General features: G+C 46.1%; 3 protein-coding genes across 6 annotated transcripts in view; all 3 read right to left on the bottom strand.

The window, feature by feature from the left end:
- Positions 1-11,025: 11,025 nt before the first annotated feature.
- Positions 11,026-25,167, bottom strand: RAPGEFL1 (Rap guanine nucleotide exchange factor like 1). Of its 3 annotated transcripts, none has more exons than XM_027517836.1 (15): positions 24,628-25,167; positions 21,706-21,784; positions 20,648-20,783; positions 20,324-20,421; positions 18,254-18,366; positions 17,871-18,038; positions 16,762-16,874; positions 16,539-16,661; positions 15,833-16,011; positions 15,627-15,717; positions 15,006-15,056; positions 14,573-14,660; positions 13,695-13,759; positions 13,315-13,369; positions 11,026-13,154 (listed from the first exon to the last, which is right to left on the bottom strand). In XM_027517836.1, exons 1-15 carry the CDS (start codon positions 25,145-25,147, stop codon positions 13,099-13,101), a joined length of 1,935 nt encoding a protein of 644 aa, XP_027373637.1. In that variant the 5' UTR covers positions 25,148-25,167; the 3' UTR covers positions 11,026-13,098. The 3 variants fall into 3 exon arrangements, with proteins under 3 accessions (XP_027373637.1, XP_027373634.1, XP_027373635.1); XM_027517833.1 differs by having other exon boundaries at positions 11,026-13,068; XM_027517834.1 differs by having other exon boundaries at positions 11,026-13,068; positions 16,762-16,859.
- A 3,786-nt stretch (positions 25,168-28,953) lies between these two features.
- CASC3 (CASC3, exon junction complex subunit) lies at positions 28,954-50,786 on the bottom strand. The gene is made up of 14 exons (XM_027516622.1): positions 50,501-50,786; positions 50,099-50,126; positions 49,579-49,616; positions 37,175-37,333; positions 36,928-37,079; positions 36,205-36,381; positions 35,341-36,026; positions 33,930-33,994; positions 33,118-33,232; positions 32,784-32,882; positions 32,322-32,536; positions 31,574-31,696; positions 31,324-31,387; positions 28,954-30,673 (listed from the first exon to the last, which is right to left on the bottom strand). The coding sequence occupies exons 1-13, from the start codon at positions 50,729-50,731 to the stop codon at positions 31,364-31,366; spliced, it is 2,112 nt and encodes a 703-aa protein (XP_027372423.1). The 5' UTR covers positions 50,732-50,786; the 3' UTR covers positions 28,954-30,673; positions 31,324-31,363.
- A 3,189-nt stretch (positions 50,787-53,975) lies between these two features.
- The window catches only part of MSL1 (MSL complex subunit 1), a 12,073-nt gene continuing 1,509 nt past the window's right edge, over positions 53,976-64,539 (bottom strand). The window contains exons 2-9 of one of the 2 annotated variants that reach the window (XM_027516712.1): positions 62,238-62,461; positions 60,832-61,214; positions 58,878-58,925; positions 58,361-58,425; positions 57,659-57,726; positions 57,148-57,272; positions 56,910-56,982; positions 53,976-56,517 (exon numbers count right to left, since the gene is read on the bottom strand). In XM_027516712.1, the coding sequence (XP_027372513.1) occupies positions 56,427-56,517; positions 56,910-56,982; positions 57,148-57,272; positions 57,659-57,726; positions 58,361-58,425; positions 58,878-58,925; positions 60,832-61,214; positions 62,238-62,461 (1,077 nt within the window). In that variant the 3' untranslated portion in view covers positions 53,976-56,426. The remainder of the gene's footprint in view (positions 56,518-56,909; positions 56,983-57,147; positions 57,273-57,658; positions 57,727-58,360; positions 58,426-58,877; positions 58,926-60,831; positions 61,215-62,237; positions 62,462-64,539) is intronic. The other variant, XM_027516713.1, reaches the window with a different exon arrangement.

Here is a 64,539-nt window from a genome sequence, read left to right as displayed (position 1 = left end):
AGGCTGTCTCTAATCGTGGTGCGCCTACTTCTCATTGCGGTGGCTTCTCTTGTTGCAGAGCATGAGCTCTAGGGCACACGGGCTTCAGTGGTTGTGGCTCCCAGGCCCTAGAGCACAGGCTCAGTAGTTGTGGTGCATGGGCTTAGTTGCTCTGTGGCTTAAGGGATCTTCCCAGACCAGGGACCGAACCCATGTCCCCTGCGTTGGCAGTTGAATGAGTACGTCACCAGGGGAGCCCCAGCATGTGAAATCTTTAGTTGCAGCATGTGGAATCTCGTTCCTCAACCAGGAATTGAACCTAACCTCCTACATTGGGAGCTCAGAATCTTAGCTGCTGGACCACCAGGGAAGTCTCATAAGCCACTAAGTTTGGAATAGTGTGTTATGCAGCAGCAGATGCTCAGAGATAGACTGATGAAGTCTAAGCCCAGATGTATGGAAGGGAGAGAAGAGGGCTTAGGACAGAACCAAGGAACTCCTCATGCAAGGACCCAGCTGAGGGAGAAAGCCAGCAAGGGAGGCTAAGAAGGATAGGACAGAGGGAAATCCTGAGAGTGTAGTGGCCAGAAGTAGCAATGAGTGTTCAGGAGGGAAGGACCATCAGACACACCGAACGCCAGAAGAGGATGGTAAGAGAAGCATCGCTTGGATTTGGTAAAATGCGAGTCAGTGACCTTGACAAGAACAGTTTCAGTAAGTAATGAGGGCAGAAGTCAGATGTACTGGGTAGAAGAATGACACATTTTGAAGAAGAAAAGGACATTGTTGTTTAGTCACTGAGTCGTATCTAACCCCATGGACTATATAGTCCACCAGGCTCCTCTGCCCGTGGAATTTTCCAGGTGAGAATACTGGAGTGGATTGCCATCTCGTACTCCAGGGGATCTTCCCCACCCAGGGATCAAACCCACACCTCTTGTGTTTCCTGCACTGGCAGGCAGCTTCTTTACCACTGTGCCACCGGGAAGCCCAGGACACGTAGAGCAACAAAACCAAACTAGAATTTACACACACATTGACCTGAGAATCTCACAAGCTTAACACTGAGGGGAGAAAGTTGCTGAACATTGTATCTGGTAGGACAGTATTTAAATCAAGTTTAAAAATATGTTAATGTAAAAACTCTTAAACTTACTAATAAAAAGACAAATAACCCAACTTTTAAATGGGCAAAGGAGGGACTTCCCTGGTGATCCAGTGGTTAATACTTCACCTTCCAATGCAGGGGGTGCAAGTTTTATCCCTGGTCAGAGAGCTAAGATCCTACATGATTGGCAGCCAAAAAATCAAAACATAAAGCAGAAGCAATATTGTAACAAGTTCAATAAAGACTTTAAAAACTGTCCACATCAAAACAAAAATCTTAAAAAAAAAAAAATGGGCAAAGGGCCTGGCAGTAGGCTGATGACTAGCATTCTGCCACAATCCACGACTACCCAGAATTTGACCTTTTTTGGAAATAAAGTCTTTGCAGATGGAATTAGTTGAGGCCATGCTAGATTAACATGAAGTCATCCCAGGGACATCCGTAGTGGTCCAGTGGATAAGACTCCAAGCTCCCAGTGCAGGGAGCCAGGTTCAATTCCTGGTTGGGGAACTAAGATCTGACATACTGCAACTAAGCCCATGTGCCACAGCTAAGATGAAGTCAAAATAAATACTTGAAAAAAAAATTTTTTAATTGAAGTCATCCTGGATTAGGGTGGGCCCTAAAACTAATGACTGGTGTCCTTATAAGAAGAGTGTTCAGAGACACTCACAGGGAGAATACCATATGAAGATGGAAATAGAGTTTGGGTGATGTGTCTACAAATCAAGTGAATGAGGTTCCCACAACACGAAGCCATTGTTACCTCTTGAAAGTGTACATTTGAGTGGGGCTTAGTGTAATCACAATGTTGTACACCCATCACTAACATCTAATTTCAGAACATTTTCATCACCCCAAAAGGAACTCTACACGTTAGCAGTCTCTCCCACTCCCGCCCTCTTCCCAGCCCCTGGCAACCACTAATCCACTCTCTGTCTCTATGAAACTGCCTATGCTGGAAATTTCATATCAGTGGAACCACAGAGAATGTGACCTTTTGTGTCTGGCTTCTTTCACTTAGCACATTTTCAAGGTACCCATGTTGCAGCATGTGTTAGCATGTCATTCCTTTTTTATGGCCGAGTAACATTTCATTTTATGAATATACCACATTTTAGTTTACCCGTTCATCAGCTGATGGAATTGTGTTGCTTCTACTTTTTGACTATTGCTAATAATGCTGCTATGAACGTTCTTATATAAAGAGTTTCTTTTGGGGGTGATGAAAATGTTTTAACTATACTCCCATACAAAATGAAATTTTAAAAAATCATAAAATAAAATGTTCTAAAATTGATTGTGGTGATGGTTGCACAACTACGTATTTTAAATAGTGGCTGTGAATTACATCTCAGTGAAACTGCTACTTCCCCCTAAATGCAAAACACTATGCTGTTTTGAGATGTATACATATGTAATGAAAGTTTACAGAAATGCATGAAAATGATACCACGCTCAGAAAAGTAGTGGCCTCTGGGGAGAAAGGAAAAGGATGTGACTGGGGTAGGGTACCAGGGATCTCAGGTGTAGGGTAAGATTTCATTTCTTAAACTGAGTGGAGACCGGTGTTCATTATATTTGTCTTTAAACTTTTTGTATGATTGAAATGTTACACAATACATTTAAAAATAACTTTTGAACAAGAGTGAATGGTTGGGATACCCAGGATATTTGCCATATGCAAAAATCACTGCATACTAACTGCAAAGCGGGGGCAGTGGGGGAACGGTATCTTTTTAATGGAGAAACCTGGCAGCGTCTCTTTAACCACAGAGTCAACCTCAGCCACCACTAACAGGGGCCAGATGGACACTATTTGCCTCCTGGTGTAATGCTATTAACAACATCACCTATAAAGTATTCTTCCCTAGAATATTTAAGCTCCAGAAAACCACTAGAACTATACGGTCCAATCTAGGAGCCGATAGTCACTGGTAGCGTTGATCAATTAAATTGTGATTTAGTCTGCACAGACGTAGAGAACAGGCTTGTGGTTGCCAGGGGAGGTTAGGGTCAGGGAGGGATGGACTGGGAGTTTGGGGTTAGTAGACTATTGTATTGAGAATGGATAAGCAATAAAGTCCTACTATATAGCACAGGGAACTATATTCACTCTTCTGGGATAAACCAAAATGGAAAAGAATATTTTTAAAATGTATATATATACGTATAACTGAGTCACTTTGGTGTACAGCAGAAATTGACACAACACTGTAAATCAACTATACTTCAATTAAAAATAAATTTTAAAGTGATTAGTCTGAATCCACATATGTTGCAAGTAAAACTGCACACCAAGTTTCAAAGACTTAATACAAAAAAAGGAAAGTAAAATGTCTCATTAATACGTTTATATTGATTACAAGCTGAAATGACATTATTTTGGATACAGTGAGTTAAATAAAATATTACAATTAACTTATCTGTTTCTTCTTACTTCTTTAATGTGAGTACTAGAAAAATTTTAATTACCAACATGGCTCACATTATATTTGTATTGGACACTCCTCTCTAGACAGAACCAGTAGCTTAGACTCTACGGAGGGGATGAAGGTACAAGTAAAGAAGAGCGGTGGGGAAACAATCAGACAATTCATGCATTTACAAGATATCTGTCTAGACTGAAAAGTCAATGTCATCTAAAAAAGAAGCTATTCTAGATTAAGAGGCTAATGAGATCTAACAGCCAGATGCAATGCATGGACCTTGATTACATCAGGATTTTTTCCCCTAAACTTTTTAAAATATTTATTTTTATAAATTTTCACGTATTTATTTATTATGTTTGGCTGTGCCGGGTCTTCGTTGCTGCCTGCAGGTTTTCACTAGTTGTGGTGAGCGGGGCTACTCTTCATTGCTGTGCACGGGCTTCTCATTGCAGTAGCTTCTCTTGTTGGGGAGCACAGACTCTAGGCCCACAGGCTCAGCAGTTTTGGCACAAGAACTCAGTATCTGCAGCTTGCAGGCTTAGTTGCCTTGCAGCGAGTGGAATCTTCCCAGACCAGGGATCAAACTCATGTCCCCTGCATTGGCGGGTGGACTCAACCACTGGACCACCATGGAAGTCCCTTAAAGATATTTTTGACACAACCTGGGAAAAAATATAGACTGAATATTAGCTGATATCATGGAACTACTGTTGATTTTCTTAGGTGAGATAATGGTGTGGTGGACATGTAAGGCAATGTCCTTATTCTTAGAAGATTCTTACTAAAGCTTTTAGGAATGAAGTGATATTAACATATGCTACTTACTTTCAAGTAGCTTGGCAAAAGAAAAAGTGTGTGTGTGTGCGCATGTGCATAGAGAGAGAACAAAAGCAAATTTAACAAAATGTTAATTATAGAGTCTAGAAAGTTCATTGTACTAATCATTCAACTTTTCTGTGTCTGAAATCTTTCTTGATGAAAAGTTGAAGAAACAAGACAAAATAAAATAGGAATGAATGGGGGGACTTCCCTGGTGGTTCATTGGTTAAGAATCCTCCTTGCACGCTTCCCCGGTGGCTCAGTGGTAAAGAATCCGGATGCTAATGCAGGAGACACGGGTTCAGTCCCTGGTCCGGGAAGATCCCACATGCCTCAGAGCAACTAAGCCCATGCGCCACAACTGTTGACCCTGTGCTCTGTGGCTAAGTCGATTCAGTCGTGTCCGACTCTGTGCGACCCCATAGACGGCGGCCCACCAGGCTCCCCCGTCCCTGGGATTCTCCAGGCAAGAACACTGGAGTGGGTTGCCATTTCCTTCTCCAATGCATGAAAGGGAAAAGTGAAAGTGAAGTCGCTCAGTTGTGTCCGACTCTTCGCAACCCCATGGTCTGCAGCCTACCAGGCTCCTCCGTCCATGGGATTTTCCAGGTGAGAGTACTGGAGTGGGGTGCCATTGCCTTCTCCAGACCCTGTGCTCTAGGGCCTGGGAACTGAGCCCACGTGCTGCAACTTCTGAAGCCCATGCTCCACAAGAGAAGCCACTGAAATGAGAAGCGCTCACACTGCAACTAGAGAAAAAGCCTGCACAGTAATGAAGACCTATCACAGCCACAAATAAAAATAAGTAAAATAAAAATTATTAAAAAAAAGAATCCTCCTTGCAATGCAGGGGACTCAGGTTCTATCTCTTGTCAGGGAACTAAGATCCGACATGCTTCGAGGCAACTAAATTTGCACGCCACAAATGAACCCACGCTCCACAACTAGAGAGACTTCCTGTCGCAATGAAGATCCCCCATGATGCAACAAAGGTCTCAAGTACCACAAATAAGACCCAATGTAGCCAAATAAATTAAATAAGTAAATAAGTTTTTCTTTAAAAAAAAATGGGACACGAGGAGGTAGAGACAATCTCTTCAGGAAGTTTGGCCTAGAACAAGAAACAAGAAGTGAAGGGGGAAAGTAGCTAGAATGGACATGTCAGCTCAAGGAAAGTGTTTATAAAAATGGAGAGTTGAGGGACCTCCCTGGTGGTCCAGGAGTTAAGACTCCACTCTTCCAATGTAGGCGGCGGGGGTTCAGTCCCTGGTTATTGTTGTTGTTCAGTCACTCAGTCGTGTCCGACTCTTTGCAACCCCATGGACTCCAGCACGCCAGGCTTCCCTGTCCTCCACCATCTCCTGGAGCTTGCTCAAACTCGTGTCCATCGAATCGGCAATGCCATCCAACCATCTCGTCCTCTGTTGCCCCCTTCTCCCGCATTCAATCTTTCCTCGCATCAGGGTCTCTTCTAATGACTTGGCTCTTTGTGTCAGGTGGCCAAAGTATTGGAGCTTCAGCTTCAGCTTCAGCATCAGTCCTTCCGATGAATATTCAGGACTGATTTTCTTTAGGATGGACTGGTTGTTCTCCTTGCAGCACAAGACTCTCAAGAGTCTTTTCCAACACCACAGTTCAAAAGCATCAATTCTTTGGCACTCAGCTTTCTTTACAGTCCAACTCTCACATCCATACATGACTACTGGAAAACCTATAGTTTTGACTACGTGGACCTTTGATGGCAAAGTGACATTTCTGTTTTTAATATGCTGTCTAGGTTTGTCATAGCTTTTCTTCCAAGGAGCCAGGGTCTTTTAATTTCATGGCTGCAGTCATCCTCTGCAGTGATCTTGGCACCCAAGAAAATAAAGTCTGTCACTGTTTCCATTGTTTCCCCTCTATTTGCCATGAAGTGATGGAACTGGATGCCATGATCTTAGTTTTCTGAATGTTGAATTTTAAGTCAGCTTTTTCACTCTCCCCTTTCACTTTCATCAAGAGGCTCTTTAGTTCCTCTTCACTTTCTGCCATAAGGGGGTGTCATCTGCATATCTGAGGATATTGATATTTCTCTTGGCAATCTTGATTCCAGATTGTGCTTCATCCAGCCCAGAATTTCCCATGATGTACTCTGCATATAAGTTAAATAAGCAAGGTGACAATATACAGCCTTGACACACTCCTTTCCCAGTTTTGAACCAGCCCGTTGTTCCATGTCCAGTTCTAACTGTTGCTTCTGGACCTGCATACAGATTTCTCAGGAGGCAGGTCAGGTGGTCTGGTATTCCCATGTCTTTAAAAATTTCTCACAGTTTGTTATGATCCACACAGTCAAAGGCCTTAGTGTAGTCAATGAAGGAGATGTTTTTCTGGAATTCTCTTGCTTTTTCTATGATCCAGTGGATGTTGGCAATTTGATCCCTGGTTCTTCTGCCTGTTCTAAATCCGGCATGAACATCTGGAATTTCTTGGTTCACATACTGCTGAAGCCTGGCTTGGAGAATTTTGAGCATTACTTTGCTAGCATGTGAGATGAGTGCCTGGTAGGGGAACTAAGATCTCACATGCCACATGGCGCAGCCAAATTAAAAAAAGGCGGGGCGGGGGTGGTTGGCAAGAATTGAGAAGGTTTAAATGTGTAATGGGAAAGACCCAGTAGAAAGGCAGAGAATGAAAGATTTGGGATATTCCAGTCAAATTTCTCATGCCTGGGAATAGTCCCTGTGATAGACTCAACTGTACCAGTCCCAGGCCTCTTCCATGGTGAGACGTAATCTTGGTGGCGACACCTAGTGGATTCAAAAGGCACTGCTTAAATTCTTCACTCCAAATCCCAGATCCAGAGAGCATCTATTAATACAGTGGTCTGACTGCTTCAAATTATTTCCGCCTTTTTGTTCATTGCTAAGCCAACCTCTGGAGGTGCAGCATTACTAAGTAAGTTCACCCTCTCCTACACAGCCCACAGAGCCCCAGGGCGTCATCCCCGACTTCCCGCATCCACACGTAGGCCATCCAACTCTGTGCCTGCAAGTCCTGGATCATGTCTTTTAAGAAGTTTTATTGTCACCACCCTGAACCCACAGACCATAAGTGAATCTCTTTGACTTGTTTCCTAGAGCACTTATCCTCTTGTGTCTTGTCCTCCTCTTTCGACTCCTATTTCAAATAACCTAATTTATTCATTCAGCAAATATGTATCGAGTGTCTTCTCGGTGCCAAGTACCGCTCTTGGTACTGAAGAGGAACATGACAGACTCCCGGAGCTAACATTCCGGGGGCAGGAAAATCAAATACATGAGGAAGTATAGATGATGTCAGGTAGCAATGAAAGCCTTGAAGAATATACAGGAGAATTAGGGGAGACAAAGTGGGGGGTGGTCAGGGCACTCAGGAAAGACTCAGGGAAGAGCAAAGGTAAAACCCCTGAGACAAAAATGTGTTTTAGGAATGGGAAGGCAGTCAGTGTGGCTGGAGAGGGTGAGGGAGAGAAGAGAGAGAAAGTGAGGTCAGAGAGGGGAGATTTTTGTTTTTAATCTGTGTTATCAAAAACAGAGGAGTGTTACAATCAGGATTGTTTTCATTGAAATATAACATTACAGTAAAGTGTATTAATATAAATCTCAGTGAACACACAGTCACACTGTAACCACATTCAGGTCAAGATATAGAATATCGTGTTTATGGCAGCACTATTTACAAAAGCCAAGACATGGAAGCAACCTAAAGGTCCGACAGATGAGTGGATAAAGAAGAGGTGTACATATCATATACACAATGGAATATTACTCAGTCGTAGAAAAGAATGAAAAAAAATGCTATCTGTAGCAACATGGATGGACCTGCGATTATCACAGAAAAGTAAGCCAGACAAAGACAAACCTCACATGATATCACTTATCTGTGGAATCTAAAACAAACGGCACAGATGAACTTAGTTATGGAACACAAATGGGCTCACAGACGTAGAAAACATTCTTATGGTTACCAATGGGGAAGGGGGGGAGAACAAAGAAGGAGTTTTGGATTAACAGACACACACTACTGTATATAAAATAGATAAACAAGTGTATACTGTATGGCACAAGGAACTATATTCAATAGCTTTTTTTTTTTTTTTAATTTCAATTTTTTGGCCACATCGTGCCACGTGGGAAATCTTGGTTTCCTGTCCAGGATGGAACTTATGCCTCCTGAAATGGAAGGGCGGAATCCTAACCACTGGACCACCAGGGAAGGCTCCTATATTCAATATCTTTAATAACCTATAAAGGAAGATAATCTGAAAAAGAAAATATGTATGTGTATATGTGTGTTATATACATGTATATATATAAGACTGAATCATTGTTTTGCACCTGAAACAGAACATTGTAAATGAACTGTACTTCAACTGAAAAAAAAAAGATGTAGAACATTATTATCACCACAGAGGGTTTCTTCACACCACTTCAGTACTCTCTCCCATCCCACGAGCAACCAACCACTATTTTCACTTCTCTCTCCATAATTTTGCCTGTTGTTTAACTTCTCTAAACAGAATTGTATGTGTGTAGTCCATACATCTGGCTTTGTTCACTCAATGTTATATCTATGAGATTCATTTACGCAGGTGAGTGAAAGTCGCTCAGTTGTGTCCGACTCTTTGCAAGCCCATGGACTATAGAGTCCATGGAGTTCTCCAGGCCAGAATACTGGAGTAGGTAGCCGTTCCCTTCTCCAGGGGATCTTCCCCACCCAGGGATCAAACCCAGGTCTCCCGCATTGTGGGTGGATTCTTTATCAGCTGAGCCACGAGGGAAGCCCATGAGGGGAGTAGTCATTTGTTCCTTTCTTTTGCTATGTAATATTCCATTATAAGAATATACAATCAATTTGTTCATTTACCTGTTGACGGAAGCTTGGATTTTTTCCCATTTCTTTATCATGAACAAAATGATATGATCATTATTGTATATATTCTTTGGTGGACACAGGCACTAAATTCTCTTGGGTATACATACACCTAGGAGTGGAAATGGCACCCCACTCCAGTACTCTTGCCTGGAAAATCCCATGGACGGAGGGCCTGGTGGGCTGTAGTCCATGGGGTCGAGAAGAGTCGGACATGACTGAGCGACTTCACTTTCACTTTTCACTTTCATGCATTGGAGAAGGAAATGGCAACCCACTCCCGTGTTCTTGCCTGGAGAATCCCAGGGACGGGGGAGCCTAGTGGGCTGCCATCTATGGGGTCGCACAGAGTCAGACATGACTGAAGCGACTTAGCAGCAGCAGGAGTGGAAATGCTAGGTGACAGGTACAGAGTACATTTAGTCTTAGTAGATATGACCAGACAATTTTCCAAACTGGGTGTACCAACTCACACTCCCACCAACAATTTATAAAAGTCCTAGTTTCTCTGTATCCTCGCTGATACTTGGTATCGCCACTTTCTTTAAGCTTCAATGTGTGTGTGCTAAGTTGCTTCAGTTGTGGACTCAGCAATGACCCTGTGGACTGTAGCCCGCCAGGCTCCTCTGTTCACGGGATTCTCCAGGCAAGAGTACTGGAGTAGGTTGCCATGCCCTCCTCCAGGGCATCTTCCTGACCCAGGGATCGGACCCACATCTCATTTGTCTCCTGCATTCACAGGCAGGTTCTTTACCACTAGTGCAACCTGGGAAGCCCTTCTTTAAGTTGAGCCGTACATTATCCTATTTAGGTTTGTAAAAAAGCACCCTGGTTGCAGTATGGGGAACTAACTGGTGGGGTTAGAAGCCAGTTGGAGAGAAGCAGCTGAGAGCCCAGGTAGGAGGCTAGCGCAAGCATCCAGGGAGGACATGAAAGTGGTTTGGACTGGTGGTAATGGAGAAGTGGGCCGATCAGGATTTGGTTTTGGTTGTTTTGCTGGTTTTTGTTTTTGGCAAGGCATGTGGGATCTCAGTTGCCTGATCAGACACTAAACCTATGTCCCCTGCATTGGAAGTGCAGAGTCTTAACCACTGGACCACGAGGGAAGTCCCAGGATGTGTTTTGCAATTGAAGCTGCCGGACCAGGCAGATGAGGAGTGAGGAATAAGGGAAAGGGGCATCATCAAGAGTGGAGCCCTAGATTCTTGCCTCAAAAACTTGAGTGGATGGGAAGACTATTTTCTGAGATGCAGGAGACTGAGGGAAAAACTGATGCAGGAGGGAAGGTCAACGGCTCACATGTGACTGAGTACGCAATGTTTCCTGGAGGTCAGGCTCCCATTAGAGCCAAACACTAAGCTCTAGTTGCCCCACATCTTAGTATAACTGGTAGATACTGGTTGCGTGCAGAGTGCATGCATCTGGGTAGCAGCAGAGAATGTGCACGCTGTCTGCAATGGACAGATTTGGGTTAGGGGCCCTGTTCTGCCACCTCACTCACCCTGTAACTTAGACACTTTGCTGGGACTGTCAGCTTCCATCCTCCACCTCACAGTGTTAGAATTAACCAAGATCGCATATCCATGGCACGCCTGGAACACGGAACAGCTAAAACATTCATTCTTGCAAGTCCCAGGCACTAGGCGGCGTGACTCCCGAGGCTAGCATCTTTCCCTCTCACCCAAGTTTTTCAGTCACTCCAGAACAGCCCAGCCCAGAGTCCTGATAGATGGATTCCCTCTCTCCCCTTTTGGCCCTTCCCCAGCCTCAAAGAAACAGAATGGAGAACAGCAGGAGGGTGGATTCATAGACTTTTATCGGCTTTGACTCCAGCAGGTTTCTGCAATGACAACCGAGCCTGTACAGCACACACGCTTCACTCTGGTAGAGCTATGGGGCATGGGAAGGGGTCTGGGAGGCCCGTGGGAGGCAGCAGGGCAGGGGTCAAGGCCAGAGGTGGGCAGCAGCCGAGACTGGACCAGGGGGGGCCCAGGGTTTGGTGAGGACTGTGAGCGCTGGAGTGACAAGGCTGCTGAGAGGTGTCGGGAGGAAGGGTGGCTGCAGGGACAGAAGCGCACATCAGCAGTAGCAGGGAAGAGTGGACAGACAGAGGTCACTGTCTCTAGGGATGGAGGGGGTGGGACACAGTGCCTGTGGATGTGGTGGGGTGGGGAGTCTATAGACATATTTTTGCGGCAGGAACAAGACAGACCGCAGTATAAAAGGGACTGTACAACGTAACCTATGATACACTGTTTACATATGATACAAGGCTCTTTCCCTCCGTGTGTTTTAAAAAATAAATTTACAATTCCCGAGCTTTTGGTAAAAAATATATACACTCTCAGAGCAGGAGCAGCAGCTTCTTTGGCTGGGGCTGCTGCTGCCTCTTCGGAAGGGAAAGAGGTGGTGCCAGAAAGGAGGGTGAGGCTGCGCCAGGAAACCTCACCCCGTAGCTGCCGGGAGTCTTGCACCCTCAGCCCTGGAGGCCCCTGATGGGAGAGGGAGGGGAGACTGAGAGGTAAGAGAGGCATCGCCAGGGCCCAGTTTCGCTTTTCCAGTCTCTGCCGTTCCCTGCCCCATGTCGGGGAGCAGGGAGCGGCTGCCTTGACCCAAGTACAGGGGTCCAGCCCACCCAGCTCCGATGGGAAGGACCAAGGGGGGAGTCAAGACAGGGAGGAGGATGAGACCACGTGCTGGCATCCTTGCAGAAGGGCCAAAGGGAGATGATAACGCCCTTCTTAGCAGTGAGACACCCTAAAATCAGGAGGATGGGCAGAAATCAACCCTGACTCCTGCTACCACGTCTCACCCCACTGCAATGTGGGGGGGGGGGTCCTGTAGGCAGCTTAGGCCTGTGTTTCCCTGAGCATCTTTTACCCTCTCATCAGAGCCCACCCAGGGAACTTTAGGAGGTCTGAGTGGGAGACCCGTAAGGGCTGATGGTAACCCTCCTGTCTGCTGCTGCTCCCTGCCCTCCGGAGCAGCTTCAGCCACAAGCCTGGGTGTGCAGGGCAGCGGAGGAGCTGGGCAGGGAGTGGTGGGGGTGGGGAAAGCACCCCGTACTATCCCAGGAGCAGACAAGGGTAGCACCAAACAGAAGGACCCCCTCCCCAGGACACACAGCACCTTCCCTCAAATGCCAGATGCAGTGCTACTCCTGCAAAGGGGCCACACGCGCATGTGCAAACACACACACGCACGCACGCACGCACGCAGACAGACACAAGGGCAATATCATATCTGGGGGTGCATCTAGGGGTCCCAGCCCTCACCAGGAAGAAGTCAGGGAGAAGCCAGGCAGGTGGTGGAGAGGAAGGCTGCCAACCCCTCCCACAGCTCTGCTCTGTGAGATGAGATGGGGAGGGGGGTGGGCAAAGCCTTCCTGCCTGCTTGGGTAGAGGAGATGGGAAACTCCATCTCCGGAACAGACCTGGATGGGAGGGGCCAGGGAAGGAGCTCTCTGCCCACTGCTTCCCCTGAGAGGGCAGGAACCAGCAGAGGGTGGCTCGGGCTTGAAGGAGCACGGGGGAGAGGACTTCAGCAGGAAGAACAGGCTTATGAGTCCAGGGCTCAGTCCACCCAACTCCTTCCCGTGGGGCAGGAAGTGGCTCCAGAAGAAAGCTGTCAGATGTGGGCAGGGAGTCGTGCAAAGTGCTTGAGTGCCAGGTGCCCAAGGACCCTGGTGAGGGGCCAAGCAGAACCTCAGTTCTCACTGACTGTTGGCCTCCAGCTTGTAGGAGAGCTCGAAGAGGAGGTTCTGGTTGTCGATGACCTGGAACTGGCGCACGTAGGCCTTGGTCTGCAGGTGATGTGGGGAGGCCTCCATATCAAGGCCTGGGGATGCGAGGACAGGGAGGCAGGCGGTCAGGGTGTCCTTCTTCCCCTGCACACAACCAGCCCAAGGGAAGGAAGGGTGTGGACTGGGGTGGTTGGTGGGCAGGAGGGTCCCCGGGAAGGCCGGGAGAGAATGGAGAAATGAGACGTTTAAGGAAATAAACACTGGAGCGCGGGAGTCTCCCAGAAACCCTCCTGCTCTGTCAAACCTCCACCTGTAACGCCCTCAAAACCCCGAGTACTCACAAAGGGGCTGGCTCCGGTATTTGCGGACTGTCCTCACTTTTTCGGCCACTGAATGCTGGGAGATGACAAGAACTGAGTCCCAAAAAGGGCCCAGAAAGGTGCTCCCCTCCCAAGGCTCCCCCTCCTCCACTGGACCAAAGAAGGGTGTGGCAGAGGGCCAGGTTAGGGAGAGGCAGAGCTCCCCCCGCCCCAAGCTGCCTGTCAGTTTTGCCACTCATGGGCAGGTTGCCACAGTGACACCACCAGAGAGACAGTCAGGAGTCTGCCAGGCAAGCTGGGCACCATGAGGAAAGGTGCTGTCTTCAGGCGTGTGTGTGCCAAGAGCGAGGGAGGGTACCAGGTGCCCCACTCATGGGACTAGGGTTGGCAGTGTCACTCACCAGCTTCTCAATGTTCACCAAGCCATCTACCAGGGTCTTACTTCCCTCGTGCAGGAAAGTCAGGTCTAGGGATGGGGAGAGAAGCAAAGGGGTTAGAGGGGGAGATCCACTTTTCCTGGAAGCGACCTGAGGAGACCTGTAAAACCGGTTCGCTGTTCACTTGACCCCAGAAAATCATGCAAATCAAGAGGTTCAAATCTTTGTGTTCACTTTAAGAATACTCGAGAAACTGCCCAGGCCACTAAGGGGACTACATATCCAAAAAGTCACCAAGTATCTGAAGGATATCCCTTTACAGAAGCAACGCGTGCCATCCAGTCGTTACAGTGGTGGAGCCGGTAACCAAACAGTGGGGCTGGACTCAGGGTTGGTGGTGCAAAGAGTACTGAATTTTTACTGCACATGCTCAAAAATGCAGAGAGTAATGCTGAACTTGAGGGCGGAGAGGTAGATTCCCTGGTCACTGAGCACACCCCAGTGAACAAAGCCTCCAAGATGCTGGCGGGTCTTACAGAGCTCATGGTCAGATCAACCCATATGTGAGCCCTCCCTGCCACATGGAGATGATCCTTATTGAAAAAGAACAGACTGTTCCTGAACCAGAGAGGAGGCTGCACAGAAGAAAAAGACATCCCAGAAGAAACTGAAGAAATAAAAACGTATGGCTGGAGAATAGATCACACACACACAAATGCAAATAAAAGTTAAAAAAAAAAAGGGAGAGGAGGTCCAAAGGGCCCTTCCCTTCCCCTAAACCACATTCAACCTGGGGGCTTCTCTCTATGTGGCCACACACAGAGCTGAATTGAGAGGGGATTGAGGGTCTGAAAGGGGCATGGAACATGTGGAGAGGAACATAGCTTGGAAGCGACTCTCACCTTTGAGGATCAGAGGCACGAAAGGAATCACAGGGGGTTTCATCTTGGAGATCACTTCCCGGTAGCTTTTGTGGTTCCTGCAGGGGTCCTAGGGTTCCACAGCAGAGGGAAAAAGTGACAAATAGGCCCAGTGTACCCCAAAGTTGTCCCCCTCCCCCTCCCCCAGCCCCTTCCCTACAAATATCTCCAAACAGACATGGGTGTGCTTGGGTGTCTAAGTGGGGACTTCACTGCTGTATCCTCTTCTCTGGGGAAAACAAAGCCACAACCCTCCCAGCTTCCCTCCCAGGGTGGTGGGCTGGAGGAGAGGGGTGGGAAAGGGGGCTCCCAGACACAGAAAACCTTGAAAGGGAAGCTGGAGGTGAAAGGTTTGCGGGCACTGAGTCTCTGGGGAGCCAGTCCAGTGGCAGATAAAAGAGCCAAAGCCACTCACCGTCAGGTTCTCAAATTTGCGGAACAAGTTCTTGAATTTCCCTGGCAGCTTCTGCAGGTTGAAGGAAGGAGATGTCAGATTCTGGAGCTCCTTGGGTTTCATGGGCCCTCCTTACTAATCCCCAGGTGTTAGAGTGGGAAAGGGCCGGAGTGCCTGGCAAGGGGCTGGGAAGCCTACGGGGTGGGAAAGTAGACCCAGCCTTGGGCTAGGTCTGGAGCGCTGGCAGCAGCCCAGAGGAATGATCTCTTCTGGCGAAATGGAGGACACTGCTGATGCCTGAGCCACGCACAAAGCCTCCCTGGGTGCGGGCTGAAATCCCAGAGCCCATTCTGAGACCTGGGCCGGGCTGCCTGACCCCCACCCACCACCCCGCGGTCAGGCGCGGATTCGCCTTCACTGATTTGCACAGGTACCCGGCCCTTCAGCCCTGCCCGGTGCCCCGGAGCTGTGTTCGCCAGAAGAGGGCACCTCCTTCCAGTTCTCACAAAAGCTCCCCAGAGGCGAGCAGCCGTCCCGGGAAAGATCTCTGGGGTGAGCCCAGGGATGTCAAGACTGTGTGTGGAGGCCAAGATCCCCGAGGTGGGCCGGCCCAGGTGGGAGGCGAGGAGGCGGTCATCTCACCTCCCAGGTGAGCCTCAGGCGGCTGACGGCGGCGTTGTCCAGCCCCATGACCACGGCGTAGAAGGACAGCAGATCCTGGTTCTGCTTGCAGCTGCGGGAGCGAGAGGCCGGGATCAGCCGGCGGGAGGCGGGGTGAGCGGGCGGGGAGGCGGGGTCAGTGAGGGGCGGGAGGCCAGGGCTTCCCCTCCGCTGCCGGCCGCACTCACATGGCCGCGATCTTGATGAACTTCTTGAGCAGCTGCGCGCGCTTGCCCGGGGCCTCGCAGAGCAGCACCTCGGTGGCCACCCAGTGGGTAACCTCGCTGCAGCGCTGCAGCAGCAGCTCGAGGTTGGCCGTCTCCCGGCGGCCGCGCTCCCCGTGGAACACGTAGTCCACGAACTCCAGCTGAAGCCGCAGCGGCGGAGGGGCCGCCAGGGCGTGGGATGGGGGCGGGGGGCGGGGAGATGACAGTGGGAGGCGGGGAGCCAGGACAGGCAGGAGGGCGGGGGCGGGAGGGGTGGAAAATAGAAAAAGCGGGGACAGGACAGGATGCAACGAGGGGGAGGGGAAACAACCAACATTAATAATACTCTACCATCTACCGAAAGCTTACACGCTGCCAGGCGCTTGAACCATCTGATCGACATTACTGTCGCTGCCTTTTCTTTAATAGTGAATATTTTACAAATACTAACTGTGGGTCAGGTTCTGTATAAGCGCCACTTGGATCCTGAACCACCCTGATGGGGGGCGGGGGATGGTCCTCTCTTTCTTCTTTTTTCCCCAGATACGGGGACAAAGGCTTAGAGAGGTTCTGGCGGCACATTGCCCCAGGGCATGCTGCAAGGGCGCGGAGCGTCCTAACCAGAACTTTCAGCCCAGAGCGCTGCCTCTCTGCAGGCCCCCAACCCAGCTGCAGCCTCAGTCCCCACCTCGTGCACACAGCGGAACAGCTCCCAGTGGAAGGCGGTAAGGTGGTTGGCCACGTCCTCAGGCTCCCCGCGATGGATCTCCGTGTCTCCAGGGGACACCTGGATTTCCTCAGGAAGGGGCACCTGGTGGGGCAGGCAGCGGCACAGGGGCTAGGCTTGTGAATTTCTGCCCCAGCCCCTCTCAGCCTCCGCTACCAGCCAAGGCTTATGAGGGAGTTCTTACCAGGGCCTCAAAGCTGTCTCGGGTGCAAGCAAACAGGTGGCTGTTGATGCCCAGTGTGGTGAAGACACAGTCTTCAGTAGGCTGGAGAAGGACCTTCTCTGCAGGAGAATGAGCTGCTTTGCCTTAGCATCGACCCCTGCACCCTTGCATCCCCCAGCCACTGCCCCATCCCGACGCTCCCAACCCTGCACAGATGTACTCTAGACTAACGGGACTTGTCATCACTGGCCTATGCTGTATTTAAACGACAGTTTTCAAAAAATGGGTTGTCTTGCATTTACAACCTCCTTTTGACTCCCAACATTCTTTTTAGCTCTTCTCTTATTTTATCATCCCAGTGACACTGAGAAAACAGGATTTTTTTTCTGTCTTAGAGGAAAAATAAGGCTATAACTACACTGCAGGGATTTTTGCCTTCCTACTGGGATTGGCAGAGAAAACAATGGCACCCCACTCCAGTACTCTTGCCTGGAAAATCCCATGGACAGAGGAGTCCATGGGGTCGCTGGGAGTTGGATACGACCGAACGACTTCACTTTCACTTTTCACTTTCATGCATTGGAGAAGGAAATGGCAACCCACTCCAGTGTTCTTGCCTGGAGAATCCCAGGGATGGCAGGGCCTGGTGGGCTGCCATTCATGGGGTCGCACAGAGTCGGACACGACTGAAGCGATTTAGCAGCAGCAGCACTGGGATTGGAGGCCCATCCTGTGTCTTTGGTCTCAAAAATGTAGCATCTGTAGATGCTTGAGGAGGTTAGAGGACCAGATCCCTAGATGAGTAAGGGGCAAGCACCCAGAGCAGCATCCAAGTGTCCTGGACCAGTGTGTCCCCAACTTTAATGTGCATAGATATCACCTGGGGATCTTATTAAAACACACATTCTGACTCTGCAGGTCTGGGGTAGGGGCTGAGACACTTTTTAGCAAGCTCCCAGGTGATGCTCCTGTGGCTGGTCCTAGGACCACACTTAGAGTAGCAGCCAGGGCCTAGAATTCAGCTGTTACTTCTGCCCCGGGGCATTGGGCTTGTGAGTTTCTCTCCTTGTCCCACCACTCCCCCGCCGCCCCGCCGCCCCCAGACCAGCCCAGCTCCTTCTGACCCTCACCTCCTGAGGAGGCCACAGCAACCAGGATGAGGGAATCCTCACGCCCCGCAGGCTCCTCTGAGTACTGCAACTTCTCCGTCACAGAGCCCAGGATGTCCTGCACAGATGCTGAGAGGCGGCTGCGTATGGTCACGTAAGAGTGATCAGGCATGTAGACCCGGCAGAAGACTAGACAGAGACCGGAAGTGGCTTTTCACCAGTGGGCAGAATGGCAGCATCGGCACAGCCCCCTCCTGAGCACCTCTGTTCCCCACCCCACTGCAATCTTAAATGGGCTGGCCTCTGAAAAAGATGTTGTAAAAAGGACTGGTTCTGAGACAGAAGGAAACCCCATAGAGGTCGCCGGTGATCCGGAGACCCCTCAGAGCCCCCAGAACACTCACTCTCATCAGAACCCCGGAAAGCCACGCGGGTCTGCAGACAGGAGTCTATCCGACGGAAGTGGCGGAAGAGTGGCTTCACCTGCTTGCTGGGTGGCTGGCTCTCCTCCGGGATCCTGGTGTGGACACCGCTGGGCATCAGAGAGCCCGGCCAGGCATCTTGCATGCCAGGCAGGTAGCATCAAGCAGGGATGTCAGAACCGGGTCAAGGATGCCCCAGCATCAGGTTCAGAGAGTGGTGAAGGAGGTCAGAAAACAGGACCATGGCCAGCATTGGGATGGCTGTCCGAATGACCGAATCAAATGCCACCTCCTCCCTGAATTCTTCTCTATCCATCCCACCCACCAGCAGAGGTCACCTTTTTGTCTCAGTGGCTGTAGGACATTGGGCTAATATGTGTTTACCTTCGTGTCTTATCTCTTCTACAAGATTGAGAGCTGACTGAATTTTATTTTCAACCTCCAGGCCTAGCACCCTGCCTGGTACATGGCAGGTGTAGGTCATCAGCTGTTTGCTGAATTTTACTGACAAAAACTTCACAGTCTGGGAGGGAGACAGACTTGCGTACAGCTACTTCTCACACCAGACAGGTGTTAGATGATATAATAAAGGCACAAGAAGAGTTTTGTTGGTACAGGGAGGGAGGAGGGGACAGCTACCGCCAAAAGATGCTTTCACTAAGAAGATGGCATTTGACCTGGACCTTGAAGGGCAACAGGAAGAGAAGGGGGTGGGAGGAGGGCACTCTGGGGTGGACCATATAAGTGATAGCAGGAAGTTGAGAACACACAGGTGTTCATGGAATTGGTGGGTGTATAGGGAGTGTCATGCGTAAGGGGGGATGTGGGAGATGTGGAGGGAAGGATCAGCAGAAGGCAGACAGAGAGGGGCTAGGATGCTGTTGGGGGAGGGGCATGGATATTTTGGGAACAGAAGCACAAGGTTGTCAAGTTTGAAAGATCTCTCTGGCATCAGCATAAGAAAGACACAAAACCATAAGCTAAAGGCCTGGATCAGAGGCTGCAGCCATAATCCAAGTGAGAGATACTGAAGCCTAAATGAGGGTTATGACAGTGGAATGGAGAAACTGAAAGGGCTGAAAAGATGGACAGATGGACACAGTGGTGTCTTGAAGTCAGCTCACAATGGCTCGTGAAGGCAGACTGTTAAAATTTGGAAAATTTTGCCAACTGGTTTTAAACACAGCCATTAAAAAATTAATTATAATAGATATTTGTATATAAACATATATATGTTTTATAAACTTATAGCCAAATTATTATAATACAAAAAAAGTCATTTCCTAATTGTTTCACCGTGTTCTTCTCTGTGCTCTTCAGGTTATTTGCGTCTGTTGGATTTGTATGGTGAAGATACTACATAATGACCTGCTACCACACATCTCCTCCCAACTTCACATTCAATGACGTCACGTTGGGAGCTTGAAATAAACCATGGTGAGAGAATTTACACCATGCTGCTGCTACTGCTGCTAAGTCGCTTCAGCCGTGTCCGACTCTGTGCGACCCCATAGACGGCAGCCCACCAGGCTTCCCCATCCCTGGGATTCTCCAGGCAAGAACACTGGAGTGGGTTGCCATTTCCTTCTCCAATGCATGAAAAGTGAAAAGTGAAAGTGAAGTCGCTCAGTCATGTCGGACTGTAGCGACCCCATGGACTGCAGCCACCCCATGGACTGCAGCCACCCCATGGACTGCAGCCTACCAGGCTCTTCCGTCCGTGGGATTTTCCAGGCAAAAGTATTGGAGTGGGGTGCCATTGCCTTCTCCGAATTTACACCATGGGAATCAGCAAAAGCTACAAGTCAGGGCTCTTTTTCCTGAAGTGCTGGCTGTTCAATATTTATCAGTACACCACTGGACTGACAAATAAGTGGATGGGAGAATGGACCCCCAAAATGTCTGGAGATGATGCTTTGTGCTCCTCTCCAGTAAGAGAAAGGGACTGAAATCAAGACATCTTGGAGTCCAAAGGCCAGAGGCACCCAGCCCTCTAACTGAGGAACAAGGAGGACTTCGTTCCTGGCCCCTCCCCAAGCCCATTCCCCTCACTTTAGCTCCACTGTTTCCACAAGCTGGTGCAGCCTCAGTGTGTCCTCTCGGAGGTCCTGGTAAAGGGACTCATCCTTCATAATCAGCAGGTACAGGTCCTGCAGAGACAAGGAGAAAGAAGGTGAGGGCAAGGGTCTCATCCCAGCATCACTCTCTGCAAAGGCAGGGCAGGGCCTCCATGCCTTCAAGCACAGAAGAATCCTATAAGCTAGGACTTGCTGGCCTCTTTACTTCCAGGCACCCAGCTTGAGAAGTATGGTTCCTTCAAAAGGGCCCCTTCCAGAGCAAACAGCCTGGTCACCCACCTTCTCATCCCAGGCCCACCTTGATGATGCGGCCAGCCCCCTCTTCCTCCTGCAGCAGCCCCTGGTAGGTGTCCAAGAAATGAAGGAGCATGGCTAGACAGGCCTGCTTCCGGCCCAGCCCCTCAGGGCCTTCCATGCCTCCTGCCCAAACAAAGCTGACCCCTAAGTTAAGAAAAAGCCCCGCAGGCAGACTTGAGGACACTGGGAAGGGGTATGGAAGGCAAGGCTTTGCAAGGGGAGCCAAGGCCACCCCCAAAAATTCTCTAGGTTTGGGGCCAGACAGAAAGAGGCTCTGAAGTTCCCTGGAACCAGGACCCCTCATGCCCCAGCCCAGGTTTTTGCCAGAATAGGTAGGGATGGCACCCACTTGACCACATGCAGCTCTTGCCTGTTTGAATTTCACTTGAAGAAATTCACTAGAAGCTACTCTGCCTGGACCCACCCAACCCCTGATCAGCCCACAGCCCAGAGCTCACAGCAGGCTGATAAAGGCCAATGGTGCTAACCACACACCTGACCATCTCTCCGTGTAAGGCCTGGTGTTTCAAAGAGAACCTATGATATTCTACTCACTGGCCTGCCATTTACAATTGGGTCCTAGAATAACTCGGTGAGAGGCCCTATGAATAGCCCAGTCAGTGACTTGTCTCTAGTGACCCTATGAAAGCACAGCCACGACCTGATGTTTACATCAGACCCTGTAATAACTCGCTGGGCAACCGGATGTTTAGAGCAATAATTCAGTGGGGAGACAGGCGCTCTTAATAGAATAATAACACCTTACATCCATACAGGGCTCTGCAGTCTCCAAGCACTCCTACCTCTGCTGCTAGAATGGTCTCCACAACAGCCACAGGGGCAGGTACTGTTTAGCCCCGTTTTACAGAAGGGGAAACTGAGGCCCCAGGAGGTCAGGTGATCTTCCCGAAGTTACACAGTTGGTGAGTGAAGAAACTGGGATTGAAACCCAGGTGTGCTTTCTTGGGAAGAGCTTAGCCCCTCACATCCCATGGCATGTGGGATGCAGGGAGTGGCTCCCTCCTGACCTTCCCTTTCGCAAGCTTCACAAAAGGATATTACTGGTGCAGCTCCTGCAGAAATTTCTCCGTGGGAAGGAAGAGCGAATGAGTGAGGACGATGTCATCCAGCAGGGTATCTGGAAGAGCAGTCGCCACCACTGATGTCAGAAGGGCACTTCCAGGACCTGGCTGGACGCTCACCACTCCCCCTCTCTTGCCTCGAGGGCAAATTCTCTTTAGCTGGGCTGGAGCCTCAGCCACCTGCCCAGTCATGCTCTGCACATGCCCCACCATACATACATACACACACACACACACACACACACACACACACACACACGTGAAGGTTCTGGGCAGCCGCTGCGGGGGTGGGGTTGGCAGCTGCCGAGGCAGCTGGAGGGAAGGAGGGGGCGCCCTCCGATTGCCACGCCCACTTCTCGCCAGTGTGCGTGGGTAGGGGGTCATTTAATACGCCAAGCTTGAGATCTGTCTGGTGGGGGCGGGGCGGGGAAGAGAGGTAGTCTCTACAAGTGTCTCTAGGCCAAGAGAACTAAGCACAGGTAGGGTCAGCGGCAGTGTGTGTTTGTGTGTGTATGTATGTGTGTGTATGTCCCTCCTCCCCTCCCCACTCCCTACCTAAGAGTTTTGAGTTCCAACTAGGCAGGTGAGAACCAGCCCCATTAAAAGGGAGAGGGACGACTGCCATCTCTTTGATCCCAAAGCCTTTAAATAGAAAGCTTGTGTCCTCCAGCTGCCCAGGGATGGAAGAGTTAATGATGCAAGGGTGGAGGGGAGTGGCTCCTCACACCACCCTTTCCCCCTCCACACCCCCATCTGGGCCTGGCTCAGCCAGTCAGCCAGGTACAAGGTCGCCCTGACTTGCAGCCAGCCCTGGGGTGGGGCAAGGCAGCCTGGCACACACAGACAGGCAGGGCCGCCTGGCACACACAGACAGGCAGGGCATGGGGAGGGAGCCAGGTGTCCTCATCAGAACAGGTTAGGGCCAGGTCCCCAGGTACTGCCCCAAGGCTTCTGATGGCCCTTGGGTCACCATCCCCTGGCCTCCAATTCTAGCCATGAAAATGGAGCGGGTGAATCAACATGAGATCCTCAACTTCAATGATTTCATTTCACAAATGAGAAACCAAGGCCCAGAGCTGAGAGGAACTTGCCTGGAGCTGGAGTAAGAACCCTGACTCCTGCGTTTCTGTTCTTTTCTCACTGTGCTTGAGGCAAGCAGAGTGTCGGAGTGAAGTACAGTGGGCAGCGGGGGGCTACTTTGGCTTGTTTGGGGTAGCTTGTGCAAGTCTCCTCTGCCCACACACCCTGGGAGGGAACTGAGATAGCTTAAGAATATATTGGAGAATAGAGTGGCAGGTTAAGCTTGATTCTCATCTATTCTGGAACTGCTTTGGGGTTCCCCCAAACCAGTTACTCTGGAGATCCAGCCTGCCAGTCCAGCTAATACAGTGACAGTTCAAGAGTCCTTCCTCAGGGGACACTGAGCAGCATCTGTGGCACCAGGCCCTGGCAAAAGGAGAAAGACAGTTTCTCCCTTTTTCTCTCTGCCCAGTCTTTAAAGTGAGTCAGAGAGCCCCTCCAGCCCTGATCCTCAGCCCCAGGGATGGGGATGAGGACTAGGGATGTCCCCAAACCTTCCCTCTACTCTTTATCTCACAGGAAAGATAAACAGAGCAAAGGAAGAGGACCATGGGGCAGAGTGGGGGAAATGGTGCCATAGGGGCTACAGCTTGGTGCCTGTCTCTTCCTAGGCAGGCCCTGGTCCAATGCACAGCCTCCCCAGGGAATGTGTCATAGAGACACAGTGTGTGTGCTGTAGGCGGGAAGTTATGGTTAAGAGAGCTGTGTGTGTCTGATATTTTTCTAATTAAATCCAAAAGGTGTCAGCTCCCCAGGGCAACTGCAACCTGAGCCAAGGAGAGTACCTGGGTCTTGAGAAAAATCTAGGGGAGTGGAGCCCCATTCTGCACACCTGGGTTAGGGCTCCCTGCAAAGGTCTGGGAGCAATGTGTGAAACTCACATCTGTAAGCCCTCAGCCTGGGCTCCCAATCCTCAGACCCCACTGGGTGTTAGTGAAATGCTGACAACTAGCCCTGAAGACCCTTGGATCTTTTACTTCAGCCGCTAACCAGCAATCTGGGGCCTCAGTTTCCTCAAAATCTCCTTAGCAGGGGTGCTGGTGGGGAGTGGCAAAATAGCTTCATCATTTAGGGAATAAGCCTCTCAGGGTGTGGTTATTTTTAAAGAGGCCCTGTGCTGAGGCCTGCCACCGGAAGGGCGGGAGCTGGAGAGGTTTGGACCCCCCTGAATGCTGCAGGGCCTGAGTTCTGCCCAGCCACCAGACACCTTTGAATCCACCCCAAACTAGAATGCCTCCCTCCACACATGCCCCCCTGCCCCCTTCCAAGCTGCTAGGGACAATGCATCCCTTTGCCAGAGCCTAAAGGCGGCTTGGGCCACTGTGTGCCTGTCTGGCGCTGCCCCTCCGAGTGGGCCAGCCCTCTGCTCTGGGCCTTCTAAAGAGAACCCGGGACTCCTATAAGGTCTTTTGGGGCTTGGCCACCTCTAGAGGGCTGCACTGACTGGTCTGGGCAGCTTCCATCTTAGTGTGTCAAGCTGTAATTCTCAGCCACAGAAGGAGGTAGTCAACACCGGGGACCCACAGGGTCAGGATGAAATGTCCAGGGGAGACGAAGGGAGGCTCAATGAGGAAAAGGGGTTCAGCTTCTTCTCCAGGCGTGGTTGAGGCTGCTATGCAGAGGAAGGTGGCACTGCCACTTCTCTGCTGCAGAAAGCTCTGTCCTTCCCATAGGCCCCTACCCCACTTCAATTGACCACTCAACCCCACACCAAGGCTCCCGCAAGGCGCCACCATCACTGTCCAAGGGCAAGCAAGAGGACCGGGTGGGGGATGGGGCAAACCCTATTCCGGGATGGATGAGCCAGCCCACTCCTTACCTGAAGCGGCGCTGTCCCTGGTGGCCCCTCCAGCCAGCCGCTCCAGAACCCAGTTCAGAAGATGCTCCGGCCGCTCGGGGGCGCCCAGAGGGGCCCAGGGTGGAGGAGTCAGAGGCTCGCCGGGGGACAGCTCGTCTGAGGAGTAAGAGGAAGGGGAGCGCAGGGGTCCCCCTCCCCCGAGCGGCCCGGGCCCCGGGACCTCCTCCAGCTGCAGCCAACAGGGGCCCCCGCTGCCGAGCTCTTCCGCGACCCCCGCCGGCTCTCCTCCGTCCTCCTCTGGGGGCGGCTCCAGCCCCGGCTCGGCGGGGGGCTCCCGGAGGAAAGCTGGGAGCAGCAGGCGAGACACGCTCTGACGCCGCTGCAGCGGCCGCGGTCCCCCGGCTGGACCGCCGCCCCCGCCAGGTCCCCCACCCCCTCCAGGCCCGCCGCAGCTCCCCGGACCCCCGCCGGGACCTCCCGCCACCGTTCGCCCCGCCAGCTGCGACGTCTGCTTCTTCAGAAATTTCTCCAGCGGCTTCATACCCCCCCCCCGCCCCTCTCCTCAGGGCCGCCGGGGGACCCAGGTGTCCCAGGCACGGGCGGGGGGGGCGGGGACACGATGCTCAGAGCCGGAGGGGCAGAGCTGAGGGCCGTGCCAGGCTCCGGACTAGGGGCCAGAGGTGCCCGAGGCTCGCTGGCCGGAGTCCAGTGGCCAGTGGCCGGGGGAGGTACCAGAGGGAAGGAGTGCCGGCTCTCAGTGGCCCCCCATGCCGGCTGCAGCGCACGCGGCCCGAAGGGTGGGCAGGCTGCGGGGCCGGTGCCCAAAGGCTCTGCGCTCCTGGGCCGGGCTGCGGCGGCAGAGACAGCGGGCGGAGCGCAAGGCTGTGAGGACGCGGCGGCGGCGGCGTCGGCGGCTGCGCTCCTGGCCGGGGGGAAGGTGGCAGAACTGAGACCGCACCCCCTCCTCCAGTCCCCGCCCAGTCCCCGCCCCTACCCTTCAGGGGCCCGCCCACTTGGGCCGCGCGAGGCTTGAACTTGGGCGCTGGGGCTGACCGTGAGAGAAACAGTAAGGGGCTGAATGGATTGGGTTCGGAGTAGACGCAGACATTAAAGGCAAGGGTGAGGGAGCCATTTACCAGTGGAGAGGGAGCTTCCTGGCTCGAGGCTTAGGAGGACTCTTGGTATCACTGCAAAAAATCAGGCTGCACACCTTGATGGACCTGCCTGTATTCAAGTGAGGGAGGCCTACAAAAATTGCTGATTGGGTGTCCATCACTCTCGATCTCGACTGTGCCCTCTGTTGCCATACTCAGTGGAGTATGTGGTCTTTATCTTCCTTCTGTAAAAAGGGCTGGGTAGGCCTCGAGTGAACTGGCATTGGAAGGGGGGAGGGGGAAGGGGGGGCACCACCCATCTGCCCTTTCTGGTAGGGCGCAATAGATGGTGATGGCCTGGCCTGTGAGAGGCAGGTACTGGCAGGCAGGTAGGAGCCAAGCAGAGAGCAGCAGGTTGTGGCAAGTCTAATTAGGGTGAGGAGAAGAGATGGTAGGCAGAGGGAGAGCGAGACCAGGAGCACAAGGGCACTTTCACCTACTGGCAGCAGGACGAAGCAGAGCCCTGGAGATGGGTGACAAGCTCTAGAACTGCCAACCAACACCATGAGGCATAGAGAGACCCTCCAGAGGTGACATCGCCATGGAGTGGGGAAGTGGTACCGAATATGCACTCCAGATAATCCTTATTTCTGATGCCTATGCCCAAAGCATTCTGTCGCTAAGGATAGACTGTCCCAGGTAGAGGCGGGTATGGAGACATGCTCAGGGTAAGCACGTCAAGGTTAAAGTAACAAGGTGGGGGAGTGGCACCAGGCAACATATGGGTTGAGGCTCCTTGGACAATGCCCCACCTCTGTTTACTGTGCATGGGCCAGGCAGAGACAGGAATGCGAAAGCCTGGGAGTGGTGGTAGAACTGAACAGGGTGTGTACTACACGTGTCACCGTGTGTGCTTATCTGGTCCGATGTGTACAAGAGCATGTGTTCGCAGAATTAAAGCTTTGCACACCCATCTGTTTGTGGATTTGCAAAAAGGAACAGTAAAAAAGGAGAGAGCACAATTTTAGCTGAGAAGCTAGAGATCCAAGTATCAGTTTCCTGATACTCTCTTCATTGGATACCCTATTATCCCTGGGGTCAACAGGGGAAGCTGGCTGGAGTGGCTTGGAGCTCCCCAGGCATTTCATGAACTGAGTAAGAAGAGAGGAGGGCTCCACTCCCAGCACATGCCACAGTTACCAGATTAAGCTGGTTGCCTTGGTAACGTCCTCTCTGGGCAGGATTTGGGATTGTCATTTAGGAAGGGGGAAGAATTGGGGAGTGTGGAGTGTGTGGGGGCTGCAAATACAAGGGTCAAAGAGACTCCTGGAAATTGGAATTGGGGAACAGGACCCCAGCACCCTCCAATTACTCAAGGATATCAGGCATAGACTAAGTTCAAGACCTTGAATCAGAGAGGAAAACCAGCATCAAGTTACGGCGCTCCTAGAACAGCAGTGGTTCTCGCCCCAATTGCACATGGTAATCCAAGGAACTTTTAAAAAATACTGTTGCCCCGGCCACACCTCAAATTAATTAAATCAGATCTCTGAGGTAGGGCCAAGGTTTATGGTATTTTTTTTTAAAGGATCCCCAAGTGATTTGTGTAGCCAGGATTGAGAATTACTGCCCTAGAGGGACAACCCAACTTAAGTGGGCTACTGATGCTGGGAGACAACTTTGGGATTCTAAGTCCTTTGCTGTTCTGAGTCTCTCATAAGGCCCACGTGCTGACCTCGTGGGGAAGATGGTTGTCAAGGCACCTACACTCTATGATGGAAGAAACAAGGAGAGAGGGCGGTGTGATTAACACCTGTGAGAAGGGGGGCAAAAAGTTTAAGCACCCAGTCCATGGACTTCTGGAAGGGGATACAGCAGGACTACCTAAGACTGATCTGTCTGCCCCTAACAGTTGCCTTCTTTCTGCCCACTGAGAGGCAGGCTGGGAGGTCAAAGAACCTGGGGGCTTCGCTGAGCTTGAGTTTCTTCTTGCTGAGCTGGTTACCAGGGCAACAGGGAGAGCAATGGGATCTAACTGCAGGACTGGAGAATCAAGAGGCAGGGGTGAGAGGGAAGTATCTAAACACGCTTATTCCTCCTGCCAGCGACCCACCCCCAAGGCTGGCTGGCATTCTTTGTATGACCCCACGAGATCAGGCCCATAGTTACCCATCACTCTGCAGGGGAGGAGAAGGGAAGTTAACTGACATGATTCAAAGAGAAATCTGGGGTGAGGGTCAGAAGAGTCAATGGTTCTCTGGCTGTGTGGCAGCAGCAGCAAGGGACATACGAGGGAGTCCCAACTGTCATTTGAAGATGTACCACAAAGATTTGTGGGACTCAAGGACAGCTGCTGCCAGCTCCACACTGAATTCAATTGCTGCCCCACACCAGGGACAGCCTTTGTAGTAAACTTCCACACCACCCGGGATCTGGAGGAGGAAATAGGTAAACTCAAAGCTAGCTACCCAGTGGCCTAGCTAACTGGCAGCATAAACCAGAGCTGGTCTTTTGATCTCTCTTTTTTTCCCTTTAGCCAGACTTTGAATATATGCAACTATTATTCTATACATAAATTTTAATTTCTTACAAAACTCTATTCCATATTGCTAGGTCACTTCTCATTTTATGCCACATTTCCATCAAGAACTATTTCCCCAAATCACAGTCTGCCGGATTGTGCGTTGTTCCAAGTTGTGTCCGACTGCAATGCCATGGACTGTAGCCCACCAGACTCCTCTGTCCATGACGTTTCTCAGGCAAGAACACTGGAGTGTCCCCTCTTCAATTGCGCTAAGACTGATACGAGCCTCTTAGACTGTGGTCCTTGAGGTTTCATGCCAGTGCAAATTTCCTTTTCAAGAGGACAGCTACTTCTCCACACCTCCCCCTTTATCCAGGACCTGGTAGTTATATTGACATGTGGGGCACCGCCCTGGGAAACTTGCTTGCCAAACACAAAGGCAGGCATGAGGGATACCAGATGTCACGTGGGTACACAGCATCTATTCGTTTTTCTGGCCCCTGCACTTCCAGTCTAAGGGACTGCATATTCCTGGTGTCTACACGGCAATGTGGTTGAGAAAGTTAACCAATGGGGAGTCACTTGTGGCCCCACAGGGGCTTCTCACCTCTTTGGGCTTCCATTTCTCAAGTGTGAGCTGGCCAGAGTTGTGACTGTGACTCTACGCAGTCAGGGAGTCCTCTTCCCTCCCTCCCAAATCAAGACTCATGCAAAACACTGGCAAAGGAGCCAAGTTTACATGTCTAAATTTTATTATCTTCAAGTCACAATGCCAATCACATATGTGCGCTCTTTAAAACAGTTACAAACAACAGCAATACACATGGAGAAATTCTTGCAACAGAACACAGTGGATCAACAGAGACAACTGTCACAGTGTCTTAAGGTCTGGGAATTTGGGCATGCGGCCCACTGGCTTGAGGAGACATCTTCGGGTTTAAGGCAAAGGGAACAGCCTACAAAAGGCACAACCATGCGCTACCCTTGGAAGAATCTCTTAGTTATTTCCTCCTTGGGGGTTCCAGCTTGAGTGCCTCTCTCCCCTCCTACCCCACACCTGTGACTCAAAGTGGTTAAGCCAACTGCTGAAGAGAAGGGACAGAATTAGTGACATTACTTGGGGAGAGACATAGCTGCCACCTTCTCCCTCAGGTTCTGTAGGACAGGGACAGTGGCCAAGTGACCCCTGGCAGACGCAAGTGCCGTAGTAACAGGAATCTCTTCTGCAGAGGCAGCTGGGGAGTGGTTCAGTGCCGTAGATAGGGAGGAAAGGAGGGAGAAGCCCTTGCCCTGAAAAGTGACTGCTTTTAGGCCCAGGTGTGGTATCCTGTTTGCAAGGACAGGAGTAAAACTGTCCTTGGGAAAATAAGGTAGTAATACCTAAAACACTTATAGCAGGAAAGACGAGGAGAAGGGCAATTGCAATGGACAGGGATGATTGCTGGCTAGGTAATTTTTACCTCTAGAGATGCATTGGTCCATAGCAACTGGAAAAGGGTGTGGTAGAAAGGATGGAAAAAAGAGCAGAGCCCTCTAACTCCATTCACCTCAAAGACTGAGCCCTGAGGACTGTGTGAATACACACCCCTAAGGTGCAAAGGCTCTCACTCTACCCTCCCTTTCTCACTAAAGCTTCTGGTTTGCTATCTCTCCCCACTGTTGACATTCTGCCTTCAGTAGAGAACTAAAGATTATCAGAGTACAGAGACTGATGGAGGCTCAAAATTCTAAAAACCCAAGTCAAGAAAAAGGGCTCCTACCACAGTGAGATTTTCTCCACAATGGGACATTCTGTGCAGACAGCAATGCTTCCACAGTATTAGAAGACTTAACAAACTCCAAGTACACAATAAAAAATGCCAAGAAAAAAATGAAAGGTCAGCTCTTTTTAGACTTGGTGGGGGCAGACTGGCTGGTAAGTTCTCAATTATCTGGGATGTAGGGAAAAGCCAAAAGGGAACCCAGAGGAGCTAGCAAACCAAAGAATGAACTTGTTTAATATAAAGGCAGAGAGAGTGAAAAAGAGGGGCAGGAGAAGGGATAGGGTGATGGACTAAAAGAATATTAATTTAAGAATAACAAGCCAGGCTTTAAAAATGAACATCTTAGAAAACAAAACGAAACAGGAAGGAGCTTCCAAGCTTCCCTGGGAGGAGAAGACACGAATTTCCCAGGAGAAAGTGAAGAGCAAAAGACGTGGGCTCCTAGACTCCGAAGCCTGGGCTGTCTGGATCTCTGCTCCTCTGAGCACAGTTGACACAACACAAACTGAAAACGGGAGGAAGTCCACTTGTTTTTCGTTTATCCAACAGAGCCTACCCTCAGAGGAAGGCAGGAGTCCCCTTCATTCAGCTGCTCGCTGGTAGGCGCCACCTTGGGTCTTCAACGCTCTCCTGGCTCAGACAGCCAGTTGTTTTCTCTCCTCTCCTAGGTTTTCACTTCTGCTGTCCTGACAGGAGTGAGAAAAAGGGAAGAACCACCAAAATGTTACTGGACCTTTTAGGCATTTACAAGCTACTTTCAAAAAGCCACATTTCTAAAGAATGTACACTAAAGAAATATCCCTAAAACAACACAACAAAACCTCCTGGTTTTTGTCCTCCACAGCCTTTGTTTTTTAAAGAGTGGTTTTAAAAACTTATTTATTATTATTATTTTTTAAAATCTTTTGGCTGTGCTACATGGCATATGGGATCTTAGTTTCCCAACCAGGGACCGGACCCATACCCTCTGCACTGGCAGCTCAAAGTCTTAACCCCTGGACTACCAGGGAAGTCCCTCCTCCACAACCTTTAGAATTGGCTCTGCTATAACCCCTCAAATTCAGATTTCCCCTTTCCTTTAATAAAGAATGCCCTCTTGCAGTTTTTCCTTCCATCTTCCCAAATAAAATGCTGCCACACTGACAATGGTTTCCACTCAACCCTACTCAATGCATTCATAAAATGAAGAAATCGGCAAATTTTGGGACTCCTCTAAGCCTCCCCCTGAGATATCCCATGATTACAACTTAAGAGCATTAATTAGGTGATTGTTGAGCTAGTAAGCATGAAAATTAGTTTTAAGAACATTCTGAATCACAATAAGTTTTACACTTACTTTTATTTGATGTTAGATTTAAAATATTCAGAAATTCCTATTAGCTGGAACCCCTGCTTACAACCTGAAATCATAAAGTTAGAATTTGTTATCAGGTCATTATTTTTAAAAAAAGGAAAAAGAAAAAAGACCATTTTCCATAGAAACACAACAAGAAAAGGAAAGAAATCTGAAGAAAAGGAAAGCCCACTGATGTCAGATGTGCCCCAACATCCTTTATTCAGAGCTCCTTTCCTAGAAGCTCTCATACCTCAGGCGGTGGGGGCTTGATGGTGACTGGCTGGGGAGTCCTCCGGGGTGGGGAGGGCTTTGGCTGCACCTGCTGCTGGGCGGGGTTATAGTAGGTCACTCCTCCATATACCTGCGATGGGGCCTGGGAGCCCAATAAGCAAGGAAAAGAAAAAGGAATTAATTCATCCAAACTATGCTAAACAGTAAATATTATTCAGGCACAAAAATAAGAATATAGGGGAATTTTTTTATAATTTATAAGGAAAATCTGTAAGAGTATAGGGGAATTTCTAAGCTGCCCCCCTTTAAAATAATTATTCTTTTCTGCCTTAGTATGTCCTAATATAGTTCCTACTTCTTCAAAGTACTGCCCAGCTTTCTCTAATTCCTACCATCAGCTGACAAATGGAAGACACTGAGCTCAGTGGTAAGACTCCAGATACCAGATGGTGTTAACCTGTTGGGAGTTAAACACTACAGGGAAGGGTAGGGCTGGTAGGTAGAATATGGCTTTATTATTTAGTTAAATAAATTGCAGACATGCCCACCTAAGACATACTAAAACACTTGAATGAAACACCACTAAAAAAATGGAAGAGAATGCAAATATGATAGGCATCACCTAAGTAGCATTTCCAGCTCCTACCATCACATGCAAATCAGTGGCACTGAAATGCTCTCTAGAATTCCTTGAGTATTCTCCTCATCCTATATTCTTGTCTGATTTAAAGGATGTATACTTAAAAAAATCTCATCAGCCATCTCACCTGTGTGTTAGGATACAGATGAGGAGGTGGTGGGGGAGGCAATGCCCCTGGAGCATAAGGGTAACTGGGATTGCCAAAGTTCATGACGCCTGGAGCAGAAAAGTAAGTAGGAGCAAGCAACTGCTGAGGTGGTGGTTGCCCTGGAGACATGGATACTGGTGGGGGATAGAGGCCTGGATTGGGCAGAGGTGCCGGTGTCTGGTGGGGATGTAAACCTGGACAAGGAGAAGAAACAATAATTAAAAGGTAACACCTCTTCCATGGGATGGCCTGGCTGGACTGCTCAGCACAAACAGGCTCAGATTTCAAGTCCTCAGGATGGACCCAAGAGGAGTTTGTTGCCCATGTAGCCAAAGTGGCCAGCCTCATAAGCAAGCAGCATAGAGCTGAGAAAGTTGGGGTTTGTGATGCCCCCAACACACATCCTTATGTACTAGAAGCATACAGAGGTGCAAAGCTTACCTGGGTGGGGAAGGTGCATTTCTGGCTGTACAATCATGCCCTGAGGAGGCAGTGGGGCAGGGCTGTCACCATGGGTATAGATTGGTCCCTGGAACTGCACTGTAAGATATCACATTGGGACTCTCATAAATCCTCACTCTTTCCATCAAATGGACAAGTTTCCTTGTCCCCCAAGCCGCTGAAAAGATGTTCTCAATTTTCCATACGAAGAAAACAGCAACCAGAGAATGTTCGTTAACCACCATGAGAGGTCACAAGGGAAGTTCAGAAGGCTGGTCTTTTAGTTCACTTCATCCTACCAAGAAATATATCCCAGCTATAAAAATAAACTCACGTGGATCATAGTAATGTCCTTCCATGATGCTGATATGCACAGGAGGGGCAGGGGGCTCCGGCACAGGTCTTTGCCGTTGTGATGAATAGCGTTTGGCTCGCCCACCCTGGACACCCTGAAAGAAAGAAAGAGGTCAGAGCAAGAAGACTTCCAAAAGGCTGACTCTCCTATTAAGTCCTAACGTCCTGTAGAACTGCAAAACATTTACTGGGTACATGGTAGTATTAAAGAAGTATTTGCAGGACTTCTCTGGTGGCACAGTTGATAAGAATCCGCTTGCTAATGCAGGGGACATGGGTTTGATCCCAGGTCTGGGAAGATTTCACATGCCTCAGAGCAACTAACTAAGCCCATGTGCCACCATGGAAGTCCTTGCGCTCCAGAGCCCAGGAACTACATTTACTGAAGCCTGTGTGTCCTAGAGCCAGGAAGTCACAACTGCTGAGCCCATGTCCTACAATTACTGCAGCCCATGTGCCTAGAGCCTGTGCTCCGAAACAAGAGAAGCGACCACAATGAGAAGACTGTGCACTGCAAGGAGACAGTAGCCCCCACTCCCCACAACTGGAGAAAACCCATTGGACCAACGAAGACCCAGAGCAACCAAATAAATACAGCAGTACGTACATACCAAAAAAAAAATTTACAAAATGAATTGAAAAACTGATGAAAAACATTAAGCTCTAAACCCAAACCTAAACCGTACATTTCCAGAGACCCTAAAAGGGAAACGTGGGAAAACTGACTTGGCTTAAACAGTGACCCAACTGTGACATGCAACCCTCTACATGCACCCCTTTCCGCCTCTGTACCATTTCTTCCATTCGGTTGAACTGAGGTGGAGGTCCTGCTCCCATGTGTATGTGGTTGGGCATACCTGTAATATACCAAAAAAGTCACTGCTGCAGAGCAGCTAGATGTGAAGAGAACTAAAGATACATCAAGAAAATGACAGGGTAAAGAATCCAACATGGGGAATGGCTCTCATCTTTTAAACTAACAAAATTCCTGTTAAACTATCTCTGCTTCCTGTCAACACCAGCATTTGGAAATTTGCCCTCACTGCCTGCTACCTTAATATAGCAGTAAAGCCTTTGAACATGAAAAAAAAATTGCTTCAGTAATGCAACTCAGAAAATGCAAGTTCAAAATTTTCCCATCAAATATTTACCATACAGAATCCCTAGGAGGTTATAATTAGCATATTATCAAACATATTGGAAAATCTCAATCCTAATGTTTCTGAGCAACAACTAGGCAGAGAAGGATGTTCTAAATCTACCTCTGATTATTTCTGGCCACAGAGGTCTAGGCTAAAAGTATGGGAAGAGATTCCCCTCTGGTTGAAGATGACTCAGGACCAAAAAGGATGTTCTAGAGACTATCTTTCAATAGTAATAAGGCACTGGCAGGACAGAGTCTACTTCTCTATCCGATCAACTCCAGGTCCAGTTTAGGCTACCCTAGTTTTTGATATTCCAAAATTACACACACCAGAGAAGGATGCTAAAACTGCCAGTCCAAGTGAGGTTTTCCAATCTAAGTTTGAATTAGATTTCAGAAACAATGGAAAAGATCCTCTGATCTATCTGATTGGAGGAAGAAAAAAAAAAGGATGGGTCAAAGGGGTGGTAGGTAGTTCCTAGTCATGAGCACTATGCTGTCCCAACATGATATCCACTAGCCATATATGGTTACTTAAATTTCAATTAATTAAAAATGAAAAGTTCAGTTTTTCAGTCACTCTGGCCACATTACAAGTATTCAAAAGCACCATCATTACAGAAAGTTCTACTGGGCAGCCTAGCTCTAGAAGACTAAGGAAATTAGAGGCTTTCCTTTCAAAGAGATTAGGAGATGCTCATCCAAATTCAAATGCAGTTTCTGCCTTGAAACATTTAACCATTAGCTAAAATAATAAAGAACACTGCCTTCTTCCACTTTTTCTACAGAGAGTGGTAAAGGATTCTGCACTCAGAAGCTCAATGGTGGTGACTGATCAGTTAATAGTAAACAGTAAGCAAAGTAATGGGCTAGTCTTATGTAACAGATAAAGCTGCTCTGAGCTCTTTGGATGAATATGCCTATGGATCCATCTGTGTCTTGCAATTAATGAAAATGAAGATATTGTCAGATACCACATCTCTGAGAGACATTAGTTCCATGCCCCTAAGTCCAACGATGCAAAGGGATAAAAGCTAGTCATTAACCCTAGGTACCTACCCCGAAGCTCCCGTGATTGCAGGAAGGCAGGCTGCCCTGGACTCCAGTTCTGTTCTGTTATATTTAGTTGTGCCACATCTTGTTCAAGACCCCCTGTAGTAGAATCCACCGGAGCCTCCCAGTTTCCAGTCTTAGCAGGCGTAGGAGGTGTAGCTTCTGGGACTGGAGGTGCTGGGGTCAGCCCTTCAGGTGGAGGGGGCACCTCCTCTGCAACCTTGCCTGCATCTCCAGCTTTGATTCTGGTTCTTCTTGCCCGGGAATAGGATTTCTTTTCAATAGGCCTGTCAGGAACTGGTGGTGCAGTATCAGGAGCAGGATTTGGTATCTCGGGGGCTACCTCTTCCTTCTCAGGACTGCCAAGCACTTGAGCATCTGCTTCTGGAGATGGATCCCTTACAGGAGTCTGCTCCAAATGCCGAGACCGGTAACTAGTCTCATGTTTAACAGTCTCACCAGACCGGCCAGCATGCTGCCCACCAGCTTCCGCAGGCCTAAAACCAGTACGACCTTCCTTGAAGCCTCCAGATCGAGAGTAATTCCTGGGAGCCGACATGCGGCCAGTACCCGCAGCATTCCTGTTGATAAATGTCCTGGGTGGTAGGGTGCCCCCAGGACCCTGGTGGCGATGGGACTTATTTGGCCGCTCACCAATCCAGCTTGGATCTCTTTGTGGAGGACTCCCAAACCTGAACAAAGGGAACAGAGAAATAATAAAAGGGGCCACTAGAGATATAAACTGTGGGTCAGGCAGACTTCCCATATTCCTTACCCATTCAATTTCGGGCCGGAATGGCATTTTAAAAAAGCAGAGTTGTTTTTTTTTTCTTGCAAATATCAATAATATAGGCTCCAAAATGTCCTCACCTAGGTTTCCGGATTCTTCGGGGTTTGATATCATCAGGATTGTGAGCTGAGCGGATGTCATATCCATAAAGAGCAATGAGCTCCTGTCGGGACTTTGGAGCCTGTTCATCTTCCCGAAACTTGTCATGCTCCCAGCGACCCTCATCCTTCCACAGCTTTCGCTGACGTCCCTTGGGTCTGGTTGGAACCAGAGAAAAGTGTCTTAAGTTGGCAGACTCTGCCATGTAAAGATGTTCATGAAATAAACAGGGTTGGTAGAGAACCATTAGGAACTCAGGTAATCTCTCCATCTTCCCAGACAGGTTATACAAAACAGGCCTTCCAAAAAGCAAGGGTGAATCACAGCACCTCAGGGCCTGCTGGGTGTGAATGTAACAGGTATAAAAATAAGGAAAGCCTTTACTTCAAACTACCCAGCACTCTGGAAACATCTCTCTCCTATAAGGTCACCTATGCAAGTATTTAGAGGCCTTGCGCCTCAGATTAATGAAGGTACTGGACATATAGGTCTGGATCCCAGCTCCTACACCAAGAGTTACTAAATATTCTAAGTCTTACTTTCCTCATTTGTACAAAGGGGATAATCATAATACTTACCTTAAAATGTTGTGAACAGTAAATAAGATAATACAGGTAAAGCACTTAGTAATGTGCCTGGCATATAGTAAGCATGGAATACATATAATACTAACATACTACAGAGCAGTAGCAAGGGGCTGTTACCTGACTTCTTCCTCCTGAGTCTGCCCTCGAAGATCATGCTCAAAAAAGAGCCCTTTCCGGGGTATGTATGCTGGGTTCTTCCGATCTTCATCATCATCCAAATGCTTAGGGCCCTTTTTACCAACTTTGTTCTCCACAGGCTCTGTGCTTTCCTGTCGGACAGATAAAGAGCTCTTTACTCACTCCAAGCTTAAAAGCCCCTGTTCCAGAATTCGAATGGAAATGGAGGCCTTTGGTGGGTACTAACCTGTCCATCCCCACTTTGCCTCTCTCCAGTCACAGTGCCTTTGGTGTCAGGCTTTTCTTCTCCCTTCTCATCTTTTGCTGAAGAATTAGCAGCATCATTGGCTTCTGATTTCAGCTCCACTTTGGAGTTTTCCTCTTCACTGTACTCCCCGTCATCACCCTGAAAAAAGTTTCCTGGTACTTCCTTGGTGGTCCCATGGATAAGACTCCGTGCTCCCAATGCAGGGATCCCAGGTTCAACCCTTGGGTCAGGGAACTAGATCCCACATATTGGCAACTAAAGAGTTTGCATGCCCAACTAAAGATCCCACATGCCGCAACTAAGACCTGGTGCAAATAAATAAATAATTTCCCTTTTAAGTTTCCCTGTTAGCTATGGAGATAAGATCTAAATAGTGCATTCTAAAATTTTTCATTCTTTAGGAAAACATTTTCTAACAAATTTTACTATAATGCAAGGATTAAAAGCAAACACTTCAATGTTTTTACTAAAATTTCTACTGAATAGAAGCATTGTTAAAAAAAAAAATTAAAGCCACATTAAAAAAAACCTATACAGGGAATTCCCCAGCAGTCCAGTGGTTAGGACTCTACACCTTCAATGCCAAGGGCCCAGGTTCAACTCCTGGGAGAAGAATGAAGATTCATCCACAAGCTCCACGGCTCAGACAAAACACACATGCATACATATATGTGTGTGTACACATACACGGCTTCCCAGGTGGCTCGGTGATAAAGAATCTGCCAACACAAGAAACGCGGGTTTAATCCCTGGGACAGGAAGATTCCCTAGAGAAGGAAATGGCAACCCACTCCAGTATTCTTGCCTGGGAAATCCCATGGATGGAGGTGGGCTACGGTCCATGGGGTCACAAAAGAGCTGGAAACAACTTAGCGACTAAACAATATATATATGCACACATAAACAAGCTTATATAGATCTCTGTTAAGTTTTCCAGTAAGATATGCATGGAACTGTCAGGAGCAGCAGCCTCTTTCACTAAGCTTACTGTAATAATCAGTTCACCATGTAAGTCAAACAATTATGCTGTTGTTACACCTTAAACTTATATAGCACAATTTTACCTCAATAAAACTGAAAGGAAAAAAACCCAACAAAACAAATAGCTGCAGCCTCTGGGGAAGAAGCCCAGGGCCTATGGATCAGAGGCTTTTAGGTGTCTAAACCATACAGAAGAAGCTTTCTTTTTGATAATTTCTCTCAATACATTGTCTCTTAAACATGCAGTGCCTAATAACTACTCAAGCTGTTAATTCTCTCATCTCAAAATGTCTTACAGCAGAGATTCCCAACCTTTTAGATTACGTGAATCCCCTTTTAGGACCTAAAATTTTCATGGAATCCCATGAGATATAGCACAGTATAGTACCCATGAACTGAGAAAACACATAATGACAAACAACTGCTATATGTTCAATAATACTTTAAAATACATTAATATATTTTTATTAATTTATATATATTAAAAAATAGTAGTACATAAAGATAGATGTTGATTTGGTCTATAGATAATGAGAACAGAGTTAGTGAACGTGCAATACCTTATCATAACTCCGTACTTTCCCACGGCACTATTACTCTCAAGTTGGGGAATAGTGGCTTACATTTTTTTATGTCTACGATATGAACACTAAATTTTCTGTAACATGAGAGCTCTTTAGCCAATAACTCTGTCTAGAATGATATAATTATAAAATTTTGACTTGTAAAACTTTAGAACTTGCATAACCACTGCATCTTAGAAATGAAAAAAAAAAAAAAAAAATTAACACCCAAGTGCTCCCTTCCCTTTCCTTGGCACAGCAAGATTGAATAACCCAATCAATTACACTTCAATTTTTTAAAAAACTGAATAATCCTGCTTATGACGTAGAAAATCTATCCATTCAAAGAAGGGTCCTGAGGCCATCCTTTAAATAGGGGCAACTAAAAAAAACAAAAACAAAAACAACAAAAAATAAATAAATAGGGGCAACTAGAAAGGGTTAGGCAAGAGAGGTGTGGCTTGTTTCAGGTAGGGAAAAAAAGCAGCTAAAATTCATGCTAAGGGAGCTGGCTTCAGACTACAAGTTACTCTCTCATATCCTGGTCCTTCCAAGATTTGGACCTAGGGAAGCAGAGCTAAAGGCTAAGGAGGTAGGCCTAGAGACCTAGAAGGACACAAAGAAATGGGTTCAAAGGAAGGTGGTCTAGTCCCCATGCTGGGCTAACAAGTCGGTGCCAAAACACCTCTGCCCCCCTGCAGACATGTACACTGTTCTCTTATTCTTCTGTTGGATTTGACACTCGATCTGTGACTAACTCCAGGCCCAGGATGGCCTAGGAATATGATCAAAGATACTCACTGAGATTCCTGATGAAACAAGAAGCTCTCAAGCTCTCAGTTTCTGACCTTTTTTCAAATAGGACCTAGACTGCCAGACTGGCCCAGATAAGCCAATTAATTACCCTTCCCCTTTATTCCCTGTCCACCGTAAGTATTTCGGCCTCTGTTTTGAGTTAGGATTCCCAAAAAGATGATACTGTTATGAAGCTCATAGACCACATCCACACTATGAGAACCAAGCCTTTATTTACAGCTTTTTACCAACCAAGTACCCTAGATTCTTCCCATTTTCCCTCAATCACAAGAAATTTTCTCTCCTCTTGAGTTGGGAATGGGTGGGTGGTAATCATTCAGTTCCTTCCTTGGTCCTAGATTCCTTGCAGGTTGTGTTGCAAGAATCTGCAAGAATCGTGCTTGGTGTGTATGTGACCTTAAATCACTACTTCTCTCCCCTTCAACCCCAAACCTGCCCCCACACACACTGACTGAATTCAAACATCTTAAAATAGTATCAGCATGATTAATGAGAACTTTGTTTCATGCTCTATCCCTTCTTAGTCTGTGGTGGAAGGTCAAATGAAGCAAATTCCAAAGGAGAAACTAATTTTGTTTCCAGGGCAGGACAGAAGATACAAATAGCATAGTGCTGAGAAGACTCCAAATTAGCGTCAAAATCTGGTGTAACTGAAGCCAAGGTGTTACCCTAGGGTCAAGCTTCTTTGGCTACAGAATTGGAAGTGTTAATGACTTAGTCATTTCCAACTCTTGGTGACCCAATGGACTGCCATGCCCTTCTCCAGGGGATCTTCCCAATAGAGGGACTGAACTCCAGGCAGATTCTTTACCATCTTTGCCTACAGGATGATATCAAAACCATTTTCCCTACTGCTGACTTTCCCATTTAGTGAACACCCTCCCAACTCTAAAGCCTAGCCCTCCACTTAAGCAACTGCTTCCCTGGCAGAATTTTCATGCAGATGTTTTAGCTCATTTTTCTATTTCCCACATATTTCAGAGTAAAAGGGGAGTCTATCTTTCTCATTCTCAATGTCTCTTCCAGATCTCTGTCGCCTTTTATCTTTTACTGAAGTATAGTTGAACTATAATAATTTTAATTATTGCCGTACAGCAAAGTGTTATATATATATATATATATATATGGCGTATACAGGGAATATAACTATATGTATATATATATGTGTGTGTGTCTGTATGTGTGTGTGTGTGTGTGTGTGTGTGTATATCGGAGAAGGCAATGGCACCCCACTCCAGTACTCTTGCCTGGAAAATCCCATGGACGGAGGAGCCTGGTAGGCTGCAGTCCATGGGGTCACTAAGAGTCGGACACGACTGAGAGACTTCACTTTCACTTTTCACTTTCATGCATTGGAGAAGGAAATGGCAACCCACTCCAGTGTTCTTGCCTGGAGAATCCCAGGGACAGGGGAGTTGGTGGGCTGCTGTCTATGGGGTCACACAGAGTCGGACACGACTGAAGCGACTTAGCAGCAGCAGTAGCAGCATATGTATATAGGGTGTGTGTGTTTGTATGTATGTGTGTGTGTATATACACACACACACTTTTTTTTTGGCCTCACCACATGGCATGTGGGATCTTAGTTCCCCAAACAGGGATCGAAACTGCACCCCCTGCATTACAGGCACAAAGTCTTAACTACTGGATCAGAGAAGTCCCTATACATTCTTTTTAATATTCTTTCCCATTATAGTTTATCACAGGATATTAAATATAGTTCCCTATGCTGTACAGTAGGACTTTGTTGCTTACCCATTCTATATATACCAGTTTCCATTGGCTAATCCCAACTCCACTTCATTTTAAATTCCTACTTTTCTGAGGCTTCTATCATCTAGCTACATCTTACTACTCGAAAGTTCGGATTACACCATTTTGCTTTTTTTCTTTGATAAAAGACCTATAGTATTATTTGTTTTCACAAACTGAAAGAAATTTGAAAAAGATTAAAAAAAAAAAAAAAAGGCAAAAGTGAAAACTGCACTCAGTGTTGGCTTTGCAGTGAGTTGTCATACAAGCAGCTCTATACCCTAAGTTCGAAGGAGTGGAACCACCAAGCTCCTGCCCTGGGAACTACACTCAGCCTCTTAGCATCAAGTTGCCACAGCTTTGAACTGTGTCTGTGAGCATCGGTGCTTTACCTCAATTTATTTTGTCTATCACTTGGCAAGAAGCGTCCTAAGGTAATTGCTTCTTTGCTTTAAGTCATTTCAACTTATGAAAGGTTTCACAGGGACACTCTATAAATTCAATGGGAAAACCTCCACCTCTGTCTTTGCCTGGGTCTACCCCGTCACTGATCTGAAGATTATGGAAATAAGCTCACACTTTCACCTCCACTTCAGTCATCCACTTTCATGTATACATTTCAGACCAGTCTTACCTGGAACTGCTATACATTTTAAGTAAATCTGATCTACTTTTAAACATCTTAAATTTAAATACCCCAGGTTTTCATCAGCACTGCCACATAAAAAAGAATGAAGTTACATTCTTACCTCACTCCTCATACAAAGATTAACTCAAAATGGATCAAAAACCTAAAACTAAGAGCTAAAGCTATAAAAGTCTTAAAAGAAAACAAGCCTTTGGATTTGGCACGGATTCAGCAAAAACTTCTTTGGCAGGCATGATACCAACAGACACAGGCAACTAAAGAAAAAACAAATATACTGGACTTCATCAAAACTGAAAACTTAACACCATTAAGGAAGAATAAAGACAACCCAAAGAATGGGAAAACACATTTGCAAATCATGTAGATGATAAGAAGTAAATCTAGAACATATAAAGAACTCTTACAACTCAATGATTAAAAAAAAACAACAACAAAGTGGGACTTCCCTGGTGGTCCAGTGGTTAAGAATCCACCTGTCAATGTAGGGGACACAGGTTTGATCCCTGGTCCAGGAAAAGTCCACATGCCACAGGGCAACTAAGCCCATGCACCACAACTACTCAGCCCTACCAAGCCTGTGCTCTAGAGCCCATGAGCAACAACTACTGAGGCCTGTGCACCCTAGTGCCCACGCTCTGCAGTGAGAAACCACCACAATGAGAAGTCTGTGCCACTGCAACTGAAGAGCAGCCTCTGCTTGCTGCTACAACGAGGACCCAGCCCAGCCAAAAATAAATACATAAAAAATTTAAAAATGGACACGGTATCTGAATAGCCACTTCTCCTAGGAAGATACACAAATGGCCAATAAGCACAAGACAAAATGCTCAACATCAGGTAAATACATATCAAGATACCATTTTACACATTTTACTAGGATGACCAGAATCAAAAAATCAAGACAATAATAAGTGCCACTGAGTATGTGGAGAAACTGTAATCCCCACACATTGCTGCTGAGAATGTAAAATGGTGCAGCTGCTTTGGAAAACAGTCTGACAATTCCTCAAACAACTGAACAGTTACCATATGACTTAGCAACTCCATTCCTAGGTACATACCCAAGAGAAATGCAAACGCACATCCACACAAAAACCTGAACATAGATATTTTTAGCAGTATTATTCATAAAAAAATAGAAACCCAAGTATCCATCAGTGGATGAATAGATAAATAAAATATAGTATACTCATACAATGGAATATCGTGTGCTTAGTCACTCGGTCACGTCTGACTCTGTGACCCCATGGACTGCAGCCCACCAGGTTTCTTTGTCCATAGGATTCTCCAGAATCTCCAGGTGGATTCTTTACTGTCTGAGCCAGGGAAATCCCACAATGGAATATCATTCAGCCATAACAAGGAATGAAGTACTAATACGTGCTACAACTTGGGTGAAAACTTCTGAAATAATATGCTAAGTCAAAGAAGCCAGTCATATGTTATCATACATGATTCTGTTCATAAAGAAGGCCAGAATAAGGAAATCTGTAGACACAGAAAGGAAGTATGTGGTTGCTAAGGGCTGGAGGGAATGAGAACGGAGGAGCTGTGGGGGGGTGAGTGACAGTTAAAGGGTACAAAATTTCTTTTTGAAGTAATGAAAATATTTTGAAACTGACTATGGTAATGGTTGCACATACTTGTATGTACTAAAAACTACAGAACTGGACATTTTAAACTGGTAAGTTGAATGGCACATAAATTATATCTCAATAAAGCTGTTTTCCCCCCCAAATCCTGCCTGTTATTCCTGTCCGTCCCCAGTTGTTTCTTTATCCTTCCCTCTCTCATTTCTTAAGACATCCGCTCCATTGACATTCCCACCCTTTCTCTGCCTATCAGTCCTCTCCCACATTCACTTTCTTCTCTTTCTAGAGTCTGTGGCCCGATCATTTCAGCATTATCGGTAGCTCCCTCCAATCCCCTATTCCTACGCGCTCAGGACTGGATCAACCAAACTGTCTGCTTTTCCTAAGCTTACAACTAGATTACTGATCATCACTAGGGGGATTAAAAAAAAAATCATACAACTTTACATATCAGTGCCACCTGCAGCCTCAACTATTCAAACTTCCTTTATCTCAAAATTCCTATACTGTCCCTTCATCAACAACCATTCTTTTATGTTTTTCCTTCTATTATATTTCACAAGGAAAACAAAACAAGGGAACACCAGCTTCCTTCCCACACACCTTTCCTTCCCACCTCTCTATAATGACAGTGGAAGACGTTTTTCTCATCTGGTTCCTATTTTTTCTCGTATACTCAATCAAGGACATCACACACTTATTACCTATCCTCTCCCCTTGCTTTCCCTTTTAATCATTTCTTCAACTTTTAGGCATACTTGATTCTCCAACTCAAAAAATAACACCAAACCCTCTCTTGACCTTAGAGCCTTCTTTCCAGCTACCATCTCTCTAGCCTCCCTTTCACAGTCTAATTTCTTTAAAAATGTTTCCTCAGAGGATTCTGGAAAAAATGGCAGCAGCATAGTTTTTGATCTCTTCAAATCTCCACATCAAATGGGGGCTTCTGACAGCAAAATCAAAACCCTCTGGACAATATTTACAACAAAACTAGGTTACAAGGTATCCCCCACACTCAAAAATACAAGCACACGAGCAAAGCAACAACTGCCACAAGACCTGCATCAGATTGGTATCAGGGCTGGAAAAAGCAGAGAGCAGTAAATGGACCTGAAAACAGGAGAACCTTGAACTAGTCAACAGGTAGTCAACAGAAAGTAAAACTGAAAACAACAATTGAAACCAGAAGGGGTTTTGCTGTCTCTAATACAATGTGAGTTTAAGGATCTTGCAGTAAGAAGGTCCAAAAGGGCTGGAGCAATTCAAGCCTTTTGAAATCTTAAAATCAACCCGGCTGCCAGGGGTTCCCTCGAGGATAGAGCACCACACTGAAGATAAAATTGTTGAGAAGAGAATCAGTTCAGCAGAAGAGGGACAAAAGGAATGAAGCAAAGAAGAAGGTCCAAAGCAAACTGGAGAAGGGAACAAAACCAGGAAATCTCAGAAAGCCATATATACATATGTATGTGTGTGTGTTTTAACACTACAGGAAAATATCTGAGAAGGGAGTTCTATGAAGTTAGAAAAAGCTATTTTGAGCCATACTTCCTTTGAAAAGATCAGGAAGACTAAATAAAAGTCAACAAAAGAAAAATATAGAGATCAAATCCCACAGAAACTTACTAAAAGAAAAACAAAATAAGTAGAATAGCACTCCTACAATGAAAGCATGCCAGAAAGACATATGCATGTCATACCAAAATTGCAACTTCTATTTCAAAATGAGCAAAAAAAGACATTAAAAATATTATATAAGGCATGAAAGAACATCAATCAGAATTTTAAAAATCCAGAGACGAACTCAAGAAGATATTAGAAATTTAAAAAATCATTTAAAATACAAAGTCTAGAACTAGAAGGAACACAAACAAGAGTGAATAAACACAGTAATCAGAAGAAAATAGAGATACTACAAAGGATTAAAGAGAAAGGGTCGTTTACTGAAGACAGGAAAAGAGTTATTTAGATGAAGTTCCATGACATACTGTACAGCACCTCTCATACCTATGAATATTGATCCAGAATGACCAAGTCTAAGAAAAATTTTAATACAACTATTGGACCTTAAAGGAAAATATACTGGGAATATCCAGACAAAAATAGTAAGTGACTTACAAGGGAAAGAAAATTAGGTGATCAGCCAGTTCTGTGCAAGATAAAAGCTTTGGGTCATACTGCTATTTTCCATGGCTACCATGGAAAGACAATTTGCAAGAAATACAATGGATACAGATAGCATGGTGAGTTGTACAATGAGTGAGTGGCCATCAAAATCTTTTTAACAGATACACTATTAAAAAAAAGGATGAAAAACTAACCTGTCAGATTAAGAGACAGATCAAAATTTAAGAAAACAGGCAAAACTAAGCATAGCATCTAGGTATACGCAGTTAGTAACTAAGAAGAAATGCAATCAAGTAACAGATAACTACGTAAAGCAAGATATCAAGTCAAACTCTTTAATCTAGATCAGTGCTGTCCAACAAAACTTGCTGGAATGAGGGAAATGTTTTTACCTATGCACATGAGGAGCTGAACTTTTTTATTAACTCAAATAGCCACGTATGGCTGGTGAGTATCCTATTTGACACAACAGAACTACACTCCTCTCTTAAATTTTAGGAAATACATACCAGATATTGCCACATCAAAGCTGCACATGTTCCTCAATCTCAAAACATCCAAAACTTAACCCAACACTGTCCTTCCTGGAATCTCTTCCTCCTGTGGTCCCTCTCTTAGTGACCAACACTATTCTCCAACCTGGGCATTATTTGGACTCCTTTTTCTTTTTTTGATATTACAAATGTATTGAACTTCAACATTAGTAGCACAATCTTTTATCTTTTTTTCTTAAGGTAACACCACTTTTTTTTTCCTTATAATTACTAGTTTTTACAACAGGAGCTGTATCTTACACGTAACGAAATTGTTTTATGATACTTTACCTATAAAAAAAGGTTTCTCCAAATGATAATTGCTCAAATGTAAAGGGTAAAGTAGAACTGCGGTGTTACCACTGGAATGTGTGTCAAAAGACTAAAATTAATTTAAATAAGTCATTCTAGATGTTAACATTAGAAGAACTGGGTGAAAAGCCTATGGAACATCTGTATTCTCTTTGTGATTTTTTTTGTAAATGCAGAATTATTCCAAAATAAAGTGTATTTAGAAGAAAAGTCCTTGCAGTTCTATTTCATTTACTAATCCAAGAAAAGTTTATTCAGGGCCTATTACAGATACTCTTCTAAGTTCCCAGGACAGAACAGTGACAAAGACAGTCTCAGCCCTCCAGGAGCTTGCATTCTGCTCAGAGCTGAAGGGAATGGATATTAAAATCTGAAGGTTAGACTGCAGACAGGTCATTTGAGGCAGAGGTAAGTCTTGGGAAAAAACAACAGAGGACACTCACGAGCAAGAGTCAAAACGCTCAGCCTTATTCTAGGGCTTTGGAATGAAGCTAGAGAAACCCGGATCACCAAGCTCCCTCATCCCAGTCCCTTCCCTCAGCATGCTGTCGCTGTTCTTGTCAGTAAACTTTCTGGCTCTATCACAGGCATCTGGCCAGGTCCCAGCCCTCACCTGGATCAACATCTTCCTATCATCAGGAGTGGTCAAACACTGCTGGGCATCTAAAGCTTATAGGAACCAAAACAGGGGTCTTTCGAGTTTCAGCAGAATTCTCTCTGACTCCTCCTTAATTCAGGCTCCACGTTCAATCAATCAAGAAATTCTGTAATTAATAATAATACCTAAATATCTCTCAAATGTATGTCTTGCAGTGCCACTGCCATCGTCCCTTCTTTAGGGCACTATCACGCTCCTTGGACTATTCTCTTAACAGCTCTGTCTCCAGTCTTGCCTCATCCTCAGATCCTCCTCCACTTAAGCCTCCAACAGCCTTTCTTTCTTTGCTGTTAGAGTAACATCCAAACTCATTATATACATAATGGTAAACTGCTATAAAGTCACAGCCACAAAACCTCACTGAATACTCCACACTGCCTGGCAGTCTTTCCGATGTTTCCTTTCTTTAATGACTACTGCAAACATTACTCACTCCAAAACCTCTCATCTTCCTTTAATTCTTTGCGGATAACTTTACCACTGACTTCACAGAAAATAAGTCATCTCACCAATCACCACATTCTGTCATTCCCACAGCCCAAATAACTGCCAGTGCCGCCCACCTCTATTGTCGCTGCCACCACTCCACTCCACACCACGTTTTCTGCTTGCTTAGTCTTCCACAGTAGCTTTCTTAACTAGTTTTTCTGCCTCTAATCTTGCTCCCTTCAGATAATTCTCCCCACTGCACACAAAACAATTGTTAAAGATAATAATTCTAAAATATTACTGTGAATCAACCTGGGATTTTGTTAACATATAAACATCTGAGTCTTCCCTCCCTCTGCAACAGTCTGTTTCAATAGGATTTTCTTTCATGTAGACGTTCCTTGGATCTGACAAACACTGCTTTAAAATTTAAGTCTAATCCATACTCCATATCATACTCTTGTTTAAAACCCTGTTATACTTTACTTTCTTAGAATAAAATCCAAATACTTTTTCAACCAGGCTTATAAAGTACTTTAAGATTTGGACTGAGATTCATCCTTACCACCAGTTATACTAAATCTTCCATGTCCTCCAACTCACTATCCTCCAATCCCACCACTTCTGGACATTCTTCTCGGACAGTTTCCTCTGCTAAGAAAATTCTAGCTAGCTAACTCCTACTCATCATTCAGGTCACTATTTGAAGAGTCCCTCCTGTAAATACTTCCAAACACCCTACACTCAGTTAGCTGCCCCTGCCATGTGCTCCCAAAGCACCCTATGCTTCCCCATACCATGGCATTTAACAAACAGTTATTGTAATTACTTAACTGCCTATATTTTCCCTCTCTGATCTGGAATGTAAATTCCATGAGGTCAGAACCATGCATCTTTTATTCCAGGGCCTAGCACAGCTCCTGGCACTAAGAAGGCATTTAATAAAGAAAAAGAAGTAATCCCTGCATGATCTGACCCCTACTCTATAATTTGCCTTTATTTCTGGTATCCATCCTGTCCCAACGATGTTCCAGCCACACCAAACTACTTTCAAGTTTCCAGACAGTCAATCTCTCCTATCTCTGAGCTTTTGCAGCTGTTGTTCCCTCTGCCTAGAACATGATTTGCCTGGCTAACTCCAATTTATTCTTCTCTGACTGCCTAATATGGAATCAGTACCCAGTCATTAACACCCTATTTAACCCTATCCCCCAGCAGTTGTCACCAAGTCCTATGATTTCCTCAATGTTTGTCTGACTTCCTTAGTAGGCTGTAAGATTCCGAAAGATAGGAACTTTGTTATAGTGTTCACTTCTGCATCTCCAGGGCTTAATGGTAAATCTAATATGTAGCAACAGTTCTACAAAATTTACAGAATGAACCTTTGATCCACAATCCAATTCTTTCTGTATAAATCAGAGCTCTATTCAACAGTTCCAGGAAACAAGTAGCCATTCTGATAACATCTCTAGTAGTTTACCCAATCAAAGCAAACTAAGTTCACAAACATTTGGCTTAGGGAAACTTTCTGCTAAAGACAGAAAACCTCATCTGTAAACCGAGAAATGTTTCTGACACAAACCACTCAGAATCCTACCCTTCTGAGGTCTTCAGACATACTCAAAAAATACCCAACTGGCTGGTTTCACCACCTAGGCATCATAAAATGGAGTGTCAAACATCCTGTGAAGGGCCAAAGAATGTTCTCATTCTCTTATTTAGCATCTTATTTTCTTTAGATAGGGTGAAAGGTCAGCTATAAACAGTGTAACACATGTGGCCTGAAGAGGTTTATACAAAGTTTCCCTCTCTATAACTGAACAACACTTTGTATAATAGTTTTTTAGAAGCATAAATGAAAAATGCACAAGCGGAGTAACAAACAGGTCAGATGCTTTCAAACCACAGGCGGGTACAATTTTTAAAACACATTTTCCAACCTACATCATAGGAAAAAGAATCTATCACACTCACTTCTGAGTCTTCTGCACTTTCATAATCCGAAAGAACAGCTGAAAGAAAACAGAAACATATAAAGAAAAAAAAATGCAACAGAAATTTTATAATTACATTTTCCAGTGCTTGTTGTGGGTCAAGCTAAAACTCTCATTTAATTCTGACATCAACCTATGAGGTAGATGAAATTATAGTCCCCATATACAGACGGAAAACAGGTTCAAAGAGTGACTTTGACTTTCCCAAGATCATACAACTAGAACTTAAGCTCTTGAACATTAAACTACAAAGAACCCCTTTGTGGCACCCTCCCCAAAACCCTTCACAGTCTGCTGCTGCTGCTAAGTCGCTTCAGTCGTGTCCGATTCCGTGCGACCCCACAGACGGCAGCCCACCAGGCTCCTCCGTCCCTGGGATTCTCCAGGCAAGAGTACTGGAGTGGGTTGCCATTTCCTTCTCCACTTAACAGTCTGAGAAGATGTCAACTGCTGCAGACAGGTGACCTGAGTTTGAAGATCTCTATCATGATGCTACTCACCATCGCCCTCGATGCCATCTTCACTCTCCTGAAGGAAAGAAGACATGGGTTAGTTCTACTATTTTCAGGGGGTGGAGAAACGAAGACTGAACACAAGATGGTTGAAAAGGCAGACGAAAGAAGGTATATCTTTAACAGGCAGGATCTGAGGGAGGTCCCGTCTATTCACCTCCAGTCCCAATTTCTGAGTAAATATCCGCTTTCCATCCGCAGCAGCTCCGCCTGTCCCCCAACAAAGCCTCAATCCCTTCTCTTCCCTTGGAGCTTCGGATGCAAACCGCACCGGGATCGCTCTCCTCTTCTCCAACACACTACGCCTCAGCATCTACGGTCAACTCCCAGCCTCCCATCACCACCTACACCCCGCCCCCGGTCCGGTCCGCCCCGCCCGCGCGCACTCACACACTCCGACTCCTCTGCGCTCTTAGCGCCCCCGCTCTCCACCCGCCGCAGATGAAGGGCCCCAGCTCGCCCTCCGCGCTGGGAAGGCAGAGAGCCGCTGCCGCCGCCTCCAACACTACCGCTGCAGCTCCCACCGCCCCGCGCCGGGGAACCGCCGCTGTCTGAGCCGGAGGCACCAGATTCTTCGTCCTCGGTGTCCTGCGAAGCGCGCTGCCGCCGCCGGTCCGCCATCTTACGGAGAACGGCCGCCGCAGGCCAGATCCTGACGTACCGCGCCCGTCGCAGGGGCTGCCGGGAGGCTTGAGAGCTGGTCCCAGCATGCTTCACTTGCGGCGCTGGTCGCCTCGCTTTTCGGGGGGAGGGGCTGGGGGCGGAGCTGGCACGCTGCGGCACGTTTGCGGGTGCGCGGGATTGCGTATTCGGTGATGTGAAGGGGCGTGGTGAGGCCTCTGACTTCCCGGCGGTTGGGCCCCGGGCGAGGAGAGTTGCTCTTGGGCGGGCAGTCGGCTACGGTCCTTGCCCGGCCATCTTGGGCTTGGGTGGATAGCGGTGACCTGTCACAGCTTCACTGCGGCATTAGAGTTGTTTCATGATATTCTTTTTCCATCTCTCATTTCTACCTACGTTTGAAGCAGATTGTTTGACTGTATTCGTTTGCTTAGTAAAAATTACGAATCAAGGGAAACCTCTGAAGCCGTTGTGCTGCTTCAGATTTGTTATATCAGTCCATTTTAAGCTAAAGGGCGGAGGAGAAGCCCGAGGATTTAGTGTTGCACCACTACAGTGTTTCCCCTGTATTCTCATTTCTTCCCCCTTCATGTGTCTTCCCACCCCAGCCATCAACTCCCTCAAAGTGCAGGCTAATACGATGTGCTTAGTCGCTCAGTCATGTCCTATTCTTTGCGGCCCGATGGACTGTAGCCAATATGGCTCCTGTGTCCATGGGGATTCTCTAAGCAAGAATACGCGAACGGGTTGCCATGCCCTCCTACAGGGTATCTTCCCAACCCAGGAATCGAACCCAGGTCTCCCACATTGCAGGCGGATTCTTTACCGTCTGAGCCAGATGGTAATCTTACTAAAATTTTAGAACCGACTTAGAGATAATCATCAGATCAGATCAGATCAGTTGCTCAGTGGTGTCCGACTCTTTGCGACCCCATGAATCGCAGCACGCCAGGCCTCCCTGCCCATCACCAACTCCCGGAGTTCACTCAGACTCACGTCCATCGAGTCAGTGATGCCATCCAGTCATCTCATCCTCTGTCGTCCCCTTCTCCTCTTGCCCCCAATCCCTCCCAGCATCAGAGTCTTTTCCAATGAGTCAACTCTTCGCATGAGGTGGCCAAAGTACTGGAGTTTCAGCTTCAGCATCAGTCCTTCTAAAGAAATCCCAGGGCTGATCTCCTTCAGAATGGACTGGTTAGATCTCGTTGCAGTCCAAGGGACTCTCAAGAGTCTTATCCAACACCACAGTTCAAAAGCATCAATTCTTCGGCGCTCAGCCTTCTTCACAGTCCAACTCTCACATCCATACATGACCACTGGAAAAACCATAGCCTTGACTAGACGAACCTTTGTTGGCAAAGTAATGTCTCTGCTTTTGAATATGCTATCTAGGTTGGTCATAACTTTCCTTCCAAGGAGTAAGTGTCTTTTAATTTCATGGCTGCAGTCACCATCTGCAGTGATTTTGGAGCCCAGAAAAATAAAGTCTGACACTGTTTCCACTGTTTCCCCATCTATTTCCCATGAACTTCCTGATGTTCAAGCTGGTTTTAGAAAAGGCAGAGGAACCAGAGATCAAATTGCCAACATCGGCTGGATCATGGAAAAAGCAAGAGAGTTCCAGAAAAACATCTATTTCTGCTTTATTGACTATGCCAAAGCCTTTGACTTTGGCACTTTTGACTTTGATTGTGGATCACAATAAACTGTGGAAAATTCTGAAAGAGATGGGAATACAGACTACCTGATCTGCCTCTTGAGAAATTTGTATGCAGGTCAGGAAGCAACAGTTAGAACTGGACATGGAACAACAGACTTGAGGAGTACATCAAGGCTGTATGTTGTCACCCTGTTTATTTAACTTATATGCAGAATACATCATGAAAAACGCTGGACTGGAAGAAACACAAGCTGGAATCAAGATTGCGGGGAGAAATATCAATAACCTCAGATATGCAGATGACATCACCCTTATGGCAGAAAGTGAAGAGCAACTAAAAAGCCTCTTGATGAAAGTGAAAGTGGAGAGTGAAAAAGTTGGCTTAAAGCTCAACATTCAGAAAACGAAGATCATGGCATCCTGTCCCACCACTTCATGGGAAATAGAGGGGGAAACAGTGGAAACAGTGTCAGACTTTATTTTTCTGGGCTCCAAAATCACTGCAGATGGTGACTGCAGCCATGAAATTAAGATGCTTACTCCTTGGAAGGAAAGTTATGACCAACCTAGATAGCATATTCAAAAGCAGAGACATTACTTTGCCGACAAAGGTTCGTCTAGTCAAGGCTATGGTTTTTCCAGTGGTCATGTATGGATGTGAGAGTTGAACTGTGAAGAAGGCTGAGCGCCGAAGAATTGATGCTTTTGAACTGTGGTGTTGGATAAGACTCTTGAGAGTCCCTTGGACTGCAACGAGATCTAACCAGTCCATTCTGAAGGAGATCAGCCCTGGGATTTCTTTAGAAGGACTGATGCTGAAGCTGAAACTCCAGTACTTTGGCCACCTCATGCAAAGAGTTGACTCACTGGAAAAGACTCTGATGCTGGGAGGGATTGGGGGCAAGAGGAGAAGGGGACGACAGAGGATGAGATGGCTGGATGGCATCACTGACGATGGACGTGAGTCTGAGTGAACTCCGGGAGTTGGTGATGGGCAGGGAGGCCTGGCGTGCTGCGATTCATGGGGTCGCAAAGAGTCGGACACCACTGAGCAACTGATCTGATCTGATCTGATGAGGAAAGGAGGAATTGATTTTTTTTTTTTTTTTGGTCACCCTGGAAAGCAAAGCAAGAACCAGTGGGCTCAAGTTACAAGAAGTTAGATTTTGTCAACAAGAAGAATTCTCTAACATTTAGGAAAAACTGGACAGGAGAAAATGAAAGTGTTAGAGAAGAAGCTGGATTTCATTTGTCTGGAATGTTGTCAGAGGGAAATCGTGTACTTGGGTCAGACTACATGACCTATAAGGTCCTTCCAACTGAGGTTTTATTAATTAGACACTAGGCACCAAGCATCCTATCATCTCTTATTTTTTTTAACTGCCCATTATCTGTAAGGAAGAACCCAGGACAAAGAGAGGTGGAACATACATTGTGTACATACACAAATGGAAGTTAGTATCTCATATAAAAGGGAAAATGGTGTTTTTCTATTTTGTGAAAGTGGATATCTTTTTCTAGTCCTTTAAAATATCCAAGCAAAATTGTTTAATGCTTCCCAATAAATCTAATAAATTGAAGCAGAAGTTCAAAAATTAACAGCCACAATAGTTTATTTACAGTTGAACTCTTTATAAGATATTTACAAGACAACCAATTTTACACATCAGAAATGGTATCAAAAGTATGAATTACAACACAGACAACAATATGAAATGGGCATAAAACAAAGCTGAAGTAGACAGACAAGCAATTTCTTTTTTTTAATTTATTAACACTAGCTTAAACTTTGTTAAAGAAAGAAACAAAGAACTATGTTTTAGGAGAACGGCAGGGCCTTCACTTGAAGATTGAATTTCACAGTGTTGTATCCCATGTAGGGAAAAAACAAGACTAATTTCCCCCCACACTCTGACACACTGTCTTTTTGCTCTTGGAACTTTGCTCATCTACTCTCCAACCTCCTCGAAAAAACTTCAACATATCCAAATCAAAGGAGAATTGATCTAGAAGAGGGGGCAATAAAATAGATACTAGGTAGAGGGAAAACCAAGAAAATTAGAATCCACGTAAGTCTGGGCAAATAGCACCTCATGGATTCCTCTTCATCTAACTTGAGTTCAGAATCTGGGAAGTCCCTTGGGTAGGAACAAACAAAGGTGAAATCTGCTAACCCATATCCAAAGGAATCCAACAAATGCTGAAAATTAAGAAACTGAGAGGAATCAAGGAATAAAATAAGGAGACACTGACTGGTCTTTTTTCTTCTTGGGCACATTTTAAAGGAACATAACATAGGTCAGAGTAGGAAAGCCAAACAGTTTGCCATATTAAAATGATGGAGAACAAAGAAAATCTGGCCTAGTTTTTCTAGAAATCTCCTTCCTCTCCTTAAGGTGTGAGATGAGAGCCCCTAGTGGAATAAGTCCTATTTCTCTCTACATTCTTGCTGCAAAGAAGTTCACAGCAGGTTCCCTTGTGGAGAGCCCACTCTCCTAAGCAGATGGAGTTACAAATGAAAACCCATAGCCACACACACACACAAAGGAGAAATAAGAGCAGCAAGATCATCCAAGAATACTACATGTGCTGCCCGAGTAATTCCTTTAAAAGTCAAACTCAGGGAGCACAGACCAACATCTCACAAAAAGCTTTAGCAGTGGGAGGCCCCTGAGGAACTTTTTTCTTCCCTTCCCACAATGGTATCCCATTCTCTCATGCTCCACTGTCGGGCCGGCCACACACCCTACATACCTTGGCTTCTCCTCTAAAAGTGCTAATAATCTGGGGACATATTCTCTTCAAGGATAAAAGCCCCTACCTTCTAGGAGATTAGACCCCTATTTGTTTTCATACAATAGTCCTGAAGACTAAAGAAAGGCAATTCCTATATATTTAAGACCAGAGGTCTTGGCTCTATTTTCCTTCCAGATAGTTACAGGGATCTTACACTGAGACCAAAGTGGCCTGGAGTGCTGTCCTGAAATTTTTTAACAAAATGGGGGAGGTGAGGGTTGGGAGGGGGGAACCAAGATGGTACACATACAAATCTATTATTACAAAATGAACTGGAGAAGCTCATTAGGTACATCTGTTTGTTTCAAAATGTAGACATTTGCCAGCCAGAGGAAGCACATATTTCCACATACATCCCCACCCTCCCTAAATCTCTAACCCACCACCAAGAGCTCAGCTAAAAGGATAAAACCCAACTAAGGAATACTCAAGAGGTGATGTGACACAAAGACATCTGTACAGGATCTGGCATGCCATTCCCAAACACCAACTGCTTTTGTTTAGAGCCATAACTGGCCCCAGACTAACCATCCTCTTTCTCTCTTCAGAAGATTTTATTCTTGAGGGGTGGGGAAAGAAATTCAGTTACCCATTAACTTAAGAAAATAATCACAGCCAAACATCCCTTCCCACATGGCTGTATCACAAAACAGTTTTAAGACAACTGTGTTTTCAGATATTTATCAACCAACTCTCCATTATCTTTTCTACCCTGTGAAGATGACTTGCTTCATCATGTCACTTGTTATTCCTCATCTGGTCCTTAAGCTCCTGGTGAAATTTTGTTTTGTTTTAGGGTAAAAACCACTATACCCATACTATAAGGAAGGGTATACGGGGCGAGAAGAGTGCCATGCAGGCACAACTCTAAAGGCAGGGGTTGCTTCATCTTCCACAAGTCTAATGAAGAGAGCCCTTTTACCCCTTTAACATAGGCAAATGTAAAGAAGCAGACCCCTGAAGCTTCCAAGTCTGCCATCCTATAGATTTAAGTTGAGAACTCATTTCCCCAAAAAGGGAAAAGAAATCCCAATCACCCTCCACAATTCACAATTAGCCCAATGAAAGAGTTTTTGTGAAATCAGAGTGATGAAAACAAAACCAAGATCAGGGGAGTATGGAAGGGCATTTTCAGCAAATGGTAACATACATAAGGACATAGGTCACATATACAGGTCTCTGCCACTCCCTGGGAATGGCATGCTACAACTATCTGAAGACAGAAGGTTCTTGCCAGCACAGCTATTTCCTACACGTCCGATGAGGTGTTTGCTTCTTCTGGATCTCCAACCTGCATCGGCTACGCTCATCCAACCAGGGCAGCTCAAAATTCCTGGCAAAAAAAGAATAAGGAAATCAACCTGCAAGACTAGAAGAAATTCGGTATGGACATGAGACTGTCAAAGAGATGGTATATCCTTCACCATTCCTAGCCCTGACTCCCAAGTCCCAAGTTTGGAGTGTCTTTCTTGCCTCAAAGTCAGAGCAACGGTGTGCTATTAAAGTGATTGAATAATCTATTTCTAAATCAAAAAGCAATCCTCCTAATTGCTGGCTTGGGAATCTTCTCATTGCAAAAGCTAGTGGCCCAGGCAGCCTCACTTGTCAAAGAACCATGGCTATCCCTAAGCCAACTATTCCAGCTTATACTGAAGCTTTCATGAAGACTGAAAGCGAAGTGAAGTGCAAGCCACCTGAGAAGAGCGAAAAAAACTTTATACTTACTGTGGAGTTAGTTTTGGTAACGGTCGTCCGAATGCTACAACAGGCAAGAAGGGGGTAATCATCAAACTTTCAACTATGGAAGAAAGCCAGATGGGACCTTGTTAGTGACATAGATGGAAGATATCTAGCAACTATACCTCTTCCAAAATACCACATTCATTCAGAGCAAGCTGTATCCTGGGCCTTGTACCCTTTTTCTTCTCCGAGAAACTTACTCTCTTAGATAAACAAAACTTACCATCATCTGGCTCAGGGAAAAATGAGGTAACCTCGGGCTCAGATTCCTGAATTCCTTTCTTTTTATACATTCTGAGCTGCAGTCGCTGTAAAATTCTTTGTTCCCTGATCCTCTGAATATCCCATCTGGGAAAAACAAACCAGACAAAGAAAACAAACAAACCCAATATTACTGAAAACCTGCTCTATAAAGGCAACTCATATAATCCAGATGCTAGGGAGATCCTGGCTGAGACTTCTAGATGAGGGGATGGGGGGGCGGGGAAGTAGGGGGTAAAGAAAACTGTCTGCTTGATTAGGGAAGAGCTGTTTAGGTCTAGCAGTCTGGATCATGTGTTAGTGTTCCCCACAAGAAAAAGAGGCCAAACATCTTTAACAATAACCACTTCAAAACTGTGTTAGGAAGTCAGTAATTTAAAAGTATTAAGAGCTCCTGGGCTCCCCTCAGCAGGGATGAGATGTCACAGTCCTATAGGCTCAACTGTTCCCACAGTGAACATCTCTAGCCTCACCTTTTCCTTCTCTTCTCATCCAGCTCCAGTTTTGCATGCCTCTTTGAAAACACACTGTCATCCAGGTTCTGTGTAAAGAATAGCAGCTGATAAGTTATTTATCACCATGTGACATGTATTCTCATTTCCAGCTTCCAGGAATAAAAACTCTTTCACCTAAGTCTGTGAGTTCTATGGGTATCATGGGAAACTCCTGGTAACAAAAATCAACGAAACACATACTCCTATCCCCACTCCTACCCTTGTAGAATCTCCGTATTTCAAAATCATTTCTATAACTTTCCAAAGTGAAAGTCACATAAAACTGAAACAACCCTTCAGACTGCCACAAACCCTCCCTACCGCTATACTTTATAAGGGTATGAGTTTAAAGTAAGTATCAAGCTTTCAAAAGGCAAATGAGCTTGGAATATACAATTCTGTTTCTGAGGGGTACATGCCTAACTTTTCTACTTAGCATGAAACCTAGCTCTGTTTTGAATATTCACTAGCTACTTATTTTTTAATAAATCACTTAGCCATTTTAGATCTCAGTTTTTTCATCTATACAACAAAGGAGTTGGACTTGATAATCTCTCAAGTTACCTTCTGGCTTCAGAATTCTATTTAACCCATCCATACAGTTATGATGACATATTCAAGTTATACCCCCATTTCTAGCTATCTCTCACTCCCTCCTACTGACAGGTCTTGGGTACCTACCTCCAAAAGGTCTGAAGGATTTGGGTCCCTTAGAGGCTCTACTGAGTGGTCCCTCCAAGAAGGAACTGGAAAGAAAAAAAAAAAGAAAAAGAAAGGGAGGAGGGGTGGAACCACCCTTAAATCCAAGGTCACACAACCTACTATTCACTAGGACAAGAAGTCTTTCCCCAGATAAGACAAAGTTACCAAGTGATAGGAATCCATTCTATGGCCTCACCTGAAGCCATATTCAGTGTCCTCGCTATGGTATTGAAAGAACCTAAAATGCCATTGCAGTCTGCCAAACACAGGATCACAAAAAACCCTAAACCAATACCTGACAATTCATATAATGGATGCTATTGCAGTTCCTGAAAAACAACTGAAATTTGTAGTCATTTTGAAGTCTACAGTGTAATCACATACCAAAGAATCTCACTCTCCCCCATCCAACTGATGGGGGATACAACTCCCAACCATCCACCATCCCACCAGCCCCCACCCCAGGCCCAGTCAATATAATTCCTATTCTACTCACCAGCCAAGACTGAAGTTTCTCCTGCAACACTTGATGGCATCAGACACCCTAAATAATGCAGGAAAGAAGAATCATCTCAGTGTAAAAAGAAAAAAAGCCCATACCCAAAATGGAGGAAAGGATCATCACTGATGCTCTCACTAGGAAGCCATTTTGTTTTTTTTGAGTTGCTCTTTTGAGAATTTCTCTCGGGGGAGGGGAAGAGGGAACAACAGACAAAAGAAAAGAAAATAAGCCCACCACTTTTTTTTTTTTTACACTGAGACGACTTCTTTTCTTCATTATTTAGGGTGGTTTCCCTGCAACAGTTGATGGCCAAGGATATCAAACCTTAAACTCAGAACATGGCAGGTGAGTAAAAGTTGACCCTATTTTTCAAATAAAAGATCAGTGTTCTCAAAACTTACACATGTAGTCTTCTTAAACAGCTCCCTCCTCCCTCCAAACAAACTACCTTGCTGGTCCAGCCTGAACAACATGCACAAAGACTTTGGCTTCCTTAGAACAAGCCATTGAGACTTCCTCTTGAAATAGGGGCATCCAGAATAAGGATTCACACATTTATTCACAACTCAGGCTCCTCAAAGGACTGGGATCCCCCCAATCAGACTCTGTCTGTACTGCTAGACCCACAATATCAGAGGTGTTTGGAATTTTCTGTACTACGGCAGAAAGGGTTTTCAAAAACAGCCAGTCACACAGAACAGCTCCGGACCAAGCCATTTCTCAATCCCGGATGGGAAATTGCTTCACGGTTTCTCTTGTTACACAGCATTGCCATGGCAGCAAGAAGGTTAACCATTAAGGATGAACCTGTTCAACTGACTGAACCAACAAAAACCTGAACCTAGATCAGGGTCCTGGTCTATCTATGTACTCAAATGTAAGGCCTAATGAATTTTAGATAATGAAGAAGAGTAATCTATCTTCCCCACTTGATTTTGTCACCAGAACAGCCAAACAAAAGCCTGGAGAATGCTCTTGTCTTATTGGAATGGATTCCCATACCCAGCCCTACGAGGGCAAGACACATCAGTAGAAACTCAGGACTGTGACTCTATCCAAGAAGGCTTCCCCACCATCACCCCGGAGCACCCACAGTGACTGTCATAGACTAACATTACACGATTGAAGGCACATTCCAGTTACTGGTTGATGTAGGAGATAGGGAAGCATCTCTGTATGGAAGCCATGAAGAACAAAAAGGGAATGAAGACCAAGGTCCCATACCCCACACCCATCCCAAGCAGCTCAGATATCCCAAGATAGTCCTTATTGTTTGAAAAATAGTTTGTAGACCATTTTATTTAAATATATGAACAACCAATGGGCTACTGCAATCCAAGTAAACTCTTCACATTTAGAACCTTTGTGAAGTATAGTGAGATATAGTAAGACTGTTGGTCTTTGGCAGATTCCTCCTGCCCCCCAGACCGGGACACAGAGATACAGATAAATGTTTATATAGTTAAAGAGCGGAGGCCCAGGTGAAATTCCCCACCCCAAGCTGGCTCCCCAGCCCAAAAATTACCATTGGCCCCTGAGAACACCCAAAGACCACCCTCCCAGGTTTCACACAGTATCAATTGCAGGAACAGTCGTGCATGGCAAAGTATAAGTTCTATGCATTTCACAGCACAGAAAACCCTTCTTTCAGAGGGCATGCAAGTTGCCGGAGATTACACCCCCAAGTCTGGTGCTCTTGTGATGAGCAACTTACTGGCAAACACATCTCCCAGTGTTGTAAGCAGGCAAATACATTGAGCACATTTTGCTGTAATTCCATCTATTTGCAATGCCTGCACAGTGTCTGTCTCTGGCTGTTAACTTACTCATTCTTGACAGAACTCTGCTTTATTGATTGCACTTTTTTAAAAATGCCAAAGGCATTTTCACACTTGTTAGCTTGACCGCCACCACTAGGGTATAAGAGCAAGTGTTCTCTATGCCTTACTTGCTACAGTCTCCTCCTTCTTTGGAGAGGATTCCCGTAATGGTAACGGTGATGGGGGAGGCTGGTGCCAACGACACAAATACATTTCTGTGGTGGAAAGGTACGGCAAATCTTCTATCTCACTTGAGAAGGCTTTCTCCTTGGGATGGATGCTGGGTCCCTTCTGGGGAGTTGAGAGTCTTGGCGGGGTGTCCACTGAAGACCGGGGCTTTTCTGGAGTTTCTTGGCTCCTCAATTCACGTTTACAAACAGTTTCAGATAAGGAACCACAGGGTTCCTCTTTAACAGGAGAGTGCTTAGGAGTTTTTGTTTTGACTTTTGAAAATTCAGGAGCCAGCTTTTTAACAGGAATCTTTCTTTCTGTACTTCCAAATGGGGATTTCCTATTAGATAGGGAAGAAAACATTATAGAATTTTATTGACTCTTGAATAAAATCTGATTTGATTACATTTTCGGGCAAGAGAACTAGCTTGCTCCAAAATGACCAGTATTCAAGTATCTAAATATCTGGGTTCACTTGGCTGTCATGAGCAGGAACAGCCTCATGCTTAACAGTATGTATAATAAGCCTTTAGTAAACGTTTGTTGAACAAGTGAGTTTCCATGCTTAAGCACCTCTACTACTATTCTATTTACTACTAAATCTAAAAAGGTTCCTATTTTATTCCAGATCCTTTAGCTAACATCAGATGCCTCTACTCTGTGGTCTATTTCACTCCTGTCAACCAGATGCCAGTCTTATCCCACCCCCCTATTCCTATACCATGTTAATTACAACCATTTTTTCTTGCTATCTTCTGATTCTCTTTCTCCCACCAGTCTACACACACACACACACACACACGCACACTTCAAGAATGTCATCTCCTTTCCTTTTTTACCAACCTAAGTTCTATACTTTTTCAAGATCCATTTCCTCCTTAAACTTTCACTATTCTAACGCACAATAATTAATCTCTTAATAGTCTGTATCACTGTTGTCCATCTGCATATTGAATTCTGAGTTTTCAAAATGTATACTATCCTTATAGCTAGACTAATCTCTTCGAGTCCAAGGACAGTTAGAGCTTACATTTTTAACATCTACCAGTGTCTAACGCAATGAAGTAATTTAATACTTCCTAACTTGAAGTGAAGGGCTATAGTTTTAAGAAATTCAGCTGTCACATTTGCCGCCCATTCTCTTTATGATGTATACTGCATTCTGTAATTATTACTGTGGCCAAAATGTTCCTAACAGACTTTTATAGCCCACACAAGGATGTTTCAGTTTCTCAGTGCAGAAGACCTTGTGATTCAAGATACAGTTGTATTAAAACTAATTCATAAGTCCTCATCCCTTACTCTCAGTCACTGCAAACAAGTGACCTCAAGTCCAGACAGTGTAACAAAGTTATCAGCACACCTTTTGTGTCCCTTTCCACTCCGCCCACAGGAGAAAGGCTTGGGAGGCAGAGTCTGGGGTGTCTCAGAAAGCTCCGGCTGGCACTCCAGTTTAATTTTCTCCGATAGCTCCGTTTCCTCTCTTTCTTCAGTTTCATAGCCCTGAAACAGCTTGTGCCTTTCTTTCTCGTTATCCTTCTTTACCAGCTGCATCCGCCTTTCCATACGTTCAATCCGAGCAAGGAGCTAAAAAAGAGAGTGGCAAAATGCAGACTTAAAAAACAGAAAAATTAAACACAGGTACTTATCCCCATTCTGGAATCAGTCTGGTCTTCTGCCTCTTTCCATGAACCACAACAATTCAACTTATTTTTAACAGGCAGACATAATCTGAATAGATTTTCTTAATCACAATAGAGAAGACAAGGTGCACTGGTTAATTGGCGCTAATGTAGTTGGGGAAGGACATGGGGAATCTGTAGTTCATTCTTCTGAAAAAAATCCTCTTCACCGGGAGAGGCCACAACATGCCTTTTAAATGGCATGGTCTCTGCTACTGCTAACATGTGGCTCCAAGTCAGTTTGGGAGTTTCCAGAATTAACCTTAATGTTCTTTTAGGAGGCCCTGAAGTTCTCCAAACACTATCCTCTCTACTTCCACTCAAAAATGCTACACACAAGGGCAAAGTGCAGACAGTACATTGAGACAGAATTAAAAGCTCACACAATCACAGTGCTGCTAGGGATTGCAATGTTATTTGAAAGGGGGTACGGTAGGGTGGGGAGGTGCCACCTAAAATGTGAACACTCAATTTGGAAAACTTATAAAAAGAACCAGTACCCATAAGTCCCATCAATCATCAAATACGCATATTGCTTTGCATTTGAGATAACAGAAAAACTTACACCTATTTATTTAAATATTGAAAAGTCTTTTGACTCTAATAATTAAAGGGAGGACCACATGATCAAACACAAAATGGAAGTCTATCATCATTGAAAATTTCACATTAAAATGTTCTGAGAAAAGATGCCAACTGTGCTACTTATACTCTATAACAAGAATTTTATTTGGGTTAGACAGTGATATTAATGTTGACTTCATTATATCCACTTAGCTGCACAGATCTCATGAGGCCAAATAACAACTGGAATAAGAGAAACAAGCTTAAGCAACACTAAGACTGCAATACACAACAGAGGCAGTGAATGCCAAGTTCAGACTGACACTCTATCCTTAACTCACCCCACTTTTCCTGCCTAGGAAAATCTGCAAAAGGGCCATTACCTCAGGAACTGAGCAGAAACCACAATCAGCAGAGAGCCCCCTGTCCGCCACACTCTCATTTCATCTCCTGTTTTGATTCACAGCTTTAACGTTACTTAAGCATGTTTGTTTGTGGATGACATTTCCTTGATTTCTTCTCCTTCACTGGTCGTCCTCTCCCGACTTCCCCCCCCCAAGTCAGGACATGATGTGTTGTAATTACAGTACCATCACACCCCTAGACTGCAGTACAGTAGCTGAGCAGTGCCACCTCCATATTGAGTAACTTCCACAAATCAACACCATGAAATATTTTAATGAGACCGGCCCCAGCTCCCATCCCACCTTGCAGAATGCATTCTCTAATAAAACAGTTGCTGCCTGAAGAGATTCATTTGGAAAGCAAACAAAATGAATAGCCCTCTGCTCCCTTGCTCAGCCCTTGGCGCACACAACGCCAGAGAGAGAGAGGGAGGGAGAGAGAGGAGAGACAGAGACTGCTGCAGCCTGAACACAACAATTGTAGAAACCATGTTTATTTTTAGGCAGCTGTAAGGTATGCTAGCACTATAATATCCCACCACCACAGCTTTCCTGATATCTGGAGTATGTTTTAACACATCAGGTGCCCTTAACTACTGCTACAAGGGTAATAAAATAAAATAAAACAAGCCCATATAGTCATGCTCCTCAGAAGTACAAAGAAATAATAAATGACTTCCCTACATCTTAAGATTCTAATATAGGGGGAAAAATTTTGGTCTACTTAATACATTTAATAAGCTTAATTTCCCCTGATGCCTTAAAACCCTTCCAGTTTCTAAACACCATGCTTATACAAGGGAGCTGGTCAGTAAGTCATGTTTTATAACTCAGATTCCTATTAAAACAAACAAAAAAACCCCTGAAATCAAAGGTGATGATTCTCCTAATATCATTTTAAAAAGCTAAAACAGGATTCCACTGTGAGTCACCCCAACCCCTCTGCCAATGAAAAGGTCTACTACTCTATCTAGATAAAGATGCTACAGCAGTGCTTAGAGCAACAGCTGCTATG

This window comes from Bos indicus x Bos taurus, chromosome 19, assembly GCF_003369695.1.
Source record: "Bos indicus x Bos taurus breed Angus x Brahman F1 hybrid chromosome 19, Bos_hybrid_MaternalHap_v2.0, whole genome shotgun sequence".
Classification (NCBI taxonomy): Eukaryota; Metazoa; Chordata; class Mammalia; order Artiodactyla; family Bovidae; genus Bos; species Bos indicus x Bos taurus.
The sequence above is the reverse complement of the archived record's forward strand: the minus strand, read 5'-3'. Positions and strand labels throughout refer to the sequence as shown.

Bases quoted from the DNA above. Each gene is read 5' to 3' on its own strand.
- CASC3 (XM_027516622.1), bottom strand. From the start codon at position 50,731: ATGGCGGACCGGCGGCGGCAGCGCGCTTCGCAGGACACCGAGGACGAA. The intron at 49,617-50,098 runs GTGAGTAGCATC...GTTTTCTTTCAG, and splicing joins AGATGGCATCGAGGGCGATG to CTGTTCTTTCGGATTATGAA. The intron at 33,233-33,929 runs GTACAGAGGCGG...TCTTTCTTTCAG, and splicing joins TCAACCGAATGGAAGAAATG to GGTGTCCAGGGTGGGCGAGC.
- RAPGEFL1 (XM_027517833.1), bottom strand. From the start codon at position 25,147: ATGAAGCCGCTGGAGAAATTTCTGAAGAAGCAGACGTCGCAGCTGGCG. The intron at 21,785-24,627 runs GTAAGGAGTGGG...CTGCTCTTCCAG, and splicing joins CAGGGACAGCGCCGCTTCAG to ATACCCTGCTGGATGACATC. The intron at 16,662-16,761 runs GTAAGAACTCCC...CTGCCCCACCAG, and splicing joins GAGACAGCTTTGAGGCCCTG to GTGCCCCTTCCTGAGGAAAT.